We start from the raw sequence: 71,784 nt of genomic DNA, 5'->3' as shown, positions 1-71,784 counted from the left end.
CCCAGCCCTTGCAGGAGCCCTCCAGCCATTGTCCCTGTATGTAAGTCACATCTTGTCACTGCCTCTCTGAATTCAACAGGTCCTGGCAGCCTGTCTGCAGACCTGCCTCCTCACTCTTGCATCCCAGGATCCTGGAATATAGACTAGAGTCTCCAATTCTACTCTTCCAACACTAGACGCTAACCCTACCCCTTCTCAGAGCACATCCAACTGTACCCCTTCCCAGAATAGATCAGAGAGGCGAAAGGTCCACAGCTAAACAAGTCCTCTGTGTTCTAGGACAAGAAATGGAATGATTTGTCACAAACATTATTACAGCATGGCCTTGTGCTGCTAGCATATGTGGCCAGAGATCCCAGCAGTGAGAGGATAGGGGAGGAGGGGACAAGGAGCAAAACTCTACCACGGGAGACACTGGAATAGGGAGATTCAAAGCCAACATTTGGAAAATTTCTTCCTGCTACACCTTGTGCTTGCATCTGTTCTTCCAAATGCATCGATAACTAAGGGTCTTAGTGAAGCCCCCTCAGTGAAATCCAGGTCGTGCAGAAGGGCTCCCAGGATGTGGAGAGCTGCTGGCAAGGGCTTGGAATCGCTGTGGCACGCTCTACTTGTGGCGCTAGAGCGCCCCCAGTATACTCTGTGGCCAGAAACAGAACAGCACAGAGGATAGCTTTCTAGACCTTAGAGCCGCTGGTAAACTGTGTGGTAGTCAGCTAGTTGCAGGACCAAGGTGGTTTTTAGCTCTACTCAAGCAACATTCTCATTCCAAATGGCTTGACCTTTCAAGATCTGTATTTCAGTACCAAACAAATCAGTAGCCTGAGTACTACCAAATGCCAGAGTCTCAAGAGGGCTACACACTAAACAGGGAAACAGAGGCCATGGCATAAGGCAATCAAACTTCTGATTAGTAGCATCTCACTACTGTTCTCATCCAGGCCTGGCCCCAAAGCCCTGGAACCACCCACATTAATCATATGCCTAGACCACAAAAGAGAGCTGGGCCAAGTTCTATGGACTTGATCCTCAACATCCCCAGGATACCTATTCCTCTAGCTGCTGTCTGGTTCCATCATTCCAGAGGAAGTTGGAAGGACTTGTATGTGGCACAAGACCAGGTTATGAAATCAAGTTGGCACTTAAATGACCTAACAACAAATTGCTCAATTTAATTTGCTTACTCAATCCAATAAAGGAGAAACAAGAAAACCCATCTAATTAAAAACATTGATCCACAGAAACTGGCAACTCCAAAGGCCTTGCTGGAAGTTATCACTTCAACAATGTGATACGAGGATACAAAAGAAGACAGATAGATTCTCTTCCTGACTCCAGAAGGGCTGTAAAGGGCACTGAGAAACTCTGAGTCCAAAAGACAAATCAATTTGTTCAGGTCAACCAGGGAAGCAAAAGATAATTCTTGGATCTGTGAAGCCCAAGAAGAATTCAATTCATGCTCTACCCCTCCCACCAGCACCCATGGGCTCCACCACAAACAGGGACACTTGTCCTTTTGCTCCAATATCTTTGCTCAGTTGGCTTACTGGTCTGACACTCAGTCTGGTTTACCAAACTGCATCTTTCAAGACCAGTATAAGGTTCTTAGAAACGATTAATTCTGTCCACAGAACAAAATAGTAGCATTCTTAGACTCTCTTAGAACACTCTCTACCTTGAGCTACTATGAAAGTGCTAAAAAATATGGCTAGATTGTCCTTCCAGGGGCAACTCAGAGAGAAGCAAAATCACTTAGTATCTGGCAGCTCAGTCTCTTTCAGAGGAAAAGTGACCTACAAGTGAACCCATGGACAGCATGGCACACCATTTCTCCTGCTGGGACCAGATGGCATCACAACCCTGCTTATCACAGCTCCTTGTTCTTGTTGAAGAACTCTGCCATTAGCAGAACCCTCCAGAGAATAAGTAAACAACAACACACACCACACACATACCACACACACCACAATACACACACAACAATACACACACATCACAATACACACACAATATAATACATACACAATACAATACACACACACACCATAAAATAGACTATACATATAAAATAGACTATACGAACGCAGTATTAAACTCCCAGCCTTTCAGTTAGTGCCAGCACCCGGGTCAGCTTGGGCACAGAGTTGGCTGACACCCCCAAGGTGCCCTGGAGGATTCTCCATGCAATCTTAGGACCACTGGTGAGTGGAACACAACTTCTGTTCCAATCTAATCTCACAGGACCTGAGACAGAATTAGGGAAGCAGAAAAGCCAGCCTGACCAGGGTCCCAAATCCCTTCCAGTCAGCGCCAGCACCGGGTCACCTGGGCGCAGAGTCAGCAGACACCCCCAAGGTCCCTAGAGGACAGCTTCTGAAGCAGACCCCATTTCGTGCTCCAGACATTCGGGCACCTTCCCTGCCAGAGGAGAGGTGTCTGCCCTGCTCAGGAGGGCTTAGCTGGAGCACCTGGGGTGCCATCTTGGTTCCCGGATCCCTCTGACAGGTGAGAGTGTGGTCTACAGAAGCTAACAGCTTCAGGGACAGGCCCTGTTTCAGGCCTTCATCTTCTGCCAGGAGGCAGGTCCGAACCCAGATATCTGTGCACCTTCCCTGTAAGAGGAGAGGTTGCCAACAGAGAGTGCTCTGACCACTGAAACTCAGAGGAGAGAGCTAGTCTCCCAGGTCTGCTGATAGAGGCTAACAGAATCACGAGAGGAACAAGCTCTAACCAGAGACAACTATAACAACTAACTCCAGAGATTATCAGAGGGCGAAAGGTAAACGTAAGAATATTACTAACAGAAACCAAGACCACTCACCACCACCAGAACCCAGCACTCCCACCTCACCAAGACCTGGGCAACCAAACACACCTGAAAAGCTAGACCCAGATTTAAAAGCATATCTCATGATGATGGTAGAGGACATCAAGAAGGACTTTAATAACTCACTTAAAGAAATACAAGAGAACACTGCTAAAGAGTTAAAAATCCTTAAAGAAAAACAGGAAAACACATCCAAACAGGTGATGGAAATGAACAAAACAATACTAGACCTAAAAAGGGAAGTAGACACAATAAAGAAAACCCAAAGTGAGGCAACACTGGAGATAGAAACCCTAGGAAAGAAATCTGGAAACATAGATGCGAGCATCAGCAACAGAATACAAGAGATGGAAGAGAGAATCTCAGGTGCAGAAGATTACATAGAGAACATCGGCACAACAATCAAAGAAAATGCAAAATGCAAAAAGATTCACACCAAATTCACACATTATCTTTCCAAGAATCGAGCCCTTCAAAGGATAATAACAGAAAAGAAGCAATACAAGGACAGAAATCACGCCCTAGAACAAGCAAGAAAGTAATCCCTCAACAAACCAAAAAGAAGACAGCCACAAGAACAGAATGCCAACTCTAACAACAAAAATAAAAGGAAGAAACAATTACTTTTCCTTAATATCTCTTAATATCAATGGACTCAATTCCCCAATAAAAAGACATAGACTAACAGACTGGCTACACAAACAGGACCCAACATTCTGCTGCTTACAGGAAACCCATCTCAGGGAAAAAGACAGACACTACCTCAGAGTGAAAGGCTGGAAAACAAATTTCCAAGCAAATGGTCTGAAGAAACAAGCTGGAGTAGCCATTCTAATATTGAATAAAATCAACTTACAACCCAAAGTTATCAAAAAAGACAAGGAGGGACATTTCATATACATCAAAGGTAAAATCTTCCAAGAGGAACTCTCAATTCTGAATATCTATGTTCCAAATACAAGGGCAGCCACATTCCTTAAAGAAACTTTAGTAAAGCTCAAAGCACACATTGCAGCTTACACAATAATAGTGGGAGACTTCAACATACCACTTTCATCAATGGGCAGATCATGAAAACAACTAAACAGGGACACAGTGAAACTAACAGAAGTTATGAACAAAAGGATTTAACAAATATCTACAAAACATTTTATCCTAAAACAAAAGGATATACCTTCTTCTCAGCACCTCATGGTACCTTCTTCAAAACTGACCATATAATTGGTCACAAAACAGGCCTCAACAGATACAAAAATATTGAAATTGTCCCATGCAGTCTATCGGATCACCATGGAGTAAGGCTGATCTTCAATAACAATATAAATTATAGAAGGCCAACATTCACGTGAAAACTGAACAACACTCTACTCAATGATACCTTGGTCAAGGAAGGAATAAAGAAAGAAATTAAAGACTTTTTAGAGTTTAGTAAAAATGACGCCACAACATACCCAAACTTATGGAACACAATGAAAACATTTCTAAGAGGAAAACTCATAGCTCTGAGTGCCTCCAAAAAGAAACTAGAGAGAGCACACACTACCAGCTTGACAACACACCTAAAAGCTCTAGAACGAAAGTGAGCAAATTCACCCAAGAGGAGTAGACTGCAGGAAATAATCAAACTCAGGGGTGAAATCAACCAAGTGTAAACAAGAAGAACTACTCAAAGAATCAACCAAAGGAGGAGCTGGTTCTTTGAGAAAATCAACAAGATAGATAAACCCTTAGCCACTATCACTAGAGGACACAGGGTCAGCATGCTAATTAAAAAAAATCAGAAATGAAAAGGGAGACATAACAACAGATCCTGAAGAAATCCAAAACACCATCAGATCCTTCTACAAAAGGCTATACTCAACAAAACTGGAAAACTTGGATGGCATGGATAAATTTCTAGACAGATACCAGGTAACAAAGTTAAATCAGGATCAGGCTAATGATCTAAACAGTCCTATATCCCCTAAAGAAATAGAAGCAGTCATTAATAGTCTCCCAACCAAATAAAGCCCAGGACCAGATGGGTTTAGTGCAGAGTTCTATCAGACCTTCAAAGAAGATCTAATTCCAGTTCTTCACAAACTATTCCACAGAGCCAGGTGTGGTGGCACACGCCTTTAATCCCAGCACTAGGGAGGTAGAGGCAGGCAGATTTCTGAGTTCTAGGCCAGCCTGGTCTACAAAGTGAGTTCCAGGACAGCCAGGGCTACACAGAGAAACCCTGTCTAGAAAAAACAAACAAACAAAGAAACAAAAAAAACACACAAAAAAACAACTATTCCTCAAAATAGAAGCACAAGGTACTCTACCCAATTCATTCTATGAAGCCACAATTACTCTGATACCTAAAACACAGAAAGACCCACGAAAGATAGAGAACTTCAGACCAATTTCCCTTATAAATATCGATGCAAAAATACTCAATAAAAATTCTCGCTAACCGAATCCAAGAACACATCAAAACAATCATCCATCCTGACCAAGTAGGTTTCATTCTAGGGATGCAGGGATGGTTTAATATATGGAAATCCATCAACGTAATCCATTATATAAACAAACACAAAGACAAAAACCACATGATCATCTCCTTAGATACTGAGAAAGCATTTGACAAAATCCAATACCCATTCATGATAAAAGTCTTGGAAAGATCAGGAATTCAAGGCCCATACCTAAACATGATAAAAGCAATCTACAGCAAACCAGTAGCCAACATCAAAGTAAATGGTGAGAAGCTGGTAGCAATCCCACTAAAATCAGGTACTAGACAATGCTGCCCACTTTCTCCCTACCTATTCAACGTTGTACTTGAAGTCCTAGCCAGAGCAATTAGACAACAAAAGGAGATCAAGGGGATACAAATTGGAAAGGAAGAAGTGAAAATATCACTTTTTGCAGATGATATGATAGTATATATATATGTGTGTGTGTGTGTGTGTGTGTGTGTGTGTGACCCTAAAAATTCCACCAGAGAACTCCTAAACCTCATAAACAGCTTCAATGAAGTAGCTAGATATAAAATTAACTCAAACAAGTCAATGGCCTTTCTCTAGAAAAAAGGATAAACAGGCTGAGAAAGAAATTAGGGAAACAACACCCTTCTCAATAGTCACAAATAATATAAAATACCTTGTCGAGACTCTAACTAAGGAAGTGAAAGATCTGTATGATAAGAACTTCAAGTCTCTGAAGAAAGAAATTGAAGAAGATCTCAGAAGATGGAAAGATCTCCCATGCTCATAGATTGGCAGGATCAATATAGTAAAAATGGCTATCTTGCCAAAAGCTATCTACAGATTCAATGCAATCCCCATCAAAATTTCAACTCAATTCTTCAACGAATTAGAAAGAGCAATCGGCAAATTCATCTGGAATAACAAAAAACCTAGGATAGCAAAAACTCTTCTCAAGGATAAAAGAACCTCTGGTGGAATCACCATGCCTGACCTAAAGCTGTACTACAGAGCAATTGTGATAAAAAAATGGCATGGTACTGGTATAGTGACAGACAAGTAGACCAATGGAATAGAATTGAAGACCCAGAAATGAACCCACACACCTATGGTCATTTAATCTTCGAGAAGGGAGCTAAAACCATCCAGTGGAAAAAAAGACAGCATTTTCCACAAATGGTGCTGGCACAACTGGCAGTTACCATGTAGAAGAATGCAAATTGTTCCATTCCTATCTCCTTGTACTAAGGTCAAATCTAAGGGGATCAAGGAACTCCACATAAAACCAGAGACATTGAAACTTATAGAGGAGAAAGTAGGGAAAAGTCTCGAAGATATGGGCACAGGGGAAAAGTTCCTGAATAGAACAGCAATGGCTTGTGCTCCAGAATCAACAAATGGGACCTCATAAAATTGCAAAGCTTCTGTAAGGCAAAAGACACTGTCAATAAGACAAAAAAAGCCACCAACAGATTGGGAAAGGATCTTTACCTATCCTAAATCAGATAGGGGAATAATATCCAATATATATAAAGAACTCAAGAAGGTGGACTCCAGAAAATCAAATAACCCCATTAAAATATGGGGCTCAGAGCTAAACAAAGAATTCTCACCTGAGGAATACTGAATTGAAAGAAGCACCTGAAAAAATGTTCAGCATGCTTAATCATCAGGGAAATGCAAATCAAAACAACCCTGAGATTCCATCTCACACCAGTCAGAATGGCTAAGATCAAAAACTCAGGTGACAGCAGATGCTGGCTAGGATGTGGGGAAAAAGGAACACTTCTCCATTGTTGGTGTGATTGCAAGCTTGTACAACCACTCTGGCAATCAGTCTGGTTTTTCCTCAGAAAATTGGACATAGTACTACCAGAGGATCCCGCAATACCTCTCCTGGGCATATATCCAGAAGATGTTTCAACTGGTAAGAAGGACACATGTTCCGCTATGTTCATAGCAGCCTTATTTATAATAGCCAGAACCTGGAAAGAACACAGATGCCCCTCAACAGAGGAATGAATACAGAAAATGTGGTACATTTACACAATGAAGTACTACTCAGTTATTAAAAAGAATGAATTTATGAAATTCCTAGGCAAATGGTTGGACCTGGAGGGCATCATCCTGAGTGAGGTAACCCAATCACAAAAGAACTCACATGATATGTACTTACTGATAAGTGGATATTAGCCCAGAAACTTAGAATACCCAATATATAAGATACAATTTGTAAAACACATGAAACTGAAGAAGAACGAAGACCAAAGTGTGGACACTTTGCCCCTTCTTAGAATTGGGAACAAAACATCCATGGAAGGAGATACAGAGACAAAGTTTGGAGCTGAGATGAAAGGATGGACCATCTAGAGACTGCCATATCCCGGGATCCATCCCATAATCAGCCTCCAAACGCTGACACCATTGCACACACTAGCAAGATTTTGCTGAAAGGACCCTGATATAGCTGTCTCTTGTGAGACTAGGCTGGGGCCTAGCAAACACAGAAGTGGATTCTCACAGTCAGCTATTGGATAGAACACAGGGCCCCCAATGGAGGAGCTAGAGAAAGTACCCAAGGAGCTAAAGGGATCTGCAACCCTATAGATGGAACAACATTATGAACTAACCAGTACCCCCCGGAGCTCGTGTCTCTAGCTGCATATGTATCAGAAGATGGCCTAGTCGGCCATAAGGGGAAAGAGAGGCCCATTGGTCTTGTAAACTTTATACGCCTAAGTACAAGGGAACGCCAGGGCCAAGAAGTGGGAGTGTTTGTGGTGAGAGTTGGAGAGAGGGCATGGGGGACTTTTGGGATAGCATTGGAAATGTAAATGAAGAAAATACCTAATTAAAAAAGGGGGGGGGAGAAACTCTCAGAAATCTTTCCTTAAAGAAGAAAAGGAAAGAAAGCCAACAATACCCATGAGCACTAGTAAGAGGAATGTACATCTACTTCCAAGAGATAAAAGGAGGATTCAGGGAGAATGTGACTTTAAGAGGTGACAGAAAAGAAAGAGAAGAATATTTCAGGGAAAGATTGGAGGCAAGAAATAGGAAGCTGTAATCATCAGAGAAATGCAAATCAAAATAACCCTGAGATTCCATCTCACACCAGTCAGAATGGCTAAGATCAAAAATTCAGGTTACAGCAGATGCTGGCGAGGATGTGGAGAAAGAGGAACACTCCTCCATTGTTGGTGGGATTGCAAGCTTGTACAACCAGTCTGGAAATCAGTCTGGCATTTACTCAGAAAATTGGACATAGTACTACCGGAGGATCCCGCAATACCTCTCCTGGGCATATATCCAGAAGATGTCCCAACCAGTAAGAAGGACACATGATCTACTATGTTCATAGAAGCCTTATTTATAATAACCAGAACCTGGAAAGAACCCAGATGTCCCTCAACAGAGGAACGGATACAAAAAATGTGGTACATTTACCAATGGAGTACTACTTAGTTATTAAAAGGAATGAATTTATGAAATTCCTAGGCAAATGGATGGACCTGGAGGGCATCATCCTGAGTGAGGTAACCCAATCACAAAAGAACTCAAATGATATGTACTCACTGATAAGTGGATATTAGCCCAGAAACTTAGTATACCTGAGATATAAGATACAATTTGCAAAACACATGAAACTGAAGAAGAACAAAGACCAAAGTGTGGACACTTTGCCCCTTCTTAGAATTGGAAACAATCACCCATGGAAGGAGTTACAGAGACAAAGTTTGGAGCTGAGACAAAAGGATGGACCATCTAGAGACTGCCATATCCAGAGATCCATCCCATAATCAGCCTCCAAACGCTGACACCATTACATACACTAGCAAGATTTTGCTGAAATGACCCTGATATAGCTGTCTCTTGTTAGACTAGGCCAGGCCTAGCAAACACAGAAGTGGATGCTCACAGTCAGCTATTGGATGGATCACAGGGCCCCCAATGGAGGAGCTAGAGAAAGTATCCAAGGAGCTAAAGTGATCTGCAACCCTGTAGGTGCAACACCATTATGAACTAACCAGTACTCCCCCCCCCCCCGGAGCTCTTGACTCTAGCTGCATATGTATCAAAAGATGGCCTAGTCGGCCATCACTGGAAAGAGAGGCCCATTGGACACGCAAATTTTATATGCCCCAGTACAGGGAAACGCCAGTGCCAAAAAGTGGGAATGGGTGGGTAGGGAAGTGGGGGGGGTGGTATGGGGGACTTTTGGGATAGCATTGGAAATGTAATTGAGGAAAATATGTAATTAAAAAATATTTAAAAAAAAGAAATAAGAAGCTGAATTTCTTATAAAACAGTTCTGGGATAGGTAATGGAATGTCCATGAGTTATGTTTGGATAAGTATACCCAGGACTAAGAACAGGCAGGGAAATGAGGCTGAGGGTGTAGGGTCTAACTCAATGGAGAGAGCAAAAGAAGGCACTGCCTTAAGACTACTAGCATTTCCATTTAGAGAACACTAACATTCCAATGGCTGCTATAGATGCTGCAGATGTAGTAGGAAAACAACAAAATACCTATCTTGGGTTGCTGATATGAAGATTGTGCTAAGTACTTAAAAGGAAAGTCAAATAAGGTGGCAATACAGAGTAGCATGGAATCTTTTCAGAGTTGATCTCCAAAGGAGATCTAAAGACAAAAGAGCCAGTCTTGACAAGATCTCTGGGACACACACACACACACACACACACACACACACACACTGAGAGACAGAGTCAGATCAAGTGTGAGGCTATAGAGGAGAAGGACACTTAGTGTATGTGAGAAATCAAAAGGAGACTAGAAGCCTGGGGTGGAAATAAGAAGGTTGTTAAAAGGATTCAGCAGGGTCAGAGATCCTAGCAGGGCCATATCTTTTAGGATGATGGAACTGGAGCCATGAGTTTGAGTTTTATCATCAGAATAATAGAAACCCACTGGGATATTTTAAGTAAAGTGACAGAATATAATTTTCTTATAAATAATGGACTATGAAGGACAAGGTCGGAAGCCACACATCTCTTTAGTCGTGACTGAAGCTATCCAGCAGAGACCTGATATTAGCTTAGGCTAGGACAAGTGGAGTAGAAGTTGTAGAGGTCCTGGAAAAGAGACTTCACCAACAGCCATGTGAAGCCCTAAAGGTGTCACCTAACTGCTGAAGTAGGCCTGGTTGGTGTGTGTTATGGGCCTATGTGTGGTGTGTATGTGTGTCTGTTTGTGTCTCTGTGTGTGTGCTGTAAAGGGGGCATCTGTATGTGTGTGTGCTATAAAGGGGCTGTAAAACACAATAACCCGTCCCATTTTCCTGATGTCAGTTCGCCCTCTGGTGGTTGGGTTCCTTTTCTGTGCCCTGAGGACTTCCTTGTTATTGGACAAAACAGTGGGGAGATCCCTCTACATTGATCTCCCTCCAAAAAAGGATGTGACAAGTGTCCCATCTTTCAGCTTCAAGCTATGAAACAGATCGATTAATGCTGCTGATTAAGTCTGCCTGATCCAGGATGGGAGTGGCAGTCTGTAAGAGAAGCTGTGACCAACAAGGGTCAGACAGAAAGGGAAGAAAAAGTGAGGGACAGCAGGGGCTTTTGTTTTCTATAGGTCACCAATACAAAAGAAAATTGATGGTCATGCACAAGTGGGGCAAATTATCTTCGGTGGATATTTTCAGAAGAAAATAAAACCATTCCAATTTAAACATTTGTAAACTAAGAGCAGAGAACATCATGTTGTACTGAATAAACATAGCACACAATGGAAAATGTATTTCAGCTCTTTCACTACAGCCAGTTACAGAAAGAGGCGGGGGTGGCGGCCAGCAACAAGCAGCAGAGAGTCACGATCTTGCTGAGAGAACAGAGGAAAGGGGGTGGATGGGGCTTGGTCAGAAATAGACACTGTCTGACTAGGCTGACGTCCAAAGGCTCACCGGATGTCTGTGCCATGTCCCAAACAGACTCACAAAAACAAGACACAAACACACACGCGTGCACACGCACACGTGTGCACACACACACACACACACACACACACACACACCTCACACTCAAGATTAAGGGAACATAGATGTTTAATGCACAGAAAAATGTTGTGGAAGATGAAATACAAGGATGTCTGGGAAAAGGGAAGCTGAGCATTAAAGTCTGTGTTTTTAAACCTAGAGAGCCCTGCTTTGTCAAAGCAAGCAAGCAGCTCCAGGGCTTGGCTGAAGGTAAACCAGACTCCATAGAGAAACTACCACTTTCTTGCTGATAGGAAGGTAAGCATTTTCAATATAACCAGCCACCTGTTTCTGGCACTAGTGTTCTTCTAAGCATGCAAGAATAATGTCTTGTGCAGGTTCCAGGGTTTGTAAAAACATTAATTCAGTGCAGCCTTAGCAACAAGCATTATGGCAAGCAGCTGTCCAGGGCTTTAGATACAGGGGCTTCTCTCCCTGTTGGCTGGGCCTCTCTTAAGCTGAAGGGCTTACAGTCTTCTTTCCAGCATAATAGCACAACAGAGAAGCCAAGTACATACAAAGCAGTGACCCATCACCAGTGCTAACTCCCTACTGTTTACCACCTTAAGCCCAAGACTTGAGTCTGTATGATGTTACAGATCCCTCTAGGTGAAACTTCCTCTCGCTAAGGTTTTTTACTGTAAGCCAGGGGATGAGAAAAGAAACTACATTGAATTTAAAAGAAGCACAATTAAAAGAATTTAAAAACCATGCGTTGAAAGATACAGTCAAGGGAGTGAAAAGGCAAGTTGAGAGACAGGAAATATATTTGCAAATGTGGTAAAGATATTTATAATACATAAATAGCACTTGCAATCTGATGACTTGAAAGTGGCCAAAGAATTTGAAAAGATATTTTTCCAAAGAAGACATACAAATGGCCAACAAACATGTGAAAATGCACAGATTTATAACTCATAAGAGAAAGGCAAGTCAAAACCAAAATAAAGAACTGTCTCACACCCAAGAGGAGGGCTCATATCCAAAACCTGAAAGTAAATGTTGGCAAGGATATGGAAAAAATTAAAATTGAACAAAACAGTGTGGCAGTTCCTAAAAATAAAAGAAACCATAGGACCCAACAATTCCACTTCAAGAAATGTGTGTCTCCCAAAGAACTAAAAACAGGATCCCAGGATATTTGCATATCCATGTTTATAGCAGTATTTCAATAGCCAAATCATAGGCAGAAACTGAATACTCCTCAGTTGCTGGCTGAATGAGTAAAGTGTGTCATATCCATACACTGAAATATTGTTTGGCCTTTAAAAAGGAAAGGAAATATAGCATGTGATGCAACATGGAAGCATTTTAATAATACTGTGTGAAGTAAGCTGACACAGAATGAATGCTACAGGATCCCATTTATATGATATTCCTATGGCAGCCACATTTGTAGAAAATCCAGTTCCCATTGTCATGAACTGGGTGGGTGGAATAGGGAGTTATTTAATAGATACTGGGTTTCTCAATATGAGAAAGGTTTGATGATTTTATACAATGTTTCAGATGATAAATTTCACATATGATTTTCCTATGGGAAGTGGATGAGTGAGTAATAGCGTGCCTAAACAGGAAGTGGGTCAGTATTTTTCTATGGATGTGACTGCTTGCAGGTGGAAGCATATGATTTTATGTCACTTGTATTCCTTCTTTCCCATATTCATTCACTTGAACATTCCCTTACTCTCTAGACAAAGAAACACTGAATGCCTCCTCTGTGGAAGACATGTCACCAAAGCTACAGCTAAAACAGTGAAGGAGACTGCCTCGACCTTACCTTTGTAAAGCCCACAGTCTGGAAGGGCAACCAAGTCTATCAAAACTGGACACACAATATAAGAACCAGGAAAGGGGGTACTCTGGGAATTGTGTGAACTTAGGGAATGTGAAGCTATCTAATGGGGGAGTGGGTGTAGGTAAAAGGATTTTCTACAAAGATCTAGATTCAGGCATGAGTCCTAAAAGAGCAGTGAGGCTCAGGTGGGCAGAGAAAGATGCCTAAATACATGCCAGTGGGGAAACTCTTGGGTGAGGGGAAGGAAATGTGAGGAAAGAGAGTTGAGCAATAACCACAAGTAGCTGAAAGGAATTTATTAACTTTTAAGTGCCTCTAATTCACAGTATCTCATGCAGCAGTAGCCTTCACAAACTCTTCAGAACTTGTGTGCATAAGGTGTGATGGCCAAAGCTGCCAGCCACCTCCTTCTCAGAGTGACATTGTCTGACAAGGAAGTATGACCCTGAGCACCAACACTCAAACCCACCTTCCCACTCCCCTCACAGACCTTGCATGCCTTGGGAGGCAGGGTAGGGGGCCCAGTGTCTGCAGCCAATTCTTAAATGTGTACAAGTGCATGGAAACAGGCTGTTCAGAGAACACATTAAAAAGGTATTTGGGGCAGAATGCAGTAGGGAGTGACTCGATATAAAGAAGCTAAAAGGAGTCAGGCAGGCATTGTGGTGCACAGTGTTCTTCAGAGAACACTGTCTAGTTATCTAGTCCCAGAAAAGCCTCAGGAAGGACAATTTAGCTATTCTCTGATTCCTTGTGAGACTTAGGAGGTCACGCTCTTAGAAATTCAACCCACATGATCTCCATTATCCACAAGCTTGGCTGTTAGCTGGACTTGGAAGGGGACTCCAAGATGTAGCCAAAACCTTAAGCCTCAGCAAGGCTTTGGGAGTTCGGAGGGACATGAGCATAATGTGTGTAAATGTAAAGTTCTATACAGCACTTCTAACTCCTGGGGTCAAAGCAAGGCTGGACAGGCACCTATGGCTATTCAGCAACAGCTGGCTCAGGGGTGTTTATCCCATCTGATAGGTAATCATCCTCATGGTTCTGTTTCATCTTGGTCTCCAGCACTGTGATGCGCTGTTTGAGCTTCTGCTGGGCTCCAGTGTACTCAGCCAGCAGGCGGGCAAAACGAGTGTACAAGGTCTCCATGTTTGTCTCCAGCTGCTCCAGCTTCTCCTGAACATCTACCTCCATACTAGCTGCCACTTCATTCTCATCCAGTAGACCTTCCTTCATCAGGATCTCCCTACCCCGTTCTTCCAGGACTTTCTTGGCATCAGGATACTCAGTCACAGCTTCCATAAGATCATCCTTGGACAAGCAGAAGAGATCTGAGTAGCCCAGACTACGGATATTGGCAGTGCGCCGATTGCCCATTTTGCTACCCTTAATGTTAAGGATACTAATCTCACCAAAGCAGCTCCCAGCTGACAGCAAGGCATACTGAGTCACACCATCATCAGCTACCACTGCCAATTTGCCCTCCTTGATGATGTACATTTCCTTGCCAATGTCCCCCTTACGGCAAATATAATCTCCAGGACTAAAGACCTGAGGACGAAGCTTCAGTACCAGTTCCACCAGCAGGCCAGCTTCACAATCCTGGAATATGCGCACTTTCTTCAGAGTGGACAAATGAACATTAATGGCTATCTCTGCCCTAAGCTTTGCAGGCAGGTTCTTTAGGACTTCTCGTTCATCTACTGTCTTCTTATTGGTCCACAAGTAGTCAAACCATTTGATGACCTTGGCTTCCATGTCTTTACTGACCTTTCGGAACTGCATGTAGTGTTTGACAGCATCAATCTTGGCCTGGAACTCTGCTCGTGTGGCATTCATGTTGGAGATCATGGAGCCCACATTTCCCACAATAGTGGCAAAGATGAGGACACCAATCAGGAAGTCAAAGATGACAAATAGGTACTCCTCATCCTTTACAGGGGGTGGTGTCTCTCCAATGGTGGTGAGGGTCAGTGTGGACCAGTAAAGGCAGTAAATGTACTCCCTAGCCAGGTAGCCATATTCAGGGTCAGTAATGTTGGGGTAAACCCAGGTGTCAACCCCAAAGCCAATGGACTTAGAGATAGCATAGTAAATACAAGCATTCCAGTGGATGATGACCAAGATGTAGAGGACCAGGTTGCTGATTCGGAAGATGTTGGGGTAGCTTGTACGTGTCTCAGTGCGGTCAAAGAACTCAAACATACGGGCAAAGTGTAACAGACGATTAAAGCGTACCTCAGGGCTGTGGATACCCACAGCAAAATAAATGAGGTCAGTGGGGATGATAGAAGCCACATCCAATTTGAACTGCAAAGTGTGGATATAGTTGTCTCGCAATTTCTTGGGGTCTTTGACCAGGAGCCCTTGTTCTAGGAAGCCTGATAGAGATATAAGCCAACATGTCACTTTTATCCTCAGTCCTATGTCTCCCAAGATAAATCTCAACAAGGAACAAACTGTTCACTTAGACTTCCTTCCCAAAAACCACAAATCAAGAAAAATCGGAAGAACCCTAAGAAACCACTACCAGATTTAACCTCCATAAGTATGTGAACCTATAAGATTTAAAGAGGACCCTAGCAGAGGTCTACCTTCTTCGGTTCAGTTCTTTGAACTTGGGAGTCCAGATGCTGTCTGTACATCCCAGGTACTCACCTGTGCGCAGCCGAATGATGAGGTCTGCAATATAAACAGTGTCTGAGAAGTAATCCAGCACCAGCCATACCACAAAATAGTTTCTCTGTAGATCACTGAAGCAGGCTCTGTAGGAGGACAGAACTGGCTCATTAACAGACCCTGGTAAGACCCCCTAGTGGTCCTAAACTGTATACCCATGTCCATAGGGAGAACTTCATGAGGCAGGGACATGAGTGAGCCACAGTTAGCTTAGTGACAATGACTAGTGACTTCTACCTCAACTCTTATTACTAAGTAGACATCACTACCTGTATATTATCAGTGACCATTGCTCATCATCCCTGTGCTCTTGACTGAGCTTCAGACACAGAGCACAGCTTAGTCATGATCATGCCACATGCCTGGTTCAAGGACCCAGAATGAAAGTCATCAGTGGGATAAGTTAAATAACAGAATCAGGCATTCGAAGAACAGCTGACTGGCTTCTTTATTCATTCCTTTAATAGATTCCTACTGAACACATCATCAAACCCTGGCAGGATGAGACTATAGATAGAAGTGGGGTTTAAGCTAGAGGTGGTGAGACTAGAAAAGGTTTAGTGGCTACAGAAGCCTTGTATGAAGAACTGGCAAAACCGGTCAATGAGTGGGTAGAACCTAGGGAAGGGCCTAGGGAGGGGACAGAGGAAGGGCGAGATTTGATTATGTACTAGTCCAAAGGGAGAATGGTCACATTTAGAACCAAACCCCCACACAATGTGCAGAACAAACTGGACCACAACCTTCAGCCACACTGGGCCACTGAGAGATAGGGGCCTCTTTCCTGTTATTCCTTTTGCCCAGAAGGCTCTTTCTGCCAACTTCACATATTTGGACAGATTACTACTTCCCACTAAGTTCTCAGCTAAAGTCTCTGATAGACCCATTGTGATGGTTAATTCTCTACTAACTTACTACCTGAGTCCCTGGTTGCTCATTTCTTTTGTTGCATGTTTACATTCAGTCTAGCTGAGAACATTGAAAATGCAGAAATTATGCCTGTCCTGCTTTTCACATACACCCAGCACAGAGCACAAAACATAGTAAGTATGCAAGCAACCCTTGCCCAGTCAAGGACTGCCATAGCATACAGTGCTATGTGGACTGCTATTCAGTCCAAGTTCAGTCAGCCTTGAAAATTAACCTTAGAGCTCTATCATGTGAACAATTGGGAGCTATTAAATGGTTTTAGAAGAAAGAGTAGTATAGCAGGATCCTGCTTGTTGCAAGTGTGGCAGATGTACTGTAAGAGTTAAGTGTACCTGCAAGGCATAGAAGCAAGACTACTGTAGCTTTTCCAGAGGTTAGAGGAGGATGGCTTTGCCAAGTACTGTACTGCCATGCATGAAAAAGTAGCTGAAGATTACACTAAAGTACCAGGTCGAGGAGCAACATGAAGACTTAATGGCTTAGTGACTAATGGGGAGCACTGGGGTAACAGAATAGATAAAAGAGAATTCAGCAAGAATCAGAAACTTTAGGAAAAGCACTGGGTTATTGCATACTCCCTGTCTAGAGGTGAGATTGCTGTGATGTTAATCGCACTTCCTACAGACTGTGTTTCTGTGATCACTCCCACCCAGGTCCCTCCATGCTCACCTGGCTACCAACAGACACCAGTTGTAAAGAACAGGCATGGCAATGACAAACAACCAACGGTAATACCAGTCTCCAGCTGGGTCCAAAACAAACAGTTCAAATTTCTTTCTGAAGAGACAAATAGAGGTCACTAGGTTACTAGAACTCAATGTCTCAGAAGCCAAAATTCTCCAAAACATCAATGTATTAAGATGATGTGTGTATTGAGGAGTATGTTGTCTTAAGGTTTCCTTTTATAGCAACCCATAGCCAAATACCAGGCCTCTGAACCATTCTGATCATTGGAAGTTTCACTGCCTCCCCTGTCCTCTGAAAGGGCCTTGCCCAGAAAACATATCAAGGACAGAATTTTCAGCACAGATAGGCTTTCAGGCGTCTGAGGAGTATGTACCTCAGGGTGGTAAAAGAGCTTTAAGCCTGTTCACAGAGTCCCTTTGGAAAAAAGAGAGAAACTCTGGGCTAGTGATCTGTATGTGCTTCCCTCCCATCCTCCCTTTGTGTTTTCTGGCTTTCAGCCTCCAAATCATTTTCCCAGATGCTTCATTTTAACTTGGCAAGAACATTTTCCCTCTACTAACCAGAGATGGTGAATGTTGGCCAGACATCCATTATCATCTATTTATTCTTCAAACATCAGACCCTCCAATTCTACATTTTACTTCCCCATCTCCCACTGCCATCTTCTTCTTAATCACCCGAGTTTCATGCCCCTGGCTCCCACATAAGTCTGTTCAAAAACCTGCTTCTATGACCATGGTGGAGCTGAATTGAGCGTGGCTTCAATAGTACTTTGTGACTACACCTCCCTGCTTGATCATCATGTACTGACTTCTGAAGCTAGGGCTGCAGTGGTATGCCCCTGGCTGAGCACCTCTTCTGCCCAAATTCACTCCATAGGCAGCAAAAGAAAATCTAACAAGGGAATAAGTATGGTGAGAAAATATATTCCAGTTTCCCACAGTAAGGAGATCACTGGTGTTTTGGAGGCCTTGGGTGAGGACAATAGAAATTTTCAGAATAAAAAAAAACAGGAGGTCATCTTTCCCCAGTTCTTTATCTACTATCACAGAGCTTGTCACAGCCCTGTACTGCCCCTGATAATGGTTAGAATCTCCCACGGCAGGTGTGGAAGCCTTTGGACACCCCCCCAACCCCCGAAGGCTAGCTAGATATACTTGGTGCCCTTTCCCTCGCCGTCCTTGTCGCCTTTGCCATCCCCCTGATGGGTTGTCACAGTCTGGAGCTCAGGCCCACGGAAACGCTCTAGGAAGGAGTCAGGTCTTGGTTCCTCCTCACGGAAATTTTTGTTGGCCCAGTCTCTGATGATCCCCACCAGGCGGACAATCCTAGAGGGAAGAAAGGAGTCTGTGCCAAAACAACACACAAACAAACAAACAAACAACAGTGCTGTTTAAACAAGACCTAAGAGTGCTCACTGCCTGTTGAGGGAGAGGAGAAAAGAGGGAAATAGACCAGGCCACTATTTCCTGTATGGTAAGGTCTGGAAAGAAGCCAGCATTGTGGGCAAGTGTTAGGATTTAAGCATGGTCTCAAGTATGTCCTGGGGGGAGGGGGATGGTCTTCCAAAGATCCATGTGTAATGTGACTTTTCAGTTCACTGTGAAGCACAAACAGAAGATCTTCAAGGCAAGACAGCCATTGTAAAGAATCAGAATAGGCCAATACAAAGCCTATCCCAGGCTTCCTGATTTCCTTACAAGGCCTACTACTTTGCGATCCTACATATATGTCTTTCTGCTGTAAAGCATACCCTCTTCCTAGTGCTGAGGCAGCCAAATATGAAGGGAAGCCTCTCCTTCTTACTCTCAGCTTGCCTTGGAAGAGCATCTAGATCAGTGGGTTTAAACCTTCCTAATACTGAGACCCTTTAATGCAGTTCTTCATGTTGTGGTGAACCCCAATTATTTTCATTGCTCCTTCATAACTGTGATTTTGCTACTGTTATGAATTGTAATGTAAATATCTGATAGGCAGGGTATCTGATATGTAAGCCCTGTGAAAGGGTCTTTCAACCCACCCCAAGAGGTTTTGACCTGAAAATTGAGAACCACTGCTCTAGAGTCTTATTAAAAAGTCTAGTGCAGCTAAGAGGAGGGCCTAGTATCCATTTGACAGGTCCCAAGAACAGAAGAGGTAGCAGGTCAGTTTAAGTGGATGACTTACCTTCGGAAGCCACCCCTTCCCCTGCGTGGAGTATCCATCTCTGCCAACCTTTGCAGTTCTGAGGAAGTGTCATCATCAGCTGCCACAGACTGTGGTCTGCAGAAAAAGGCACAAAGTTGACACAAATTCTATAAGTATGAGTTGTCTTTCCTCTTAGGACATGCCTAAACATCTCATAGTCCCTTTTGAAGATACACTACGGCCAATGTAGCTTACTTTGTCACTGTAAGTCAGAGTTCCAAGGAAGTAGTATAGACTATGTGATATTGATGAACTCACCAAATATGAGCTGAGAATGCAGCTCAGGAGTAGAGTGATTTCCTATTAAATACAAGACCCTGAGGTACCATCTTATGTCTGGCAAAAGAAAGAGAGAAAGAGAGTGGGATAGGAAGTGGGAAGAAGGGAAAAGGAAGGAAGGAAGGAAGGAAGGAAGGAAGGAAGAAAGAAAGAAAGAAAGAAAGAAAGAAAGAAAGAAAGAAAGAAAGGAAGGAAGGAAGGAAGGAAGGAAGAAAGAAAGAAAGAAAGAAAGAAAGAAAGAAAGAAAGAAAGAAAGAAAGAAAGAAAGAAAGAAAGAAAGAAAGAAAGAAAGAAAGAAAACAAAACTCACCCAAATTCTGTGGACTCACCTGCTACCTGCCCTGTGGTCATCTTTGCCATTGGCCTTGATAGAAGGAGGAGGATGATGGTTATGGTTATTAGCTGGAGAGCTCTTCACACCGTTGGATTTTTCGGTCATCATCCATGTACATCCAGGGCTCTCACCTGACAAAGCAATAACCAGTGGACTCTAGTACCCATAGAGAGCAGGGGAGCTAGAGGTGGACAAAGTGAGAATATCACAGAACCAGACCACTGGCCTTAGTAGTTCACATGTCAAAAAATTCACTAAGGTACAGTAAAGAAAACTACATTATATAGTTTAGCATGGTTTAGATTTTAAATACCACACCAGAGTAACTATAATCATTTCCTCGGCCCTTACAACCTGAAGCAATGCTGAGTTCCATGGTTTCATATTGGTATAGCAATCATTATTCAGGAGGTTATGAGGTTTGTTAAAACATGGGAGAGTTGACATATCCACAGAATAGAAGGCATGTCCACAAAAGAGGCTGAGGAAAGAGCCAGCCACAAGTTAGAAAGAAGATTATGTACTACAGTGTCTCTTGCCACAGTCAGGAAGAATGGGGTCCAAGGGTCCCCTCAGAGTAGATTTCCTGATTTGAGGTTGATATATATGTTGTCCACTATATGTGGACAGATATGGTCAACATGCTCCCAGATTTCTCATGGCTTCTACTGCTGGACTCACTACCTTTGACTTTACATTGCCACAATACTCAGACCCTAGAGAGTTGAGTAAGTCAAGATTCCCATAATGAAATCTGAGAGTGGGCAGGGGAAGGCTTACCTTCATACTTGGATATGAAGGAAATACCAGGGAAGGTGGAATATCCTTCACAGTATAGAATCCTAACATTGTCATCATACAGCTGAAGCTCCACATAGAAATCAGGATGAGTGGGCAGGCCCATCCATCAACTGAGGGCCATGCCTAACCTCTGGATATGGTCTCTACAGGTTTTTTCTCCCCTTTGTTGGGTATTTCAGCTAGTGTCATCCCTGTTGCCCAGAATTGCTCCTGTCTAAAGGAAATGCATGGACAAAGAGTGGAACAGAGACTAAAGGAAAGACTATACAGAGACTGTTCCACCTGGGGATCTATCCATCTGCAGACACCAAACCCAGACACTATTGTGGATGCCAAGAAGCACTTGCTGACAGGAACCTGATATATATATCCCCTGAGAGGCTCTGCCAGAGCCTGACAAACACAGAAGCAGATGCTCATAGCCAACCATTGGACTGAGCATGGAGTCCCCAATGGAGGAGTTAGGCGAAGGACTGAAGGAGCTGAAGAGGATTGCAACTCCATACAGAGAACAATATCAACTAACTGGACCACCCAGAGCTCCCAGAAACTAAACCACCAACCAAAGAGTATATATGGAGGGATCTATAGCTCCAGCAGCATATGTAGCAGAGGATGGCTTTACCTGACATCAATGGGAGGGGAGGCCCTTGACCCTGTGGTGGCTTGATGCCCCAGCATAGGGGAATGGTAGGGTCAATGAGGCAGGAGTGGGTGGGTGGAGGAGCACCCTCATAGAAGCAGGGGGGAGGGAAGGGATGGGGGCTGCTGAGGGAAACTGGGAAAGGGAATAACATTTGAAATGTAAATAAATAGAATAACCAATGGGGGAAAAAAGAAATCAGTATGTGTAGAGCAATCTTTGTGCTGGCCTGGCCTGACTTAACACAACCTTCATTTTTCCCCCTGAAGATCTTCCTTTCGTTACCCAGGAGATCTTGTGAGGACATCCATCCCCACAGGATGCACTCTAGGTCATGCCTGAACCCCAGCACTTGCCCTCAACTCTGACCTCTTTCCAGCCTCTTTCACTTCTTCCAGCATCCGAAGCAGTCACCATGGTGACGGCAGTCACGTCAAGCAGCCTCAGAGATGCTTTCCTGGTGCTCTCTGTGGGACTATGGCATCAGGATGCTAATGAGGATACCTGAGGGAAAGAAACCAGCATCCACAAGTACTTGCTTGGACCCTGGAGGCAGCAGACCATGGAGACAAAGATGTCCCAGGCAATGGAAACAAATCCAGGGCCACTCACACTGATCAATTTCAGGACTGGTTGTGTTGAAGTGCAAGCTTGCAGATCAGAGGACACTACAACACATATTTTCTCTCTCTATGCTTTTGGCATTAAAAAATATTCCTCCTCTGTGACTCTCTACAGTTTCTCTAACAGAAACAGGCCTCCTATTTTTCTGACTCCCTTGTGACATCACCCAACCACACATGGCCTTCATCAGAACTGTCCATTTAGGGGAATCAGAACAGCCAGCTAAACATTGTCTCAGCTCACACAGTTACGCAGGTTCTCAATGGCACACTCTGCAAAAAAAAAAAAAAAAAAAAAAAAAAAAATCATCTACTCCCAAGGCATTTGTTACCAACAGGCCTCTAATCACCTTCTATACCCATATCTTCAGTTGCCTGCTAACCAGTTCCTCTGAGGGACATCTGACCCTCAAAGCCCATATAACCAAAACCATATTTCCCACATGTGCTTATAAGTTAGCCACTTTTTCTGTTTGCCAGTATCCTAACAGGGCTTTCTTTCTGCAAAGTCACTCAAGTCAAAAATCTGTATTTCCCCAGATATAGCTGTCTCTTGTGAGACTATGCCGGGGCCTAGCAAACACAGAAGTGGACGCTCACAGTCAGCTATTGAATGGACCACAGGGCCCCCAATGGAGGAACTAGAGAAAGCACCCAAGGAACTAAAGGGAACTGCAACCCTATAGGTGGAACAACAATATGAACTAAGCAGTACCCCGGAGCTCTTGTCTCTAGCTGCATATGTATCAAAAGATGGCCTAGTCGGCCATCACTGGAAAGAGAGGCCCATTGGACAGGCAAACTTTATATGCCCCAGTACAGGGGAATGCCAGGGCCAAAAAGTGGGAGTGGGTGGGTAGGGGAGTGGGGGTGGGTGGGTATGGGGGACTTTTGGGATAGCATTGGAAATGTAAATGAGGAAAATACCTAATAAAAAAGAGAGAGAAAATCTGTATTTCACCATAATTATTTGCTTCCTTGATGACATCCAAGCAGCATCTCTCAAGAGTTAATGCCTCCTCCTTCAAAGTATCAAGCATCGGTTCATAATCTGCCAATGCTGCTTTCACCATGACTCCCAAATTTTGTTGCAATAAGCTCTTACAGGTCAGCACTCCCTGGGGTCTGGCCTGGACACTGTCAAAGTTTGCCTGGCAAGAGAGTTACTCTTGTACAAACCCATTCTCATATCATGAATGGACAAGAATGGAGAATAGAGGCAGAGATTAAAATGGCTACAGCTATGCAAATATTCCAAGTACCTGACCAAGAGGAAGACAAGGATAAGTACAGATAGAAGGCTTAAAAAAGCATGAGAAGAGAGTTCCCAGGGAAGACGGATGTCTCAAGACCAATGCCCAGTGGACTTCACAGAGACTCCATGCTTCTGGCCCCTGAGATGAGAGATGGAAGAAAAGCTGGAGAGAAAGATATGTCCTTTGTTGGAAAACAATCAGAAGAGCATCAGGAAATTGTGTTTCAGGAGGTGATGAGTAGGGAGAGGGTGAGGGACAAGAGATAGAACTGTGACTGTAATTGCAAGTCTGCAATCTTGACTGAGAAAGGACAGAAACACAGTAAGAATGGGGTTGAGAAAAGTTCTCTTTGTGCTGCTATTGTTAAATTTTACTTTTGTGTTGCCATTTTTTTTTTACATCAAGGAGTTAACAAAGCAAGCTTAGCAGTTTTGAGAAAGGATTCAGTAGGAAATTGATTTTTGTGCTTGAGACCAGTTCCACTAGAAGTAGAGCCCATGACAGTGGGTGTGTTAGGTGGGGTCAGGTGCCAGAAGAAATTAGATTAAATTTAGCAAGTTCATCGGGAAAGGCTACCAAAGGACAGTAAAGAAATAAAGTCCTGGCTGACTCAGGTGTAAGTGGAGTGTAGTGAGAAGCAATTCACTTCTGCAGACTCCAGCACTGTAAGTTAAGAGGGAGAGGACTCCACCTCCCGTGGTACCAGGCTGCCTTGGCTACAAACTTTGCAATAGAAATTAGTAAGAGAATTCAAAGGACTTTAAAGACAAAATGAAGCTTGGCAAGAAATACAACAGGCTACCTAGTTGCTGCAGGAAAAATAGCTGGACAGGGGATCTTGGTGAAAAGTGGGAACTCCAAGAAAAGTGCTTTCTAAACCTAGAATAAGGCATGTTAATGCCATTTTCAAAAAAGCCCAATTTCAAACATGAAGTTCTTCTGGGCCTCTTTTCATCTACTAGTTTGCTAGCTGAGTAACCAGGATTATATAGATAACAAACCTGGCAAAAGAAATTTCTTGAACTTTGGCTAAAAGTATTTCCAGAGTTTCTTCAGAGTGTGCATAGGGATGTGAAAGCCAGAAAGACAGAGTCCAAATCCAACGTAAACCAAGGCTAAATGTTCTGGTTCATAGCTCAGCAAAATATGAACTGCTGTTCAATTTTCTTATTCACTTATCTATCACTCACCAGTCACTCACTGGGAGACAGTCCCTGAGCTGGATGCTAAAGTGAGAGATGGTAGTCTTACAGAGTCTACAGGAACATCAGGGTTGCTCCCAGATGAACTATGGAGACAACAAAGGAACACGATCCATCTTATAAGTCATTCTCTGTTCATGTTCTACTCTATTTCTGAATAAAAGATCAGTAATTATTCCCTCTCTCCTTGAAATAATAAGCTCTCTTTACCTCCTTCTCCTCCTCCTTCCCTACCCTCTGTTTCCCCTTTCTTTGAAGAGTTGCTCCCCTCTTGTCAACACTAAAGCTTCAGTTGTTGTGAGATGGCTTTTAATATATCTGAATGGCAACAACTTCTAATACCAGCTCAATATCTTTTCTGAACTTCAGTTTGATGGAAAGGTACCTCATGGTTAATATGCCTAGAATCAAGCTCTTAATCTTTCCCTCCAAACAGTATCTTCCCATAGAAACCTGCATCTCAGAAAAGGCAAAGCCATTCTTCTAGTAACATGGATCCAAACCATTTGTGTTTTGACCATTCCTTTTACATTTGTCCCACCACACATTCACAGCATACAGGCTCCATATTCTAAGTATCACCAGCTCACTATCTCTATCATGATTAATTTAATCCAAGCTACCAACTTTTCTTAGTGCTTGGCATTGCAGACAATAAATTAATGAGCTTTAGGTAGTTGGTTGATTAATTGTTCCTTCATGCCTTCACTTTCTCTCTTATTTATTCACCTTATGCTTTTTTTTTTACATTAGATAGATTATTTTAAAAGAATATATAGCATTTGTCTTGGGTAAGATGGAATAAAAGAGCTTCAGTATATCCTTCAGGATGCAATAACCATACTTAGAAAAGAAAAGATATGAAACAACATTTTGCACGACTTTAAACAGCAGGCAACAAATAACAGTAATTCTTAGGAGGAAGGAAAGAAATAAAACAAGCCTTGTACTCAACACTCATTTTCCTTATGATCTTTTTAGGCCATAACATAGAGGGAGAAATGAAAGCAGACCTTAACGGATTCCCCTGGGTTGAGGGGAGAGCAGACTCCAAAGAGACCATAATAGCTAGGGTCTGCAGAGCAGCATGTTGGAAGAAAAGACAGACAGACAGACACAGAGAAACACATATAGAGAGACATAAACAGAGAGACATAGAGGGAAGGTTGTAAATTAGCTGAATACGTAATAGAGTCCCAGCTTACTACATGTACCATTCTCCTAAATTCAAATATTACAGGTCTCAGTCTTCAGATGGGGAGTGATGTCACCTGTCAGATTGGAAAACCTAATTGCTTGTGGAGTCTTGGTTAGAATACCCAGAAGATCCTTGATCAGCAGTAAGGAATGTGTAGTCCCTACCATCGAGTAATGTGATACTATTGAAAACTCTTAAAAGTAAAACCCAGATGCATTACATTCTTCCCAAGCAACTAAAATGCATTTTTTTATAAAAAGCCCCCAAATATTATAAAAATAGCCAGAAGAGTCAGGGACACACCTGCTCCCACTGTTAGGATTCCCAGGAAAACCCCAAGCTAACAGCCATAGCATTTAGGCAGAGGACCTGATGAAGACCAATGCGCACCCTGTGCTTGCTGCTTCAGCCTCTGTAAGCCAATGTGAGCTCTGCTTAGTTGATTTGTAGGAGCATGTTCTCCATGTTCCTCTCACTCCTGCAATCTTCCCTCCCCCTCTTCAATGGAGTTTCTCCAACTCTGGAGACTTCAAATTTAGACTCTCTCCACATAGTATCTGGTTATGTGTTTCTGCACCTGCTCTCATCTGTTATCAGAGGAAGACTCTTTGATGATGACTGGATAAGGCATCAATCAATAAGTATAGCAGAATATTACTAAGAATAATTTCACTGATTATTTTTGCCTTATCAAGCCTTGATATGGTGGAGTTGCTTCATCTTATTGTATCTTATTTTGTCCTAACTGTCTCTTCGAGGCCTGCTCTTTTCTGAAGAGGAATAAGAGTGGTAGTGGATCTGAAGGAGAAGGGAATTGGAGGGGAAACTGTGTGAGAGATGTACTATATGAGAGAAGGATCTATTTTCAATATGTGTGTGCATATGTATATATATATACATATATATTCCAACATTCAATAAGGTAAAAATTCACAATGTATTGTATCTACTTTAAAATGACAACATATGTCAATAATTTCCCCATAAAAAGAAGTAAACAAGTTATTAATTGGAATAAGAACTGGTGAATTAACAGACAACACATTGAAAGTTATTGCAATTGCAATTGTATTATCTGTATTCAAAAAATATGTTCTAATATGGAATATATGTTTAAAAATACTTCTCGGACTCTTAGAGATTTAAAATACAAATTATGGAATAAAAAAAACACCACAGTGGTATTTCAATGCTCATGGATGATTGGATCCAAGGCCCTATTAACATTAATATGATAATGCTTTGCAGGAAAGGTCTAGCACTGTAGTTGAATATAAACCATGCAGGTTCTCTCATATTCTTTAAACATTTTTAAAGTAAATTATTCTATTTTATTTCATTTTATGTATATGGATGCTTTGCCTGCATGTATGTATATGCACCATGCTATACATGCCTGGTGACCACAGAGGTCAGAAGAAAGTGTTCCAGCCCCAGAAACTGGAATTACAGATGGTTGTGAAATACTTCTGGGTATTGAAGCAAGATCCTCTACAAGAGCAACAAGTGATCTTAGTTGCTAAGCCATTTGTCCTGCCCCTCCCACATTCTTTAAACAGTTTCTAGATGCTTTATAAAAAGTCATGCAATGCCAGTGCTGCAAGAATCCACGAAAAGAGCAAATAAGTATTAATAAAGCTGTGGGGCAAGCTCAGTGGCCTGCTGTAGGTGTCCATAGAGTTCCCAGAGGGTAAGAAGTTAAAGAGACAATTTGAAAAATAGTTTCCAAGTTTTTTTTCAAACTTGATGGAGCTATAAATGTACAGATAGAAGCTCAATGGCATGTGTGTGTACTGTATGTGTGAGCATACACACATGCATTCACACACACCATAACGAAAACTACACCTAGGCAAGGTATAATTAAATTGTCCAAATTCATTGATAATGGCAAATGTTTTATTAGATATTTTCTTTATTTACATTTCAAATGCTATCCCCTTTCCTAATTTCCCCTCCAAAAATCCCCTATCTCCTCCTCCTCCCTCTGCTCCCCAACCCGCCCACTCCTGCTTCCTGGCCCTGGCATTCCCCTATACTGGGGTATAGAGCCTTCACAGGACCAAGGGCTTCTCCTCAATAATGGGAAATTTTTAAAAGATAATTTGTGAAATAGGTATATTAAACACTGTGTGACAAGCATAAAAAATAACATCATGTGTGTCCAAAAAGCTTCTCTGCTAAGCTTCAGGCTTCCCTTCCAACTTTCAATCAACAATTTTTATCTGGTTGACTTTAGGGAGGTATAATCCATCTTGTCCCACGTCACAGTGAATTTGGTCACACCCCTCAGCTCTTTGATGGGCAGACATTTATGAGTAGTCAGAACTTCAAGATTTTTAACTGCCATCTTCAGGATGGCTTGACATGCAGCCTTCTCTTTCAAACGATGCCCACTCTCTTCCGCTATATCCACAATTTTCTACCAAGTTTCCCAGGTTCAATAGTGAAGGCCACATCAAGACCATTGAAAACTACACCTAGGCTAAGTACCCTTCATGTACTGTCTGGAGGCAAACAGCGTTACCCAGCACTAAAACTGCCTCCTGCAAAACAGTCATGCACACTGGTAAAAGGAAGGGAGAACTCAGGAAGTGTGGCAGGAAGATAGGGGAGGATAGAGAGAGTGAGGCATAGAGACTAGAACATAGAGACTAGAACTTGATGAGGTTCTGTGGACTCTCAGAAGACAGACTTTAGAGAATGGAAAAGCTGATCATGAACCATGGGATAAGGGAAAGTAGTCATAATGTGACTTCTGGAAGATTTCAAAAGAACCATTAGGTGACAAGATATCCCAGATTCTCTCACAGTCCAGCTCACCCTTATTTCTAGTTCAAGTTCATACTGAGTCTAGCCAAAGATTTCCCACAATGTTTGTCATCTCTTCTATAAAGAGGTGAACTCTAAGTCTTGTAAGACTCCAGTCACTGTAATGGAAAAGTCCTGAGTGTTGAGCAACAGACAGTACCAAGTGATCATTTACTACCCACTGTACAGATTCATAGCTAGACAATCTGGCTCTGAAAGCACATTCAGTCACAGGGCTAACTTGGAAAGTACATAATGCCAGGGAGTTGTTTAGTAGCAAGGGGAAAACTAGGGCCAGAACTTTACAAAGGGTAGCAGGCTCTTGAGGTTAACTTTTGAGGGTGGACCTGAAGCTGCTGCCACCCAGGAAGAACAGTTGTCTGGGGCTCACCTGTGAGGAGAGCCAGGAGAGCTGAGGGTAGGAGGAGGGTAAGTGAGGTATTCACTATGCCGGCCCACTGGGCAGGTGAAAGCCCATGATGTTGAGCTGAAGACAATACCTCTATGAAACTGACACTGCCTGACTGTTTACAGAGAATAAAAACCTCAGCACAGCACATAGGCTTTGTCAAAGAGTTCAACTGAGCAAATGTAGTTGTAGCTTATTCCTTTAACAAGCAGCTGGTACTTCTAGTGTAGGATTCTTTGGTATAAGAAATGTGTGTCTGGTCTGCCTTTTTCTTTTTTTTAAATATTTTTTATGTGTTTTCCTCAAATACATTTAGAATGCTATCCCAAAAGTCCCCCATACCCCACCACTTCCCTACCCACCCATTCCCATTTTTTGGCTCTGGCATTCCCCTGTACTGGGGCATATAAAGCTTGCGTGTCCAATGGGCCTCTCTTTCCAGTGATGGCCAACTAGGCCATCTTTTTCAAGACATACATCGTACATTTACATCATACATTTAAAGTAAAAGATGAGACACCTAGCACCAGATATGCACAGTCTATCCCAAAGGGGACCCCAGCAATTGGATTTTTTTCTGAAAACCTTCTTATCCTCATATCCACAGGTACTTACAGGCTGTATATGTCTCCTGAGAATAGACAGTGGGCCCCTGAACAATGTATATCCTAACCTGATATGACCCTGTATTTCTGAGATCAAGTTCCTATCTTACCTCTCTGCCGTCTCAGCTGAGAAAGAGCTCATCTTTCCTCACAAGCCACCAATCCAGAAACTTACCCATTATCTTTGATACCTCCTGCAAAACTCCTAAATCTTGCTTATTCTACTGCTGAAATCTCTCTCCTCTTCCCCATCCATCCTGACTACTTGCTACCTCAGGGGGTTTATCTGCACCCTTGGCATAGAAGTTTTCTCCTTGTTTCTCTACATTTAGGCATTCAGATCCCAAGATTTTCCTTTTCTCCATCTTTTCTGACAGGTGAGTTGGTATGTGCACACCTGGGCTCAACTATTACCCTCAGTTTGAAAGCCATGCAGAAAAACTTCACCCTAAAAAGAAGCCTTTAAAATTGGGGACATTTCTGTTCCATTTAGCCTATTTCACTTAAACCTGTTTCAGTTACAATCACACAATAGAAACCTGATATATAGTAGATGAATGAATGAATGAATGAATGAATGGGTTAAAGAATGACTGAATGAATTCCCTAAACTTGATCTGCACTTTTCTAATTCCACATCTTGTCTCATGCCTACTTTGCTTCACATCTATATTATAAACTTAATATCTCCTAATCATGACCTAAGATGTACTTGCTTTTGATCTACCACAGTTGAACCTCAACTTGAACTTACAGAAATGTGCCATGAAAGCTCCCTGAAGGAGGCAGCCACTAACAAGTAGAAGAAAGGGTCTAGGGTCCTATTGACTGGAAGTCTAGGAATAAAAGCATTCTCTTATTGCTTCAGTCTAATGTGGATGGGACATACACATCCTTTCTTGGACTCAGGTAGAAGGCCAAAAACAGATACTGAGCATGCGGCAGCCTTCAAAGTCTGTTCCTGCCCTAGGCCTATGGCTTGACTCAAGAACCTTCCTTTAATCAGAAGGTACAGCAGATGCATGGTCCAACTGGCAGAGAGTCTTGTACCCAAGTCTGGGGAGCCTGAAATTTGTGCTTTAATCTAAGGATTTATTAGGCAGGCCTGAGTAAAGAACCAAAGTAAAGGCTGAAATCCCAGCAGTATTACTGCATCATGTGACCCCCTCCCCTTACCATGGCACAGACAGCAACAGAACTCCAAGCTTTACATTCCCCCTGTTCTAAGGCTTGGAAGCCCAGAAATGCTATAGGCTAGAAAGGCAGATGAGAAATGTATTGTAGGAAGATATATAGGCTCCATACTCTCCTGCAAAAAAAACATGCCTAGCAAAGCTTTCTGTCAGCCTTTTCATTGTCTTCCTGTTAGATAACTAAGTTTGTGTCTTGGGGAAAGTCTGGTGTGACACATCCTGCCACCACCCTTTTAGGGGACCAAATATTTCACCTGGCTGCTTTAATAGGGGTTAAAATTTTCCCTGAGTAGCCAGTTACCTCTGCCCTGCTGTGGAGCCACACACAGGAGTGCCCTTGTCAATCACACTTTTAAGGTCTGCAGGTTTTATCTTCATGAGTTCCAGCCCTGACTTCCATAGAAGCCCCCAATCCATGGGCACAGAAAAGTTGCTCCCCCCCCCCCCACACACACACACTTCGCTCACCAGTCAGATGGTTTCAGAGTCCTGGGGCCAAAGTCAGCATCTGTTGTTCTGTCCACAACAGCTCCAATCAAGTAGAAGGTCTTGGGAGCTCATGAGCGCTGAAACCTGTGGAGATTTCTTGCTTCTTCTGTTGCCTAGCCAGGGAAGGTTCTCTGAGACCCGAACAAACAGCAGCAGCCTCCCAATCAGAGATTTACCCTACGTTGTCTGATACCAGCCCAGGAAGCCAACAGAGGACCAATGGAGCACATAACCACAGCTAAGTGAGCTTGAGAGCCTAGTACATCGTGCCCCTGTCCCTTAGTCAATGTAGTCCGTGCACACCGTGGCTATCAACAGCTGTGGGCTAGATGCTAGGCTGCCTGTCTGGGGAAGCTGCTTGCCTGGCCCCTCCCAAGCTCCCCAAGGGACTCTCCCTTGCACAGAGCAGGTACAAAGCTTTCTATCTAGAGATTGAACACTGCAAGCTCATGGCCACCTAACCACTGCCTTAAAGTGCTGACAGTGTTCCAGGCAGCCCACCTTACTGGAGGCTAAATCAGGGAAAAATCTGAGAGAGAGAAAGAGAAACCAGCCAGAGAGGGGAAATTCAATGGAGTTAGCAAGTAAACCTTTGACTCCTTTTCAAGAGATCAGGAGTCTAAGATGTTCCTAGGTGTGCTAGGTCCCCACCCTATGCCTTCCACTCCCCACAACCCACTCTATTTTCTCCCCTTCTTACCCCGGCTGCTAAGAGGCCAACCTGGGAAAGAAATGTTGCAATAGAGAGTTTCAGCTTTTGTTCAAGGCTGGCTGTGACTGGGAATCAGACTAGTAAGGAGGGCCCTGCTGGGAGCCTTCAGTTTCCAGACCTGCGCAGGTGGTTTTTGGATGACTAGGCTCTTTCAAATTGGGTGGCCATGAAATCTCTAACTGATTTCCAGATATTAAAGCCTAATGCAAACACAGACACACATAAACTCTGCATGGAACATCATGGGGAGTTTACAGAACAAACTTGAAGCCAAGTGGAAGAGCTTGAATGGAGGAGTTAAGGGCTGTATTAGCTAATGTCTACCTTTATTCAGGAGATTGTATTTATGCATGGCATTTACAATTGAATATTTTGAAAATGCACATGGATGGCACATAGTGAAGTATAGCACAGAACAGTTGTAGTTAGAATGAATGTTCTTCAGTGGAGGCTTTTGCATAGAAATTGCTCCTTAAAGACCAAATGTATAACCTATAACCTTGGACAAAATTGTTCTCTGGGGACACTAATGGACCTTCTACCAGCACTTTCCATCTGCTGGGCATCTGTGATGCAGAAGGCAGTGAAAACTAGGCCCTAAACCCTCACAAGCTACCAGGCAGTAAGATGCTGCTATATTCCTCTAATCCAAGGCCTAGGTAGTATGGAAGACTTTTGTGGGGATTAGCAGCTTGCTGTAGAAGAGTCCCTCCCCTGTTGCCAGGTGTAAATGAGTTTCTTCCCACTGGACACTGGACACTGGACATACTGATTGTCCTTGGAGAAAGTCACAGTTTAGGGTAGTGAAGAATATAAGCAGGGGATAGATTATTAGCCTAAGGGACAAGCAGAGCATGTCAAAAGGGATCCTGTCCCTGTGGTTCTTAAAGAAACCTAGAGTGGTTCAGTGCTGAGCTCTCAGCCTGTCACAGGGGTCAACCAGAAAAGCTTTGACTGCAGTGGAGATCTGATCTAGGAGACCTCTAGGTGGGGCAGGCAGTTAGAAGAAACCTGCTCCTAGTCCTGTCAGAAGCAACCAAGCAGCCATTCTTCAGGGCAGACAGAAAGGCAGTCAGAGCACATGCAAGAACTCCACCTGAGCTCACCTAGCTCAGGAGGTGTTCCTCCAGGGGTCACCAGGCTGTTTGTTTTCAACTCAGCTAAATTGCTCCCAGGAGGGAGTCTTTGTTTCACAACATATTTTCAACCAGACTTTTTCTGCAAACATGTCTTGTCTGCGCAGGCACAGGAGCACCCAGGTCCCAAAGGGCAGACTTTGCCCAGCCTGGTTGCACCCCTCCCTTCCTTGGAGTTTCCCTATGGAGCCCAGATGGGATAGAATAAAAAAGGGACCTTTAGAATAGGCATGTGTGGGAAGACCTCTAGGTATCTAGTTTATTAGCCCATCTCTCCCCTGGGATGGCCTTCTGAACCACCAAAGGTAATGGGGGCATTGTGGTGATGGCAGGGAGTGCCATGTGCTGCGCTTGTGTGAACAGATAGATCTCTCCAGCTACCTATTTCTCTTAAGCATCCTCTCTCTGCATTGTGCATACTAGCTCCTATACTCAGTTCTCTCAATATTTGCTAACGTAATTCTCCTTTAGATAGAGAAGTATTGATAGATATGGCTGTATGTGGAAATTCCACTTAGTTGCAAAGGTGATGAAAAAGCTCTAGGTTCCCACACCCAGAAAGATTTGTCTTGGTTACCTTTGAGTCATTGAGCTCCTCTCACATTCATTATATCAGAATCTTCATGAGCTAAGCATCCTGGAAACAACGCATAGGCACACAGAACTGGACTCTGATAGTGTACCTGCTAACTCCAAGCCAGTTGACAATGAATCTTAAAGCTCTCAAATGTTTGTTAACCACTAAAGGAGTGGCAGACAGGCAAGCCTGTCCAATGGCTACACTATCTGAGAGGTGATTTCTAGGGCTATAGATGCAAAGAACAGGGCTGTAACATCTAGAACTCTTTCAAGACCTCATTCCTCAAACACTCAATAGGAAGCAGGGCACTCTGCAGCCTAGGACTCAGGAGAACTTAGACTAGACACACAACTTTCTCTGTCTTGCTAGAAAAACCCAGAGACATGTTTTTCCTCTCGGGAACTTATTTTTTCCCAGGAAAATGGAAAGATTTCTGGTCCTTTTCATAGTATTTTTCTATGATATCTCCTACAATCATTCATTGACAGGGGATCAATTGGAAGGATTGTGTGAAACCTTGCTTGGGCTAGAGACAGTGAGTGTGGGGAATGGTAGGCAGTGGTGAACACCAGGAACCTTGTGGCAATAGCAGCATCCCAGTCTCAGGTTGGGACCAGAGGGCTAACCCATCATGTACCTTCGTAACCCTGCCAAAATCGAGTTTTATATGAAGAACTCCTGGTGCCAGGTTTTGCTGCAGTCATGAAACATTTATTGAGCATGTTCTTCAAGCAAAGGCTTGAGTGGTATGGAAACAATCAAGGGAGGGATACAAAGCCAAACCCTACTCACAGAAGATGGAAGAGAAGAAATTCTTAGTGACAGAGGCAGGTAGTAATACCTAATGCTGGTGTTTCTGTCATGGCTGGTACCATCCTCCTATTCATTCAGAGGAGTAACATCTCAACCCAGACACACCTGTGTGATACTACCCAGTGATTACCTAGCCTTCCAGCAGCTAAAAATCTCACAACAGCATGGCTCATCTCCAGGCAGGAGGCCTAAGCAGAGGTGTAAAATAAATCAACTGCTACCTGAGGGCTGCTGGGAGATAGAAAGAGGTAGGCAAGGATATCCCTGGAAGCAAAGAAAAGAGGGAGGAGGGGATAGCTCCATCAGGGTTTTGATGCCTGTGAAACTTCACCAGTGCACCCAAAGCCACAGGTTGGCTATGCAGACCGATACCAACAGAGTAAAGAGCGCAGCCTCCTTATGGCACCAGGTGGCATCCTGGTCCTCAAGGATATGCAGCCGCCCAGAAGTCATTTGCATCTGTTGAGGGACCAAACACAGGGCTGGTGAACAGAAATCACTCTTATGAGGAAGGTAATGCATAAGGGTAGGGGAGGAATATGACCATAAAACAAAATAAAATGTGTTACCTTTGTTCCCCCTTCCATCTCCTTTTCTCCTCCCCAGTTCCCATCCAGCAAGTTCAGAAAAGAGGAACATCAAGGGTTCAATAACGAGGTCAATAAGGGTTCAATAAGGGTTCAAGCCATGAGGCCCGAGAAGAGAAAAGAGTCTGACCTGACCTCATTTGTTACAGGATATAATTATGAAAAAGGCTATGAAGATTCAGGGGTTGGCTTGGTTCACAGCTGCCAATGCACTATGAAGCTTCCTTCACCTATACAGCAGATGCTTACCTGCCTTCTCATGACTTCCATCTCCAGGCCATTGAGCTCTTCCAGGCCAATCTTTGCCATTATATCTGCCTCCAGACTGGTGAAAGAAAATAATACAAGGGTCAGAGGTACTGGTGGTCATAGGCAAGTTACAGAGCAATCAGGTAAGCCTGAAAACTTTTTGGATAAATAGTCTTTCCCTTGGGTGGTAAAGAAGTGTGAGGGTCTGCCAGAGCATATGAAGATCCCAAATGGCCAAGAGGCAATAGTACCCGTTCAGGTACATACAACTGCTTCTTGACCTGGATGCTCACCAGTCCCTATGACCCTGCCCCCTGCTTGTTCCTCCCCAGGTAGGCAATTCATCCATTACCACTCATAAGGGAATCTCCCCACTGGGAAGTTTCGAGAAAACTCCTGAAGCTGGACATCATCATGGCTATGCTCTCTTGGCACCCAGGGCATCTGCACCTGATGTCCCTACAGAAAAGAGAAAGAAAGAAAGAAAGAAAGAAAGAAAGAAAGAAAGAAAGAAAGAAAGAAGCATTCCAAGTCACCTGCTCAGTCCCAAAACTGTCCCTTAATCAACACTGCACCCCATAGGAGTCCCAAGATGTCACATCATCTTCCTACCCATTCACACTATGCCTATTGGTAGCTTCTAGCCTTGCATGCTGAGGCAAGGGTAGCACCGTGACTGACTTCTCTGTCATCTGGTAGAACTTTTACAGACAGACATCCTTTGAAAGGCCAAGCTACCTACAGAAGAAGAATATAAACCTGCAACTTATTTGAGGGATTTTAAAAGAAAATGCCATTTCTCACCATGGAGACTTATACAGAATTGTACAATCATCTGTTGGTATTCATGGGGACTGTTTTTAGACCCCCCACCCTATAGTTATCCAAATCAGCAGATTCTCAGGTCCCTTATGAAAAATGTCACATCATAGCACAAGCATACCTTCTTATATAATTGAAATAATTTTACATTAGTTATAATGTCTAATGAAATGTAAATGCTATCTTGTACTATATTGTGTAGAGAACCATGGCAAGAGAAAAAAAAACTGTACATGTTCTCTACAGATGTGATTGCCCACCCCTACCCCAAGATATTGTCCACCAATGGTTGGTTAACTCAATGGATGCAAGACCTATGAATGCAGAGAGCCAACTATAGATGTATTCTCCAGTAAACATGTTTGTTGGTATACAGATTTCCAGCATTGAAGCCCTGGCATTACACAGGACAGCCATGACCTTTCAATGGACTATTCTCCTCTCATTTGCTTTCTTAGCATACAGAAGCTTCATCTTCCCAATAATCAACATCTAGCTATATCTACCATGGGCAGACAGGAACCATAAATAAATAAATAAATAAATAAACAAATAAGTACTCCCACCCTAACCTAGCTACCATATGTCAATACTCCTTTCTTTGGACAAGGTCCAGTGGAATTCCAAAATGACTGACCTGAACCAGATCCAGAAAGTTTATTTTTTGAATTTTTTATTAGATATTTTCTTTATTTATATTTCAAATGTTATCCCCTTTCCTAATTTCCCCTCCAAAAATCCCATATCCCCTCTCCCATCCCCCTGCTCCCCAATCCACTCTTGGACGTCTTTGGATTCCCCACCCCCCCAAAGACTGGGGTCCACAGTCTTGTTGCTTCTAGGAAGAACAAAGACTTCTGTGAATACTGTTAAACATTGTACCTGGACTTCCTAGATACTGCAGACTGCAGGAAGAATGCCCCATAGGTCTAGAAATCATTCAGTACCCACTCACTTCTTACTCCAGCCTATCCATCTGTTTAAACAATTCAGTCTGTATTTACTGAAGATATGAACCTGGGCCTAGGACTCTATAGAGTGACCACTGATCAACAGATGAAATCTCAACCATCAACCATCTCTGTATAAGAAAGAATAGGCAATACAAATAAGAAAAGAATTTATCAGTGTAGATTCAGATAAGCAAATGATCCATGGATGATTAAAAACCCAAATAGGCTAACATGGCAGGCGAAAAGCAGGAATCAACACTGAACATCCTAAAAAAGACAAACAGCCTTCCAGACTAAGCGAACAGCATACACAACAGCTGTGGAATGTTGTAGAAGAAGCACAAGTAGATCCACATGATTAACTACAGCCAAGGAGCCTTTTAGGGGATTCTCACCTGGCATCACCAGCTGTTCTTGGCTTTGTTCAATATTTCTAATCCCCAGATCTTCAGAAGTGGACATTTCTAACTCTTCTTTGACAAAGGAGGAACTTCTTTTTTTATTTTTTATTAGATATTTTCTTTATTTACAATTCAAATGCTATCCCGAAAGTCCCCTGTACCCTCACCCCACCCTGCTCCCCTACCCATCCCATCACCACCAGGTATTCATTTATAAATGTGCTCAGGGTAGAAGGCACAGAGAAGACACTAGGAAATGCTCCTCTTCCAGGAATAGAAATGCAAGGGACTTATACTGTCAGAAGAGTCTCAAAGAGGTCTCCTGCTCTTTGCTCAGGCCTTGGATTGGCACCTTGTGTTCCCACTGTATCTTGTTGGTGGAGCTTGCGGCCTTTTCTGCTGCTATGTAAGCAACTTAGGAGAAGAGATAGAGCTACTGTGGGAACTTAATGCCTGTGGGAACTGCCATGATTCACTACCCCTTGATTTTGCTACTCATGGGTAGGTTGGTCCCATCCTCCATCATGGTCTAGGAAGAGACAAGGGCTGAAATAGGGCCCAAGCATCCATAAGTGCCCAAATCAGTGTCAGGTCCCAGGCTTATCATGGTTCCCACAAGCCCAGCACTGCCTAATAATCTAAGGTACAACACTCTATCAGAGGAGATTCTCTGGACAGAACATCCTGCCTCTTCCAATGCAGAGTCACCAGGCAAAACAAATGACCTTCTCTGATCTTAATCCTGGGCAGGATGCCGCCAGGAGGGGTAAGAGAGACATGGTGGGCTTGTGTACACTGATGTAAATGTCAGCCTGCCTCGGTTTTCCTACTAATTAGACCAGCTGAATGTGTCGATTTAGTCAGGTCCTGATCCCCAGTGAGTCCACCAGACACTCAGCTCTCAATATGTCTGTAAAGGTATATTGTAATTGTGACTATTATCCCTAGTGGACTTTAAATGAAGGGAGTGCCACTCAGGTACTAATAACCAATCTGCTGAAAGAATCCAGTGCAAGCATTAAGGCTTCCAGGAGGAAGACAAAACTCTGCTCCAGGATTGCAGCAACAATGTTTGCCTGAGTTACCAGCAGCCACCTTCCCTTAAGTTCCAGGAGCCAATTGTTTAAATGAATTCCTATATACTTACAAATCTGCACGTACATCCTGTCTGCTATGTTCCTCTGTAGCGCCTTAGGCTGATATCATTATTAATGGTTAAACCCTGCCTCTTAAATCCCAGAGCCACTGAAGGAAGAAGAGGTTATGTGTCAAAGGAATCAATCACAGCTGAGCCCAGCTAGAAAGAGGAAGAGAGAAGACAAAGGTGGGGGGGGGGAAGAAAAGGAGGAAGGAAGAGGAGGAAATAAGACTAATAGAGAGAATGTGGCTTGGCAACCCCTACCCCCACTAGCTTACTTGCTCAGCTCAAAACTAATATAAGTGGGTCTTGATTGCCTTCAGTAGAACCCAGGAACTCTAGAAGCTGACCCTAGATTTTTTTGTGCAACCACAGTTGCCAGACTGAGCAAATAAAACTACACTAACCAATAAATTTGAACTTTAGATAAGAAAACGTCATTATTAATATCAGTATTGTGCTCCATGCAACATATGGAATCTACTCACACAAAATCACTCATGTTAATTCAGGATCCAAGTGCAAATTGATATCCTGTATTTTATTTGACAACCATGTCCTGCCCTTCCTCCTCAAGATCTCAGTATTGGTTCAACCAGGCTATTGTTTGTTCCCAGTATGTGTGATAGACAATGGGGCTAGCAGATTCTCTCCCTACATGGTGGTTAGATTGAAAGAAGAGCTCAGAAGTCAGCTGCACTGACTTACCACATGGCATTGAGCTAAGGCTCCTTACCCTGGCTCCTTACCTCTGGCTGCCAACTCAGGGCTTCCTGGGAACAGAGACAATGGTCTACTTGAATTTGGAGTCACTGCCCCCTGGTGGCATAGCAACCCAATACTTGAATCAAAGCAAAAGTGGAGAGACTTCCTTTGCCATTCCTGGGCCCCCAAGGTCACCCACAAACACAAACACTCTACCTTCTTCCGTACCTTCTTCTCTTGCATTGGGTACCAAAATGGCTGGGAGATAAGACACAGTCCTCTGCATGACCTTAAATTTGTTACATAGAACATGTCTAACACCTTTATGTAACTTTAGCTATATCATAATTTCCATCTGAAATGTCCCTAAATTTGTAATTCAAATACTGTGAAAGTCTTCCATGATCTATTGTGTTAATATTGGAATGTCAAAGATCTATAGTTCTTCCAAGTCTTCCATCATACCCAGGTCTGGAAAGCTGGCCATGGCCACTGTGCAAAGTGGACTGCAGAAATCCAGTGCTTCAATGGTAGGCTCCCAAAAAAGAAGCTAAGGAGTTCTCACATGGAAGTTAGACAGATGTCCCTGGGAATGGGAAGGAAGAGACCGCAGCACTTCTTGCTTAGTGGTGAAGTTGGCAGTGTTACAAAGACTTCACTCAAATGAAATCATTCATCTGAGAAGTGTGCTATTAGCCAACTTATTTTGTAAGAGAACAGTATGCTCTGAGCTCCCCAGCAAGTGTCAGAACAAAAGTATCAAATTTCTTTCCAACTCAGCCCACTACCTTTTTCTCCTCACCTGTGAACACTATGAGTGTCCAGAGCTGTATGCTTCTACAAAGCAGCGAGACTGGGTGTTTCTGAGCAGTCTTCTTCACAGGCATGCAGTGATACAACAGGAAGTGACACTGTGGGGTTCAAAGGCATGTGTGTTAATGACTTTGACATGTACTGCCAATACTATCAGTGTGCATCCAAGGAGGCTGCACAAAGTGGGACCCACCAAGGGAAATAAAAGGCCTTTTTTTTTTATTTTACACCAGAACGAAAAAAAAGATATTATGGGACTTTTTAAACAAGCATCATTATAATGGGTGAAAGTGATATCTATCTCATTGTTGCTTTAATTTATAATGCTTTAATTATGAATAAACCTGAGCCATTTTCATTTGTTTATTGATCTGCATTTCTTCCCTATGAACTGTCTGCTTGAGGGATTGAATCTTTATTAAAATACAAGCTATGTTATTACCACAAAGGGACTCATGGGGTGAAAACATGCTCTCCCTTCAAGCCAAGCTTCTTCACAGGAAACATATCATCTTTTTCCTTAAGGTGTTACTCTGCTGGGATCAAACACATCCAGTTAATTACATGCAAGTTTCAGGCTGAACCCTGAAAGGTATTCAGCCCCTACAAAGAGAAGGTATCTAACCACACAAGCTTCTCTCTCCTTCTCTCTCTCTCTCTCTCTCTCTCCTCTCCTCTCCTCTCTCTCTCTCTCTCTCTCTCTCTCTCTCTCTCTCTCTCTCTCTCTCACTCTCTGTGTCTATCTGTCTGTCTTTGTTGGCTGTCACATCACCGGCTTCCAACAATGCCTCTTAGTCATTAGCCTCTTCCAGCTGTTAAACAAGCTGAGTTCTCTACTCAGATTCCTGTTTCCACCTGCTTTGGCAGCAGTGGTGAGAGATGGCAGAAACCCAGAAACCCAGGCCTGGAGTCAGTTACCAGAAAGTGACTCTTAGCCTTTTAATGGGGCATGTTGGCTAAGTTGCTTCTTTTTATCCTCTAAACCTCAGCTTCCCATCTTCATGTGGAAGATTGAGCCAAACCAGAATTTCAAACTGTGTGTTGTAGTTTCACAGATGTACACTGGAAGAAAACAGGGCTTCGTATCAGACTTTACTCTCTCTCCTCACAGAGCACTGTGATCTTAACACTTTCTTCTTTGGAGTTTCTATGTGTTCAGGTTTCATTTCTGTCCATGAAATAAGATACCCTGACAAAAAGCAGCTTATGGCAGAAAGGGATGATTATTTGGCTCACAATTAGAATCCATTATTGGGGGGAATTAAACACAGGAACTTCAAACAGCTAATTGCATCATATCAATAGCCAAAGACAGAGAGAAATGCACGCATGCATACTCGCATGCTCAGCTCAATTATTGCATTTTTACATTAACTACTTTAATTTAGATGATTAACCACAGACACCATCCACACAGGCCAACCCAATGCAAACAGTCCTTCACTGAGACCATCTTCCCAGGTGATTCTAGACTATTTCAAGCTGACAATATTAACCATCATACCATGTAAGAATTCAGATAAAGGTCTTGAGAGAAATCCCAAATGCCATGTAATGAAATGACATCCTGCCTCCAAGGCCTACCCTCAGCCCATCTTAGACAGCTACATCACCAAGCTTAGGCAAAGGAATCTAGCAGATCATACCATCCTGGAAGCTAATGCAGTTTATAGACCAGTAAACAATTCTTCAGCTGGTACTGATGTCATACTTCAAGGCCCAGTTTGCTACCGCCACTAGACAGGAAGAAGAGGGGGCCCAGGGAAGCCTTACAAGAGACAGGATGTACAAACAAAAGAGCTCAGGGTCAAGCTGCAAAGAACTGAAGTTGGCCTAGAGAAGGAAGATCCTTGGGAGCAGAGGGAGGGAAATAAAACATGTCACAGTCCTTTTCATGATAATGATTCTATTGATCTATGAGCATAAGAGGTCTTTCGACTTGTATTGTCAGTCTCTCCAGGATTTTAAATTTTTATGATAAAGGTGCCTCTGCCTCTCTTGTCAAATTATCTGTACAGTAACTTTGAGGCTACTAGGAATGGGAATCTATTATTTCTCAGTGTATTTGTTACTGAGTTATAAAAAAAAAGCTACTGATATTTGTGAGCTGGTTTCACAATGTGTTACTCTGCTGAAAGAAATACATCAGACTTGGAAAACAAAAATGAAGTTTTCTCTCATATGTGAAACACACACACATAACATGTGGATTTTTTTCTCTTTTAATGTCTCCTTTTCTTACAAACTATAACCAGTTCTCTTTATTCCCTGCCAGCCCTCCTCCCTGCAAACCGTCCTCCCAGTTTCCATCCCAGACCCCTTCAAATGTTTCTCCCAAATGTTCCTCCCTCAGTCCCCCAACACTGTGCTTAAACACTCCCTTCTCCCAGTTTTCCCAATCCTAGCAGCTTCAAACTATAACTGTTTTAGCCTATCTGCTGAGTTCGGCTTTCAAACAATAGATAAAGAGCCATGTAACACAACACATTCTGTTCCTAGCACAGAAGTCATGTTTAGTGAAGGGACTCTAGCTGTCCTGAGCATGCCAAGTATGACTCTGGCAGGCCTTGTCCTTCTTCCCTTTTCCCTCTGCCTTGCTGAAAAAAACCCTTAGGTTACATTCCTGGAGCTAGCCTCCAAGGTCTATTTCCTTATTTGGCCACTTCCTCCTCTTGCGACTGATTACCAAAGTCCAGCTGTCAAAGTATTCAAGTCCAGCAATCAACGGCTCCTTTTGGATACTGTCAAAGGGACAAATTGGCAGCCTACAGATTGGGGAAGGATCTTCACCAACCCTACATCTGACAGAGGGCTAATATCCAAAATTCACAACAAACTCAAGAAGTTTGATACTAGCAACCCAAATAACCCAATTAAAAACGAGGCACAGAGCTAAACAGACTTCTCAACAGAGGAATCTTGGCTTTTTGTGTGATTAATTTTTTATTGGTTATTTTATTTATTTACATTTCAAATGTTTCCCCCTCCCAGTTTCACCTCCACAAATCCCCATCTCCCTGCTTCTATGATGGTGCTCCCATCCACCCACTCCCTCCCACCTCACCACCCTAGCATTCCCCTACACTGGGTCATGGAGTCTCCACAGACCCAAGAGGGTCCCCTTTCACTGGTGCCAGATAAGGCCATCCTCTGCTACATATGCATATGGAGCCATGGGTCCCTCTTTGGTTGGTAGTTTAGTCCCTGGGAGCTCTGGGGAGTCTGGGTAGTTGATATTGTTGTTCCTCCTATGGGGTTGCAAACCCCTTCAGCTCCTTCAGTCCTTTCTCAACTCCTCATGCTCAGTCCTGTGGTTGGCTGAGTGCATCTGCATCTGTATTGGTCAGATTCTGCCAGAGCCTCTTAAAGGACAGCCATACCAGGCTCCGGTCAGCAAGTACTTCTTGACAACAGCCATAGTGTCTGGGTTTGGTGTCTGCATGTGGGATGGATCCCCAGGTGGATTGGTCTCTGGATGGCCTTTCCTTCAGTCTCTGTTCCATTCTTTGTCCCTAAATTTCCTCTAGATAGGAGTAATTCTGGGTTAATATTTTTGAGATGAGTGGATGGCCCCATCCCTCAACGTGGGGCCATGCCTAACATCTGGATATAGTCTTGACAGGTTCTCCCTCCCCTTTGTTGGGTATTTCAGCTAATGACATCCCCGTTGGGTCCTGGGAGCCTCTTGCTTTCCTGGCATCTGGGACTTTCTGGTGGCTAACCCTAGTTCCTCATCTCCCATTGCTACACACCTCTGTTCAATTTCCTGATCCTCTGTACATCTCCCCAGTCTCCTCCCACACCTGATCCTGCCCTCTTTCCCCCTCCTACTCTTCCCTCCCTCCCAGGCCCCTCCCTCCTTTTCTACCTCCCATGATCATTTTGTTCCCCCTTCTAAGTAGGACTGAAGCATCCACACTTTGGTCTTCCTCCTTCTTGAGCTTCATATGGTCTGTGAGTTGTATTGTGGGTATTCAGAGCTTTTCCCCTAATAGTCACTTATCAGTGAGTACATACTATGTGTGTTCTTTTGTGACTGGGTTACCTCATTCAGGATGGTATTTTCTAGTTCCATCCATTTGCCTGTGAATTTCATGAATTCATTGTTTTTAATAGCTGAGTGTTACTCCATTTTGTAAATGTACCTATTTTCTGTATCTATTCTCAACAGAGGAATCTTGAATGCCCAAGAAGCACTTAAAGAAATGTTCAACATCCTTAGTCATCAAGGAAATGCAAATCAAAACAACTCTGAGATTCCACCTTATACATATCAGAATAGCTAAGATCAAAAACTCAGGTGACAGCTTGAAGCAAGTTTGTGGAGCAAGGAGAACATTTCTCCATTGCTGGTAGGAATGCAAACTTGAACAACCACTTTGGAAATGAATTTTACAGTTTCTAGGGGGGGGGGGAATGAGAATAGTTCTACCTCACAACCCAGCTATCCCACTTCTGGGCATATTCCCAAAAGATGCTTCAACATTCCCACAAAGACACTTGCTCAACTATGTTCATATCAGCTTTATTAATAATAGCCAGAAACTGGAAACAATCCAGATGCCCCTCAACTGAAGAGTGAATAAAGAAAATGTCAATCTACACAATGGAACACTATTCAGCTATTAAAAACAAAGACATCATGAATTTTGCAGGCAAATGAATGAAACTTCAGAATATCATCCTGAGTGGGGTAATCCAGTCCCCAAAGACATGCATGGTATGCTCTCACTTATAAGTGGATATTAGCCATAAAATACAGGTACCACGCTACACTCCACAGGCCCAAAGAAGCTAAACAAGAAAGGAGGCCCGGGATGGGAAGCCTGAATCTCACTTAGAGGGGGAAATAAAATAGTCATAAGAGGTAGATAGGGTGAGGGATCTGGGAGGGAGGGGAATGGGGAGTGGAATGAGAGATTCGGGATCTTTCAAGTATGGGAAAGGACAGAGAAATGGCTACAAAGCCATGAAAATGAATGGAAATCACCAGATGGGGGTGAGGAGGGGGGCATCTCAAGGACAAGACCTGGGATAAGGAAGGCACCCAAGAATCAATGAAGGTGTCATTAGCTGTGAGTCACAACATTGGGGATATGGAACCTAAAGAGGCCACCTCCTGTAGCCAGGCAGGTACCTCAGTGGAGCCATAGAGACACCAACCCACCCACAAAACTTTCAGCCCAAAAATTATCCTGCCTACAAGAAATGCAGGCATGGGGGATGGAGCAGAGCCTGAACTAATAGACAACCAATAACTGACTCAACTTGAGACCCATCCCTTGGTCAAGCACCAATCCCTAACACTATTAATGATACTCTGTTATGCTTGCAGACAGGAACATGTTGTCCTCTGAGAAGCTCCACCCAGCAGTTGACTCAGATACAGACACCCACAGCCAAACAGTGGATGGAGCCTGGAGACTCTTATGCAAGAATAGGAGGAAGGATTGCAGGCCCTGAAGGGAATAGGAACTCCATAGGAAGACCAAGAGAGTCAACTAGCCTGGACCCTTGGGGCTCTCAGAGACTGAACCAGCAGCCAAAGAGCATACAGTGGCAGGAACTAGGCCTCCCTGCACATATGTATCAGATGTGCAGCTTGGTCTTCATGTGCAACAACTGGAGCAGGAGCTATCCCAAAAGCTGTTGCCTGTATGGGGGATATATTCTTCTAGCTGAGCTGCCTTGTCTGACCTTAGTGGGAGAGGAAGTGCTTAGCCTCTCAGAGACTTTAAGTGCCGGGGTGGGGGGATACCCAGAGGTCCCCACCCACTCAGAGGGGAAGGGGAAGGGACATAGGGGAAACTTTAAGGGTTTTTTTTTTTTTTTTGGAGAATCAGTTGTGTTGGATGGTATTTTTTTTTTTTTTTTTTTTTTTAGGGCAAGCACATGAAGGAGTGTTTTCCTGAATTGGACACAGGTAAAAGACTAAGACAACATTTTACTGAAACAGACACAGGTGAGAGGATGTTCTGCTAAAGCAAGCACATGAAAGGACACATGATAAAGGATTCTTTGCTTACAACACACATGTATTGGTCTGCCTTACATTGCATAGTTGAGCTCCATTTGTTGGGACTCCATAGACTCAGGCTGACTGGATGCACATGCTGAAGCAAGACCTGTGCTGAGGCAAAACCTGAGGAGGAATCGTGATGTTTGGAGGGTATAAATAAGACCTGATGGACAGTGATGGAGGCTAAGCTAGGCTTGCTTATAGAGCTAGTTGTGCAATGCTTGTGGGTCCCACATCTACATTGATCTTCACTTCCCTGAGAGAGGTACAGCTGAGGATTTCTCCTGGTGTTCTTCCTGGTCCGTCCTGCTGACTCGAGCCAAGGCTAATGTCTGGCTGTCTCTGCTAGGTCATGTCACAGCTGTTGCTAGATTCTACTGAAGTGGACTACTGGTGTATCGGTAAGGTGTTTGTGAGATCAGGCTGCTGCTGCCTATTGACCTGTAAACTGAACTGCCAATTTCCAGACAACACAGATGGGAGTTGCTCCAAAGAACCTTTTTAAACAGGCCCACCTCTGGTGGGTGGTGAGCTACAAGGGAGAAAAAAGCATTTAAGAACCATCATTAAAAATAGGGTTTGAAAAAAATTAACATTACAGAGGGGAAGTGGAGGAAGGATTGTGGGAGGAGGTGACTTGGAGGGGGCAGTGAATGGGGTGTAAAGTGAATAAAAAGATAAGTTTAAAAAGTGGGGCTTTCACAAGATGTAAAAATAAAGAATCATAATTTTTAAAGCCCCCTTTGGCTCACCTAATTAACATGCCCAATCAAAATTAAACACCTTATCCTAACATGGGGTTTCCCATTTTACCTTCATGTACTGCCATTTGCCTATGGGCCAAGTCTGTCTGCTCTATGTCCAGGGGCACTCCTTTGTCCACTTGGGACAAATACTCCTCTACCTTTCCCTTCTCTCTCATCCTCTACCTTCTGTTTTTATCTCTCATTCCCTGCCCTCTGTCCCTCTGGGGCAAATAAATCTCCTTTTTGCAGAGAAGTTGGTCTTGATGTGGGGGGTCCTGAACCAATAGTTTTCCTAACACTTAAGACATGTGAATTGCTAATAAGTTTTACACAGTGCATGAGACCTTCCTAGTGCTTTCGAAGGATGACCTGTTGCCTATGTTGTAAGAATGACTTTCATTCCATTGCTTTCTTGGCCTCCGAATGCGAAGCCTCCACCGTGCACACTATCTCTATTCTTTCATCTCCAAGACACCACACTACTCATTGTAATCCTGCTTGCTTTGCCATACATCTGAAAGCAGCCCTTGCTAGAGTCATTCTGATACCTCCATTGAATCTGTAGGCATTACCTTTCCTCACTTCTTGGAAGCATTTCACATCATTCTCCAATCTTTCCTTCTAGAAACAGTCTCCTGTTTGGGTTTCTAAAACACCAAAAAACTTCAGCGCTCCCTCACTTCTATAGCTTCTCTCCTCAAGCCTTCTCTGCCTATCTTTCTGGTAACCTGAGCAACACTGATCCCTCCTGTCCCAAGCCAGGATGCCTTCCTCAGCTCCAAATCCTCCACATCATACCCATGACTTATGTCAGAATGAATCTCTAATCTGAGTTTCTTCCAATCTGTTGGTCATCCAGTAAACCTGTTCACAGTGAATGGCCACAACCTCTAAATCTGAATGCATCCTCCCTTTCCAATTATCAGTTTCCTTTCAGGATTCTGCCTCATAATTATAGTATGATACATTTCTTCCAGGATGAATCAAAGATTCCAACAAAAGAATCAACTGGCCTCATTTGGGTAACAAACTCATGGTCCTAAAACCCTCCTGAGGTTTCAAAACCTTCCCAGTGTTCATTTTAAATGCTACGTGGCCATAATAAAACCTTTATCATTACTATATTTCTCTCTGTCCCCTCTAGCTGCTGTCTCTTGTCAGGATGGTTGCAAACACCGGGCCTACCTACCTGGCCATTTGTGGTTTTGTTTGTTTGTTTGTTTGTTTTTTAAATCTTCTCCAGCCCATTCTTCATATAGCAGGTAAGAGCACACCTAGACAGGTCTTCTTGCTCTTTAAAGCACCTCTCTACACCCTCCCATAATTACTAGGGCAGAGCCATTCTGAACATGGCCTAAATGGCTTTGCACCTCATCTTGTACAGGACTTTCCCTCATGCAACCCTGGCATCCCATTTCTTTAACAACAGTATGGGCTTGATAAAGCCTGGATTTTTTCATATGTTATCCTTTTGCCATTGACTTCACTCCCATGTTCTCTGTCTCAGTGTGTCTAATAATTACTTGAGCTGATCATGATGTCCTCAAAGACTTTCTCATAAAGCCTCCATAGCCAGCCCTGATGGTCTTCTCTACATTCCAAGTTCAATGTATATTCTAATTATGGATTTTTATGTCCCACTTCCAGCAGTATTCAGTGAGAATGGTGGCTGGGATCTGGCATGCTGCACTATACACCTTCTGGAAATTTGAAGCCTAGCTTTTTGATGTTCTACCAGCACCTGACGTTTATGTGCTCTCAGCTTTAAAGTATCATCACTGGTTGCCATGCCCATTGTGTTCCTGGGATACAGTAGCACTCACCTAATAGAACGCACTCTCCTGTTTCTTGCTTAATTTTATTTTACTTTATTTCATATGTATGAATGTTTTGCCTGCATGCGTGTATATGTGCCACATGTGTACAGTACCAGCAGAAGCCAGAAAAAGATGAGAGTGTCAGATCCCCTGGAACTGGAGGTACAGATGGTTGTGAGCCACTATGTGGGTGCTGGGACCTGGACTTGGACACTTTGAAAGAGCAACCAGTGTTCTTAACTTCTGAGCCATCTCTCTACTCCCATGGTATCTTGTTTTTAATATCAACACACATAACAGTTACACTGAATAATCCCATAGATTGAAGTCTTTGGGAAGATTGCAGGAAGTCACTCTTATTATTGGAATTCCTACAATTATGATTTCTTGAAAAGTATTTGTCATCTAGAAAACTCATAGGGGGCCCTTTTTTCTTTTCTTTAGGTGTTACGCTCTCACATTATATCCCAGGAGGGGCCCAAGGGAAATAAATCATTCTGAAGCTCTCTTCCTTTCCCAGCATTACTAGCCCTTGATAGTTGTCCTGAGTGTGTCCACCAGTATCAGGAAAGCAATAGTCCCAGAGTCTGATTTGAAAGTAATATCAAAGAGAAGCCGTGATATTCATCCTACTGCTTTTTGCAGTGTGTGTGGTATGCTCAAGTTTGGGGGAAGGGGAAGCACAAAGACTCCCATTGTCATGGGTGGGGTGTTCTGAACTGAACAGTACCCGCAATTCATATGTTGGGTTACAATATTAGAAGTTAAGATCTTGCAAGTGATAAATTGGATAAAATTAACTCTTTAAGGTGCTCCTGAGCCTGCGTGACTGGTCTTACTAAAGAGATTAGAATACAGATAAGCACATAAAAAAAGACCATGTGAGACACAGGGAGAAGGGAGCTATCTATAACTCAAGGAGATAGACCTTAGAAGGATCAAACTTTGCAGGAATGAACATCTTGCCTTCTAATCTCCAGAACTGAGATGAAATAAGTTCTTGTATAAATCACCAGACTCTGTAGCCGTAAAAAAAGTAAGTCATGGCACTGAGATTTTAATTAAAGAGCATAACTAGTTAACACATTTGCTTTTAATTGAATGCTTACTGTAAGCCAAGTACCATGCTGTGCTCTAGGGAAGAAATGGAAAAGATGTTTTGCATGGTTACTGCACTTCTGAGGTTAATAGTAGAACAGGAAAGGCAGGGATATGCTGAAGGAATGGACAATCAATATGAAAGCCAAACTCAGTCCTTTCTCTGAGAGAGGCCCTACAGTGCCATTGGAATAGCATGAGATAAGATAATTGAGGAAGAATCTACAATCATGAGATGAGCCTAGCACCTACTTCCCATAAGCTCTTGATCAAATGACATGCCCAATCAGGCTATGATTTCCTTGGGTATGAAATTAGAATTGACTATAAAGTCCGTGTCTTGGGAGGACTGGTTCAGTTCACACAGGTACAGGGCGTATCACAAATTAGGTATTCAATAATTTCTGGCTGTGATAGTTTAGAAGCAGCCGATGCATCCTCCTCACTATGGACACTTCAGAGGTCCAGGGCCTCTTGGTGTATTAGTTTCCTTGAAGGTTTTAGCCTGCAGCTCTAAGGTACTTACCTTTGGAGAAAGTACCCAGAGCTTCAAAATTTGAGCCCAGTCTTCACTTAACCAGGGATCTGATGACTAGGAAGTTGCTAAACAAGATCTGTGACAGATCTTATTAACCTCATCCCACAGGAGAATGGGTCAGAAGATCATATTACACGCTGTAAGCACAAACTTCAGGATCCAGACTATGTCTGCTTCCAACTGGCTCCTAAACTGGTTTGGGCTGTTTCCTTATCTATTCAATCTGACTTTTGATGCCACAAGTTTGACCACCAGACTTCCACATTCTGCAAAATATGGGTAGTCTTCTAGGATCTATGATCGACCAGGACAAGGTACAAGTGGATGCCATGTGATCTTTATTTTTAATCATTATTTTCTTATACAGAAAGAGACAAAAGTTAACAGCTAAACTCAACAATTGTAAAAAGGGAGCCAGAAAGCGTGCGTGAGAAAGATCAGAAGCAAGTTGGTTTGTTGCCCCTAGGCCCCATTTGAAATCCCAACATATGACTAAATGTACAGACGCTCCAGCTGACATCAGTCAAGACATGAGTATGAGCACAGTTTCAAATGGTACCAAAATTAATCCATTTCACAGTAATCATTTCTAGAAGCTCGGGGTTGCCATTGTCACAAATTCACAATGACAGAGTAAAACAGCAGGTGAATTCAGGTCTGGGAAAATGGCATCAGAGAGGCAAGACAGGTTGGGTGGCAAAAAGCAGCTGGAGGGTTGGTCCCAATCCTAGCTATCAGTCTTTATGCTCGCTGGGGGCTGGAGAAGGGCAGGCACGTTCAGCAGTCAGATAGCAGTACAGTGAAACAACGGTTGAGGCATGGAGCTGAGGGCGTGTGCTATTTGGAGATCTTTGTCACAGAAATTCTTCCTAGAGAGAGATTCTCCTTCCACAGCCTGGGAAAGGAGACACTCTAAAGTTTGAAGACTTGAGGGTAAATGAGAGCAGGCGGTCTGTTAGTGCAACGTCTGCTTTACAGAACACTTACAAAGACACATACTTGTATTTAAACTGCAGTCAAGATCACAAACTAATTTAATCACAGGATAAATACAGACATGGAGTGAAAGGCTTTAATATCTAACATCCCCACAATGGAGAGAGAACAAGGGATCACCCTGCACAGAAAGAGCCTTAGACACAAGAACTGCTAAACTCCAAGCTGAAGGCACAATGAAGGGATCCTTGGTACCTTGAGCATTTCCTTTGAAAAAGGTACCCATTTTAAACAGAATTCCTTTTATACAGATGAAGACTGAATGAAGGGAAGACGCTTTCAAATATTTTTATATAGCAAGAATAACAGTTACTGTGAATTATCTCGATTTGGATTTCCTCTAAGTTCTGAATTAGTGTGCTCAAATTAATGGGCTTTTACTGTACTTGGAAGCAATTTCATTGCAGCAGTCTAAAATTAGCTAATTATACTGATTAGTATTAGGAGATTTCAGTGGGGAAGATCGGTGACGCCCGTGAATGGAGCTTCAGCACTTGACAGGCTGAAAAGCAGCCCGACCCAGCAGCTCAGGATTGACTGAGCAGACACACAGTCAGAGCACACACTCTGTTCCAAAGACACTGTCCTGGCAACTCAGCCTCTCTCTGCCATCTTCCTCCCACTTGAATTAAAAGACAATCTAGTGGCAATATTGGATTTTTTTTCTTGGTTTTCTCATGGGATGCCATTTGCTTGTCAAAAGATCTGTCAACTCTGTCTGGGATCTGGAGAGTTACCATCCAGTGGGAGAGAGGAAGCATCTGGCTCTAACTGCTTAAACAAAAAACACTGCTGCCCCTAATCCCTAGTGTTTGAACTACCAAAAAGACAATATCGAAACAATTGGGCAGATGCTTGTTTGCTGGAGCACCCTAAGGAATTCACACTAATGGCAGTGGAATTGGCAAGTAGCAGAGGAGGCCTCAGTTTCCTGGGTGGAACTGCTCAGCCAGGGCGCAACACAGAGCTGTGCAAGGGTATGCACATGCCAGGCACCTGTGCGCCCCACTCTTTCTCTTGTGCTTTCATTTTGAAAACCCAAAGTGATGGGCAGTCTGGGAGGGGACATACAGGGTTGCCATTCTTGTTTAAAAAGTCTTAAAAAGGATTTGTTTGAAAACAAGTGACAGTCATATTTTAAAGCCTTTTCATTTTTAGTGAAAAGTATCTAAGTCAATAGTCACACATCTACACACACACACACACACACACACACATGCACACAAGCACACAGAGACACACACATTCATTTTCCACCTGTCTCTCTCTCTCTCTCACACACACACACACATGTACACAAGCACACACAGACACACACATTCATTTTCTACCTGTCTTTCTCTCTCTCTCTCTCTCTCTCACACACACACACACACACATTCTATGCCTCTGTCTGTCTCTGTCTCTGTGTGTGTGTCTCTGTGTCTGTCTCTCTCTGTCTCTCTGTCTCTGTCTCTGTCTCTCTCCCACACACATACACACACAGGTGTGCTCAGATTTCCTTTAGTTGGTGACATCTACAAAGATAGGAGATAGGAGCTGAAGCAGAGGGCACCGGGCCCAAAAGACATGTGAATGGGAGAAGGGTCCCACAGAGTTCAGGCCCCACAAGATGAAGACAGACTTCTCTTCAGAGCAGATCTCTCTTAGGACAAATAGAATCACACACCAGCTATCATTTCATAGAAGCAAAATGAGAAAAGACAACGTGCCCACATGTATACACACACACATGCACACACACACATGTGCACACAAGTCTTAAACAAACAAAATGTGGCTACTGAAGTGTTAGCATCATATCAAATCAATGTCTATACAAAGACAGAGTTTGAAAAGTTATGTACAGGGCATTCATAAAAGCCAAGTGTGCACCTTGAGGAATTATGCCCATTATATATGTACTAAATACTATGCTGTGAAAACCATTGCAGAGGCCTTGGCACAAGTCACCTGGGAGAGCTCTGTGAAGCACCTGACCTAGAACCCACAGACCACATCCAAGGAGCTGCTTCTCGCTCACCCTGCATCCAGTTCTCAGCCCCTGGGGGCTACCTGTCACTCTCTATAGGCCTTGGGAGTCAGTTTCCTGCTCTTACTTATACATCCCTAGCCTCTAGCTGTCAGGGAGCTCAACAGAAAAACCTCAACACAAGCCAAAGGCAGTGGGCATTCCTTGACATACTCTCTGTGGCCCTAGTCAGTGGAGCCTATGTCTGAGTCTCTGCTAGCTGGGGGAGGACTCACATTGGGGTAAGTCTGTTTTCATGTATCTCAGATCACAATCAGGCACCAGCGTAACAAAATGCTGGGAGATGCTGGGCTGGCCCCAGAGCTTTCACCTTCCCCAGAATCTCCAACATGTCTGGATGAGATTGATACCAATCTCTACCATGAGAAAAGCATGGGACTTCTGAACCCCAAATCTCTCCATGCAGAAAGGCAATACTAGAAGACCAAGGAAGTGAAAGAATAAAAGGAAAAAATGGGAAGAAAGAAAAGGGAAGAGGGAAGACACAAGGAATGAAAGCAGGAAGGAACAGAGGAAGGAGGTCAAAATGGAGGGAAAGGGGGAAGAGACTTTGGGGAGAGAGGAAGGCCCAAAAAGGGTCAAATGGAAAGAGATTGACTCTTCAGGTTGACACTCAACATCAGTGGCACTGGAAACCCTCTGCTAAAACCAGTCCCTTTCAGCTACTACTTATTTCAAAAAGAATCTTACTATGGGCAAACTTCACTGGTTCCACAGTGCTTCAAGCACTTCACAAATATTAGCTCCATCAGCCATTTCTAATGGGCCAGTGAGGTAGGGGAGCCACAGGGTTCAGTTCTCCAAGCTGGCAGCCTCACTGGGGTAGAAACACACCCCTAGGCATGTCCTTAGCGCTGGATCAGCCTGTAGAAGTCATCTGGGGCCTCAAGGCAGAACTGCATTCAAGGAATGTGTCTCAGTGTGTGCCTTGGAAGGCTGTTTGGACAGAAGGAAGCTTGTCGACTCTGTGGGCTGGGAACCACTGCAGTTGCCAGCAGACCCACGCTCTGCACTCTTTTTGGGCCCCACAAAACTGTGCTACATATTTCAAAGCACCGCAGAGGAAGAATGATTTGGCATAGAGGCCAGGAGAATACAGCGGGGGCAGGTAGAGATGGTGTCAGCGCTGTCTTTTACTTTATCATTGACAGTTAAAGAGCAAGTCACCTCTGCCCAATGTGTTCCAAAGCCTCACTGAAAACAGATCAGCCCCTGGCCATGGCAGAGCGAACCCCAGGTAGGCTTTAGACCCCAGCTCAGAGGCTCCCCCACTAAGAAAAATTTTAAGACACACTTTGGGAACTTCTCCCTGTAAGGGCACCATCATCAGGAGAAATCACAATCTAAAGTTCAAGTTCAATGCACCTATTTACCAATATATATATATTCTAATACTTCAAAGCCAGATAGCACAGTGCCAAGGAGGTGGATCTCATGGTTTAAACTATCCTGTGGATTAATCAACCCCACAAAGGAGGAATCTTGAGCTCTCTGTGCCAGTCTGTAACAGCCAAGGAGAGGCCCTGGACTTCATGAAGGAAGGGGTTATCAGTTGCCCCACAACAGAGTACTCCAAGGCTATACCTGGACTAATGCCAGTGGGGAGTGGTTAAACACAGATGGTACACATCAGAAACAAGATGGCAGAGTTCAAGTGGGCCCCGTGAGTGGTCTGGAAAAAAGGAGCTCTGCCACACAGTCCACTTCCCTCCTCCTTCCCATGCCCTATTCTCCTGCCAGGTTGCTCTCCACATAGATTTCACCCTGGCCAGGTGCATAGGGTTGGGTGTTGGAGGAAGGCTGTGCCAAGGTCTGTTCACTTGATGTCTTTTGGAGGGTACAGATGGTCCAGGAGCTATTGTTTTCATCTATGGTTCATTATTTGTTATAACTTGTGTTTTGTTCCTAGTAAATCGTTATTTCTGTCCTCATAATATAAGTGAGAACAGGAAGAAGTGAAAACTGTTGAGAAAAGAGAAACTGTAGGACTGCCTTGACCTCCTTATCGCCGTGGCCTAGGTCCCCAGACAGACCCACAGCCCCAGGGGATGATTTTGTGCTCATTCGAATCACAATCAACACTATGGGATGGTTCCTTTGGCATAAGATAAGCCAGTCCCTAATGAGAGGGCAGGATAGTGGGGACTTGGTGTCAGGGAGGAGGTCTGTAGTTCTTCCCAGGGGGCTCATGCACTTGTCCTATGCCTCCCCCGACCACCACACATACACACACACACACACACACACACACACACACACACACACACACACACCTTCTCTACCAACTGACTTCCTACAAATCCACAATTAGGGAATTATTTGGCAACAAGGAGGCTAAGGCTGTTTTGTGGTGGCACAGTCTTTCAGAAGTCCAAAAGGAAGCAGGCTACCTCTGGCAGAGGCTTTCATACAGGCCATGGCCTGTGCTCAGCTACTTGTCTGCACTGGGGCTGGCTGCCACAATCTCTTCATACTTTGGGGGAGGGTCACTGTAAGAGACACTGGCCTCCTCACTGCTGCCCTCCTGGGGTGCAGTCACCTCCTCATAGGAAGGGGGAGGGGTAGCACTGGATAGTCTGGAGAGAGAGAGCTCAGGGAGGTAGAGGGTACTCTCCAGCCTGACAGTGGTTCTGCCTCCCCGGCTGGGTCCCATAACTATCTGTGGGTTATTTCCTGCCTCACGGTGCCCAGAGGACTCTCCCTGGCTGTGCACAGTACCTCTGTACACCATGACACGGGGGAGGTTGTGCCCAGCACGACTGGCTAGGTATCGGTTCTGAGCATAGGAGGGGTGGTGACGAGTTGCTTTCTGCAGTTGGCACCTCCAGATGATAAACAAGGCAATGACAATCAGCAAGACTACCCCCAGAAGGGGCACCACCACATACATAGCATCTGAGCTCTGTGAGGGGTCTCGAACTGAGTAGACTGCGTTTGGGTATCCCTTCCAGAACTCCATCTGCAAAAGAAGAAGGGCCACTCAATTCTGAGGAAGACAGACACCAGGAAGTGCTCACCTAACATCCATGTGTTAGACATCTGAGGCCTCCAGCAAGTCCTGTACCAAGGACAGGCTTGTGATTCCTTCTCCACCCTGAGCCATCTTACTGGCCAGAGAGAGCTCTCAGAGAGTCTAGCGAATCCATCAAGGTTGAGAAACAAAGCTCTCAGTGAAAGAAGTCCACATAAAATCATTGCAACCCAACTGACCTAGAGGGACACCCCAGCATTCTTTTTGGGCTCCAAAAGGCAGGAGGTAAGCTGGGGTGGTAGTCTTCCCTCGTTTCAGACCTGTTCTCATTATTCCCAAGATTGTACATCCTCCCAGAACCCAGCCCCAGGGCAGTACATGCCGTTTTCTCTTTGTTCTCAAATACTTCCTTGACCTCTTCATAACTGCAGATCTCTTCCATGCACTCCCGCTCAATGGTGCCCTGACGTAGCTCCTCCAGGAACTCATTGGCACGAGGAAACCGTTTCAGGACTGCATGGGCATTTTTTGCTTCTAGAAATACTGAGGAGAGAACCACAGTGAAGCAATTCAGTCCCTACAAACTAGACTGGCCCAATAATGAAGGGAAATAGGGCAAATCCTATAGGCCTAAAGCCTGGACTCCAAGCAAAGACCTGGCCTATTGCAGTGGTGATGGGAGGGCTGCCTTTCTATGATGCTGTGCTCACCAGCAGGAGCTCAGGGTCCCAACATGGCCAAGGTCCTTTCCCATACAAAGGAAAATGAGACCCCAACTAAGAAGGAACTTAAGGCGAAACATGAAGAAGGATCAGTAAGAACTCTACGTATTGCAGTCTTAGAAAACATCCAGTAGCTTCTGTATCTTTCTTGAAACAGGAAAGCCAGAGATCTTACCACGAGCGCTCTTCCTCTTCCAGGCTGCTACTGGAGGGACTGAAATAAGGCATGAGCTGTGACTTTGGAGGATGAAAGCAATCACCAATGGTGGGACTGCTTACTCCTCACAGTAAGTGATGCCCCTATATGCCCAGGCTGACAGGTCTGGCCTGCAAGTCCTCGTTCCAATGATCCATGAGCTGTTGCATTCATATACCCCAGAACCACTCAAGGAGAGAAAAGCTGAAAAGATGGATGCGTTACTTCTGCATGAGCCTGCCCAACTCAGATGGGTCCAGAACTATTCACTTACCAGCCATGATGCTTCTTCAGCTCCAGTGTCTCACTTGCCTGTCAAGGGAGAAAAGAAAATCATGGTGAAACCTTCTGGGGTCTGGAATGTGACCTCCCACCAACCTAGCGAAAAGATCAAAGCAGCATCCCATGAGGAACAGCACCCTCATACAGCCACTCCTAACTCCTGCTGCTTCTGCTTTGTCCCAAAAGACCTTCTCCAGAGCTCTCCAAAGCCCAGGAGAGCCTTGTTCTCAAACACAAGACACAAAACATGCGCGCATGTGCGCGCACGCGCGCACACACACACACACAGAGAGAGAGAGAGTGAGAGAGAGAGAGAGAGAGAGAGAGAGAGAGAGTTAGTTCTGTGAGTCTCTGACCTAACACTCCCTATCCCTTCAATGAATCTTTTCCCCTTCAGAATGGAAAGGACCCCAGATACAGATGAGAAATCAAGCCCAAATATGGGGTCAAGTAAAGGAAAAGTTAAGCAAATTGACCCAGACAGAGACAAGATCTGGAATTGCACTTGATGGTGAAGATGAGTCCCAGATACCTCTAGAGATGAAAGTATTCCTTTAATACCAAACTCAATGCAACAACAACAACCATCTCAAATAACCCAGTCTAGCTGAGACTGACATACAGTAATCTATGCATATCTGTTGTGCAGGGTCAGACCCACTGTGTACAACATAGATATAGTCTTACACTCCCTGATCCAACTCACTGGGCTCAAACTCAGGCAATCTGCTCAGCTCAGTTTCCCCAGAAAGAGAGAGATGTTTGAACTTCTCTGGAGGCATGCCCATCTTTTATCTTAGCATTAAAGACTACTGCAGCAGACAACCTTGGTAAAAATATTTAAAAGATCAACACGAAGACACAGGCCTTGGGCTATAACTTGTTCATACAGCATGTTCCAGGCATATCTAAGAATGTGGGTTTGTTTTTCAGGATCACAACTCACAAATAAGTAAGTACAACACAATATAATAAATCTGCAATGGTAACTTAGAGGAGAGGCCTCTATCAAAAAGTACCATCATAAAGCCTTTTTCTACCAACACAATCCTAATCTCCTACCCATACACATATTCACACATATTTGGAAGCACTGTCTAAGCCATCACCTAGGAGCAATCATCCCTCAGTTCCCCTCCCCAAGCAGAAGCTCATGTTTTAAGACTAATAGGGTTGTGAGACACATGAGCTTTGGAGCCCATTACACTACCCTTTTTGCCTAGGCTGCCAGGAAGTTCAGTGTTAACATTGATGGCCCAATACAAGTGCTCTAAAAGCCCAGCTGTTATGCACACATGCTTTTCTGTCCATAACTTGGTACAATATTCTATTTACTCTTCCAGAGTATAATCCTATTGTGTGTTTAATATATGTCTTCTTCTATGGAAAATAAGGAGGATAAAAATCATGAATAAATTTTAAATGATGGGAAAAGTAACCGATCTCACAGTCATCTGTACTATCATTGTATCATGGGGCTTTCTCTTTAGAACAAATGGAAAAATACCAGCAGACCACTATATACCTCAAGTTTCACAATGACAAAAAGAGAACTATCAAAAAGCCTATGGTGTCCATATGATGAGGGTGCAGGGAGAATTGGATTAGGGACAGGATGTTTTGGTTAAAGAAAAACAAAGCTGTCACATCAGAGTTTGAAAAGAATGAGCAAAGCTTTCACTAATTAGAAAGCAAATATATCCCATTGCTTACTGAAGTGAACTGCGGAGTTTTAAAAAAAATTTACATGGAAAAATTATATAAGAACTTTACATACAGCTATCTTTGGTCCCAACCTAACACTGGACTTCCGGGCATTCATATGCACATACGCCATAGCCCCAAGTGTGTGTTATCCTGTCCTGGAAAAGTCATTAGTTCATTTCTGAGCCTCAAAGAAGCCAGGATCTCCCCCAGAGAGTTCACAAACCATGGACCACCCTATTAGCAATTCTGTAGCCACCACCACTATTGCTGCTGTTGCTGCTATAAGGGCTTCTCCCCCTCGCTCCCCAAAATGTAGTGCCTGCTTTTTCCCCTATAAATACTCCATCAATAGGCAGTTACTATGGCAACAGTGAGGAAGCATGAGGGCTCCACGACAGAAAACGCAGCTGCAGTCACGCATATATATGTCCCTCCAGCCCCTGGTGGATACTGTACAGCTGACTGTAGGCTAAAAGAATTTTTAACCCACTCTCCACAGGAACACAGCTGAATCCTGATATTCTAGAAAGGAAGGAAGGCAGAGAACTAGCCACCACAAAGACCTTCCTTAACTCCACCCCAGGCTGAGGCCTCTGGACCCCAGTCTCTGGGTCAAAACTCCCAAAGTACCTCCCTTAGAGACTGGTGGCCCCCGTGAGCACCTGGCGTACCAAGACCTGGCCTCCAAAGCCACTTCTCCAAATCCTAGCCCCTGTGATTTCCATCACTCAGAACTGCTCGCCAGGAAAGGGTTCTGCTATTTCCAAATCTCGTGATTCATCAATTCACCACAGGCAACTCCCAAATTGTGCTTCAACTCAAACTCTGGGGTCTCTTGTCCCCTTCCACTCATACCGGCCCTGAAAGGGCCTGGCTTCGCCCACCTTCGCTGGACACCAGCGCCCTTGTGAAGAACTCCTGCTTCTGGCCCAGCAACACTGTTCTCCTGGGATCTACTCAAGAATCCAAACACCTTGGCCTGCTTGACCTCCAAATCTTCCCTCCCCAACAGTGCCCGGCTCCCAGCTCAGTGGTCCTGAACACCAAACCGTGCCCTCGGGGCTGGGGGCATCCAACCAAATGGCCTCACCGTTCTCCGGGCCCAGGAGGCGGCCGCCCTGTTTGCGCACGCAGCCCGCCACCCCTCTGCTGCTCCTCTTCAAGCAGGGCCCGTGTCCCCGCCCACCTGCTCCGGGTCGGCCAAGCCCCCGGCCCATCCCAGCGGTCTCCTCCCTTAGTCCCTCCCTGTCCCGCTTCCCTCCCACCGCCCCTGGCGCCCCATCGCCCGCCAGGCCCGAGCCAAAGAGCGCCTGGAGCCCCCGCCCCTCGCAGCCAAGCGCACAGGCCTTGCCCATTACCTCGGCACCCCCTGCCTGCCCCTGCTCTCCTCTGGGGGCTCCGCCAGACCCTCCCCCCGCACTCTGCCGAGCCAGCTCTGGCCTCGCGCCCCGCGCCTGGCGTGCCACTCTCGAGCGCCAAAACCGCCTTGCCCCGATAGCCAGGCCGCAATTGTCGCGCTGCACCGCGCACCAGGCCTCCGGGCCAGGAAAGGAAGAAGGGGTGGGGCCGGCTGAAGCGACCTAGGGCTTAGGTGGGGAAGGCCAGCAAGATGGGCCAAGGGGCGGTGGCGCGCACCAAGCACTGCGCGCCCGCGCCCAACTCCGCCGGCGCCGCCCCTGACTGCGCCCGTGCTGCTGAGGGGCGGGGCCTGGCCGGCGGGCTTGGGGCTCCCTGGGGACCCCTGGCCTCCACCTTGGCCCAGAGGTGACTCGTGGCGCAAGCCCTGCGAAGACCAGCCTCAGTAGGTGCCGCATCAAGGCCAGCGTTCCAGGCGTCTTGGAGCCGCAGAGTCCGACCTGCCTCCTGGGCCCCACCCAGGCTCACCTGCTCTTCCAGCCAGCCTGGCCTGGGTGCCTGCTAAGAAGAGAGGGGCGCGTGACAGTAGGCCCAGGCCGCCTTCTGAGGCACCTCTGCCCTGCTCCTTCTGCCAATTACTGAGTGACCTTGGTTTCCTCACTTATATCCCCCACCCTGCCTGAGAATGTCAGGCTTTTCTCTTGCGAAATCTGAGAAATGGGGAGAATCCTGATTTGTTTTTCCCCACCAGTCTGCAGCTAGAAGAAGGAAATGGGCACCCCTGGGAAGGAGCAGAAGGAAAAAGAAGATGCAAGCTCCCTGTAGGCCTGCAAAGAGAGTTGGGTGGAATACACCTCAGTCTGTGGGAGGTTCAGCCTGGCTAAAGAAAGCTCTGGTAGGAGAAAACCATTATTCTAGGAATTGAGGTTGGACCATAGAGAGAGGCAAGTTGATTAGGGTCTGGGCCTTGGGAAGCATAGGAAGTGCCCAGTGTGCCATACTGGGTTAACAGAGAGGGCTCTTTTCAGCACAGCCCTGTGCCTAGGGTTGCCATCCTCCCGTAGGCACTGCATTTAATAGGATTGGGCCAGAATAAGTCCAAGATTGTGAGAAGGGGTGGAAAGAGGTCCTGGAGTCCCATAGCTCTAGCTTCCAGAGCTGGTCCTTTGTTGCCCCTGGACCTGTACTTCTCCTTTTTTTTTTTTTTTTGACATACCCCATTGTTTTTCATCTGTGCCATGGACTCAAAGGCCTCTCTTTTCCTTTCCCTAAGTTTCAGGAGCCTTCTTTGCCCGTGAGAGAGCCTCTGTAACCTTTAGTCCTTGGAAAGCCAGGAGGTGAGCAATGCCCATGGGCAGGTTGCACGAAGAAAGATGAAATGCCTGGTGGATGAGAGTGCCTTTGGTTGGTGCAAACAACTGTGTGTAGATGTTCTGGCTGGATGTTAAAAGAGTTGGATGGAGTCATGGTCAGTGGGGAAATGATAAGGTAGTTTCAGACCATCAGCATGCTCCTGGGCTGATTTCAACCACAGGCCCTTGGGTACACAACCCCAAAAAAGATGACAGAGTGGAGTGTACTTATGTGCACAAAAGAGTATGTGACATCTACTGTCCTCCCAGCACCTGCACTTGAGCTGCTTGCTCCAGCAACACCAGCCTACTTCTAGTTCCTTCTCCACTCAGATGCCTTTCCTCCTACTATGGGTCAGGGCACTTTGTTCATTCTGCCTACGCAGTTCCAATGAGATCTGTACTGTGAGGTCTTGCAAGGCCTTCCATCCCTTCCCACGCTGACCATTCCATTCTTAACATTGTCTACAGGGACTGGAAGCCTTAGGGCCTCTGTGCATGGTAAGGGAGGGGAAGGAGGACAAGCAGGACCTCAAGAGCAGAGCTTTGATCCACCTCTTGGCAGGACCACACATTTATTACTCTTTGATCTTAAGCAAATCAGTTGATATCTCTGTGCCTCAGTTTGCTTATCTGCCAAATAGGAATAAGACTAAGAGTGCCTGCTCAAAGTGTTGTTCAGAGAATCATTGAGATGATCAGTTAAAGCCTGCCTGGTGTTTATAAATGAGCTCAAGACACAGTAACTCTGGCTTGCATTCTGTGCATTGGGTGCCTTCTTTCTCTTGGAACTAGGAACCATATATCTTCCTACATCACTGGCATCCAGCACAGAAGTTCACTCACAACATGTGTTTGCTAAATCCTGGTATATCTGAAGTAGTGAGCTAGAGTCAAAGCTCACTATAAAATCACCACCATGAGGTTGGACCTGCTTCCTCCCTCTGCCAGCCTTGAGTACCCTGTCCTTTCCTGTCCTTCATTTTCACCAATCCCATCCCATCCTCTCCCCAGTTTTTCTCTCCATTACCCCACCTTGCATTTTGTCCTAGACATATTTGCAGATACATTACATTATTTTCCTGATGCCCATTTATCACAATTGAACCCTTCTGTGAGTCTTCTTTCCAAGCCTTGCTTCACCCTCAAGTCAAAGCACTGATCTTGAGTCCATTTTCTCTGCACATTCTTCACCCTCTATACAGTATAGACTGGTTAGATTGTATTCTCAATTGTGCCCTTCATTCCTTTACATGGCTGCCCTTGCCTCACTACTTCAGACAGTGACTGTATTTGGAGACAATATCTTTAATCATCAAACTGAGGTAAAATGAGGAATTTGGGATGGACACTAGTGCAGTGTAACTGGGATCCTTATTGAAAGGGGCAACTTAGACACAATCACACAGAAAATGATAATTCGAGGACACTGTAGACAGCCATCTACAAGCCAAGGAGAGACATCTCAAAAAGGAACCAACCTTGCCAACATCTTGAACTTCATTTTCCATCTTTGAAAACTGAAAAAAAAATTCTCCAGGACAGCCAGGGCTACATAGAGAAACCCTGTCTCAAAAAACCAAAAAAAAAAAAAAAAATCTATTCTCATCACTGCACTTGGGGGCTTTTCTCTGATATCCCAAAGCCATATATCCTTTAATGTTCAGTGATGTTTTATGCCAGGTGCTATTCTAGGACCTAAGGATACAGATGACAATGAGCTAAACATACATTAGGACTTCAAGGTCATTACACAAGACCCTCTACAGGAATTCAGATATGTAGGATAGTGAGTGATGACTGGCTCAATAGAGAAAATGTAAGCACAGTTAGGTGATTAAGGAGGGATATGGTGAGAGCATATCCTTATTGCTGAAAACTGAAAGACAAGAGGAACTATCTTGTCCTGGATAGACAGATTTACAAGTGTAAGCACCCCAAAAGCAGAGTTTCATCTAATATGTTCTAGTATAGGACAATAATCATACGAGGCCTCCCAGGCAATCATGGGCAATTTTGACTGTTAGTTTAAATGATATGGAAAGAAACTGAGGGCTCTGGATAGGAGAATATCAAAACTTATCTATTCTCATGTAAATTATCAGAATGATTTCCTTATGAAAGTTGGATGTCATAGGTGGACTCTAGGACACTTCTGTGGGGCTGTTAGAACAATCCAGGAGAGGGATGATGGTGACTTGCATCAAGCAGTGGGAAGGAAAGCAAATTCTGGATGGAGTTTGATGGAGGATACTTGAATATTAGATAACAGCATAGAATCTAGTAAAGACCTACAAACAAGAATCAAAGATATAAGAATGATGGAGGTGCTTTAACTAAGGTGCAGAAGATAACACAGAGCTGGATATATACAGAAGTCGATAGTGCTGAGTCAATATCAGAAGTGTAGATGGGGATGGGAGGTTATCATTTAGTTAGCATCAAGCCAAAAGAGAACTCTTAGCAAGATTCTGTATGTGCAGAAAGAAAAGCACTTTCAGAATTAAGCCCTAGACAATCCTATATTTCAAGGCAGAATAGAGGATGAGGAGCAAATGCAAAAGGCAGAATAGAAGGATGGGCTGGCAAGAGATGAACCCACCAGGATATGGAGGAAAACAAACAATGGTAGCAGGAAGACTGGGGAGGGGATACCTATTATTCCAAACCCTCCCTTGGGAGATTAATATAGAAGAAGAAGTTCAAGGATATCCTGGACTTGATATGAGTGCCAGCCCAGTGGAACATTCAGTAGGGAGGGGTATAGACTAGTGATTTGAGGGGAGGAAACTTGAAATCTAGTCTCCTAGGAGACAGAAGAGTTCATGTTCTCTGGAACTGTGGCATGATTGCTGGGCTGTATCAAGAACCCACTTGAGGATTAATGGCCCTTACTTTAAAGTGAAAGTATTTATTCAGTGTGCTGATTTTTGAAGCCACATCCAATTGCACAGGTGCAGAGTCCAAGTAGGGATTTTGACAGATGAGTATAAGGAAATGACAGAGGACTGCCAGAAAGTTGTGTGTATTCAAGGAAAAAATTCACACAACTAATTGTGGACTAACGGCTGCATACAGAAGAATGTAAGGCTTGAGCAAGATTTTGATGAGAGGCAGGATTTGGTGAACCAAACATAGGATCTCTAGATGGCTACTGGAGATCTGGATACACCATAGGGAGATTCTAGAAGGATGTTGTAAGTAAGCAGCTATGGTAGTGAGCAGAGCAGTAAGTCAGGAAGTAGGAACACAGGAGCAACACAAAATCACCATAAATGTGCACATTTAACAAAGTCTGACAGCCTGAAGCCTTCCCTGTTTGACAACTGCTCACCCCATGCCTTGGGTTCATTGTGAACCTAAGGGATGCAGCATCCCCAACCGTGACCTTACCACACAGCCTCACAGCTCCCTCAAGCTACCTTTTCCTGTACATCGCCCCACCACTGAGCATTACCGCAGATACATTCCCTGAGCTGCATGCAGCCTCTCATCCCCTTTTCAGCCCTGCCCTTGAGCCTTTTCTTCCTTTTTAAATAAATGAATAATATAGCAAGTAATATATGCTAGGGGATAGCTAAATTAAGCTAATGAATAAATTTATGGTTCACTTATGGTGAGAACACTTAAAATTTACTATTAGCATTTTTTTCTGATATATGGTGAGAATACAATGCGCATTATTGCCTGTAGTTACCAGGCTACACTGTGGATCAGCAGAACAATTCCTACTCTCAAAAAAAAGGCCTTGTGTCCTTTGACCCCATTCTCTCTACCTCTGTCCTTCCACCTTAACCCCTAGTACCCACCATTTTACACTCTAAGGGATTCTGTGACCTTGATTTCTTTAGTTTCCACATACAAGTGAAAGCATGTGATACTTTTCTTTCTGTGCCTGACTTTTTTCATTTAGCATAACGTCCCTGGGCTCATGCCTTATGTTGCAAATGGTAGGATTTCCTTGTTTTGTGACAAATTAATATTTTGTTGTATGTATACACCACAATCCTGATAACATGTTTTGACAAGGACATGGAGAAAATGGACCCCTTGCATAGTATAGATGGTAATATGAATTAGCACAGTCGTTGCTGAATCAATGTTAAAGTTGCTCAAAAAGTTGAAAACAGAATATCCTCCATAGCATATAATGATAATGTGAGTACACACAAAAGAGATACCTGTAATTCTATATTTACTGAAGCACTATTTACAATGGCCAAGAAGTAGAAATCCATACACTTCTAATTGAATATCTATTATGTATAAATCAAACTGTCTGCTTTCTTCCATTCTGGTTGGAAAATACAATGCATCTTTAATTTTTATGGCTTCTCTTGACAAAGTAGAATAAATGGGCTTCTCTTGACAAAGTAGAATAAATGGGCTTAAGAAGCAAGGAAGTCTCTGGGAGCTCCCAGGGATCTGGGTTTATTGATACTGTTGTTCTTCCTATAGGGTTGCCATCCCCTTCAACTCCTTCAGTCCTTCCCTAACTCTTCCATAGGGGTCCCTGGGCTCAGTCCAATGGTTGGATGTAAGTATCTGCATCTGTCTGAGTCAGGTGCTGGTAGAGCCTCTCAGAGGACAGACGTGCTAGGCTCCTGTCTGCAAGCACAACACTGCATCAGTAATAGTGTCAGGGTTTGGTGTCTGTGCATGAGATGGATCCCAAGGTGGGCCGGTCACTGGATGGCCGTTCTTCAGTCTCTGCTCCATTTTTGTCCCTGCATTTCCTTTAGACAAGAACAATTCTGAATCAAACATTTTGAAGATGGATGGGTGCCCCCATGCCTCAACTGAGGGTCATATCTATCTACTGGAGGTGGTCTCTTCAGAGTCCATCTCCCCACTGTTGGACATTTCGGCTAAGGTCATCCCCACTGAGTCCTGGGAGTCCCTCATATCCCAGATCTCTGGGACTTTCTAGAGGTTGCCTGTGTCCCCACGTGGACTGATCCATGGCTTCTGGCATATATGTAGCCAAGAACTGCCTTGTCTGGCCTCAATGGGAGAGGATGTGCCTAGTTCTGTACAGACTTGATGCCTCAAGGAAAGCGGATGCTGGGGGCAGTAAAATGTGTAGAGGAGGGAGCACCCTATCAGAAACAAAGGAGAGGGAGGGTGAGGTGAAGAACTATGGGAGGGAGGACCAGAATGGGAGCAATATTTGAAATGTAAATAAATAAAATAACTTAAAGAATAAAAAGAAGCAAGGAAGTAGAAATTGTAGTGTTAGTGTTATTAGGTCAGCTTATGCCTCCCTCAGGCCCTACTGTACAGTCTTTCAGCAATTTCTTCTACCTACACATAGCCCATGGTATTCCTTAAGAAGCCTCCATCTGAGGGACTAAGGCCCTGAGAGTCCAGGGACATCTGTAGAATGACCCAAGACTGGAGGCTTGACCTTCTAAAAGAAGGAAAAATTTTCTTTGGTAGGTTTGCCTGACTTTTACTGGATGATCATTATCCTTTGCCTACCTGCTCTATTTGAGTGTAACGAAGCCAGTAAACTATATCTCAGTACCCTCTACCCATCTCCCTGCATCCCCCTCCCTCTCCCCACCTCAGGATATGTCTTTTTCTCTGTCTCTTGCAAACTTATTCCTTTCTATCTGAGCCATCAGAATGTTTGCTAGCTGTTACATACCTGTAGTCTCAGCATATCAGAGATTGAGGTAGGAAGATTACAAAGACTTGAAGACTGCCTTGGATATCAAACACACAAAATATGAAGAAAACCAAATGAACTTCCGATGGCCCAAAATGGCAACTTTAAGAGTGAAGTGACTGGTGACAGACTTGAGAGGTCCTACACAAGGTCAGTACCTCCTGGAAGCCCACAAGCCTGTCTCTTCTGTTGGGAATTAGTCAGGTCAAGGTATCTCACACATGCGTCTCTTGAGCCTCCACTAAGGACAGATATGTTCAGGATGCTAAGAACAGAGCAATAGGCTAAGAACACTGAAGACTGTACCTTCAGGGCTGTCACAAGAAGGAAAACAGATGACATTAGTAATTATAAACAATTTTAAAAAGAAGCTGTGAATTTGAGAGAGAGCAAGGGAAGTACATGAGAAGGATCAGAAGGAGAAAAAGAAAGAAATGAATGATGAAATTATATTATAATTTCAAAAATTCAAGTGGAAATATATCACATAGTATTAAGTATCATCTAGGGCAGCAAGATGGGTCACAAGGTAAAGTTATTTGCTGCACAGGCCTAGAGTCCTGAGTTCAATCTCTGAAGCCCATATAAAGAACATACGAGAATAAAATAAAATTCAAATTAAAAAGCCCTGACAAAAACCTGTAATATCAATACACATTTTTTCATACACACGAAAATTAATTATAAACTATTTATTCTAATATTAACTTTGTGAGTTCATGGTGATTTGTGATTTTAGGAGGTGTTAATCTGGCCTTTGGATAATTGCCCTGAAAGATACAATCTTTCCCTAATGTGGAAATCCTGGAATTCTTGCTCACTAATTCGACATTGTGATAATCCACCTTCGACACATCAAGTTTGAGAAAATAGCACAACAGAAATTAGGGATCGCTGGAAGTCCTTCTACAGTTTATACTTCAAATAGTAGGAATAATGAAAAATGAAATATACAACATAGTGTTGCATAAACTAACATCTACTATTTAAAATAGCAGAACCAAGGAAAATGTGGTAGAGTGTATTACAGAGACAGAAAAAGGACAATTGTGTGGAAGCAGGCCATAGGAGCAGATGACTCACAATCCTTTCCTGCACTGTGAAGAGCTCCTAACTTTTCGTTTGCTCGCTAACTGCATGCCCTCTTCTTTTTTCACCACTGTGTACAGTTAATTTTGTTGGTATGTGCATGGGTTTGAAACTGTCCATTGAAGCATAGGTAACTACCATGGTTCACACTCCTGAAGAAAATGTACTCTCCCTCCTCCAGTCATCAACTGACAATTGCTTCTGAGGTAGGTATGGACCTCATTAGTACCTACTAAATCCATATGGAGATACAAAATGCTGACTGTTATGTTTTAAACAAACGCTACACTTAAAAAATCTATAACAAAACAATAAACAAACAAAAAAAAAACCCTAATGCTTAGAATTGTTAGCCTAGTTAAGAACTCATGGACAAGGAGATTATAGGACCTAAGGAAAAATCCACCACTATTATTTTGCTAAATAGTCATAGTATCAAGCTGTCTTGAAATGCCCATCCTCCGACCTAGGTAAGTGCTTCTCCCAGCCCTCACCAGAGAAGTTTCTTTTTGCACTGAACTCCGACAGTTAGTGCAGGATCTTCTCTGATGAGAACTGAGAGGGGTGAATTAATCTATGGGAGAATCTGTTAAGAGGACATGGGAAGGTTGTAAGAGTTAAAGGTCAGAGAGGACTGCTGCCTAAAGGTCAGACAGGACCTTTGCACTGTGAATGTAAGCAGCTGTGGTTGTCAGGCACTGTTCTTTTTGGAAATTTTTCTGTGAATGCATATCCTTGGACTTGAGTATTCTCTATTAAGGTTTTCAATCTTGTGAGCAGTGTTGAAGTGCTGATTGTCACAGATTTAGCATAAACATTACTGGTAATGAGGTAAGGAAGAGGGAAGGGAGGGAGAGAGGAAGGGATGGAGGAAAGAATGAAGGAAAAGAAAAGAAAGGTAGGGAAGATCTAACTCCCTCTTCTGACTTCTTTGGGCACCAAGCACGTGTGTGGTGCACAGACTTGCACACAGCAAAAACATACAAATACGTCAAATAATAGAAGAAAGAAAGAAAAAGAAAGACAGACAGACAGACAAAAAGAAAGAGCAGCAGGAAGGAAGGAAGGAAGGAAGGGAGGGAGGGAGGGAGGGAGGGAGGGAGGGAGGGAGGGAGGGAGGGAGGGAGGGAGGGAGGGAGAGAGGGAGGGAAGAAAAACAGTGCTACTAGCTGAGAGATATAATGTTCAGTTATTATACTCCAGACCTGTTCTCAATCAACAGCACACCACAAGGAATAAGTGGATTTCAGTGGTGAGCACACAAATGTCTTTCAACAAATTCTTAAATGGACTCTGCTCACCACTTCATGGACTTTGAATCATTGGATTCAGCTTAGCCGGTTCATGTCACTCTTAAGGGGAAGAATCTTTTGTTTTGCTTTGTTTTGACCAGTATGATATTTCCATGATCCTTTCTGTGGAGGGACAAAGTAGTCCCCCATTGAATTATTTGGAAATTATTCTATATAAAATGGAAAATACAGTCATTATCGCTTTGAAATTCAGCTGTCAACATTTCTAATACAGTTGTTATTTAAAACCTGCAAGGATTGTAGTTTTCAGGGTTTCTGCTTTCAGGATCTCAACATCCAAGATTCTTAACCTTTCAGGACTGTGATGTGAGACTGGACTACACAGCAAGACCCTGTCTTAACAACTCTCCAATACATAAATATATCTCCTTTCTGTCAAGCTCTTAATGGACCTTTGTATTTTTCCCAGTGTTTTTTAATAACAATTTTTTACTTTAATTTTTTTCTACTTATTCACTTTACGTCCCTCTCACTGCCCTGTTCCCAGTAACCCCCTCCCACACTCCTTCCCTCGTTCCCCCTCTCCTTCTCCTCTGAGCAGGTGGGGCCCCTAGGTAATCCCCCGACCCTGGCACTTCAAGTCTCTGTGAGGCTAGGTGCTTCCTCTCTCACTGAGGCCAGACAAGGCAGCCCAGCTAGTAGAACATATCCCACAGACAGGCAACATTTTCCAAGCCTTATTTAAAGTCCTTCACTAAACTTTCTAGTGTAAAAAGATTTTCTAGAATGTATATGTATATACATACTTTCATATGTTTTTCACAATTGTGAATATGATTTATTAGTTATCTCTGGTTTCTGAGAAACATGCTAATTTTTGTAAAAATATTCTATACTCATCTTTGGTTCTGGTTATTGAAAATATCATAGAATCTGCAAATAATAACAATGTTCCTTATCTCTACTAAAAGATCATGTATACACATAATCTAGTTTAATGTAATACTACTAATAAATTAAAAGTATTTTATTGTAGGGGGTAGGATAGGAGGTTTATGGAGGGGAAACCAGGAAGGGAGATAACATTTGAAATGTAAATAAATAAAATAGCCAATAAAATATTTTAAAGGGTATTTTATTAAATGATTCTAATTCTGTTAAGGATTTTGCTTTTAACCTATAAATTATGTTCAATACTCTACTAATTATATAAACCATTGGGTTATACAAGACTATTTTCATATAAGTATACTCTGTACTTTGAGAATATTTTCCAATTTTGAAAGATTTTCAAAATGGTTATAAACTATTTGTATGGAGGCTTCAAATTTTCCAAGCAACTGGTATTTCCATTTTCAATTACTATTCATGATGATGCACAGGAAATATGCATTTTCCTCTTGAAACTGGAATATGAATCATTTGGATAAAAATTCCTAAGTTAAAGAATCTAAGTTGTTTCTTTTCTTTTTTAAATATTTTGTCCATATGTCACGCCTTTTGACTTTCTTTGTTTCTTTTTCAGTATGTTTTTGTTAGTTACTTTAATGTAACTAATGTAAAACTGCTTTGTTTTTCCATAGCGAGTGTTTACATTTGTATTAAATATAGAAAGTCTTCTCTTTCCCTC

At 43.7% G+C, this 71,784-nt stretch overlaps 2 protein-coding genes and 1 pseudogene across 9 annotated transcripts; all 3 read right to left on the bottom strand.

Moving 5' to 3' along the window:
- Positions 1 to 13,352: 13,352 nt before the first annotated feature.
- On the bottom strand, positions 13,353 to 31,722 carry Cnga2 (cyclic nucleotide gated channel alpha 2). Of its 2 annotated transcripts, XM_006527761.1 has the most exons (8): positions 24,684 to 24,731; positions 21,984 to 22,118; positions 20,166 to 20,301; positions 19,537 to 19,632; positions 18,528 to 18,698; positions 17,353 to 17,460; positions 15,733 to 15,839; positions 13,353 to 15,455 (listed from the first exon to the last, which is right to left on the bottom strand). In XM_006527761.1, exons 3-8 carry the CDS (start codon positions 20,276 to 20,278, stop codon positions 14,056 to 14,058), a joined length of 1,995 nt encoding a protein of 664 aa, XP_006527824.1. In that variant the 5' UTR covers positions 20,279 to 20,301; positions 21,984 to 22,118; positions 24,684 to 24,731; the 3' UTR covers positions 13,353 to 14,055. The 2 variants fall into 2 exon arrangements, with proteins under 2 accessions (XP_006527824.1, NP_031750.2); NM_007724.3 differs by lacking the exons at positions 21,984 to 22,118; positions 24,684 to 24,731 and adding an exon at positions 31,380 to 31,722.
- A 2,802-nt stretch (positions 31,723 to 34,524) lies between these two features.
- Positions 34,525 to 50,585, bottom strand: Fate1 (fetal and adult testis expressed 1; annotated as a pseudogene). Its single transcript, NR_003243.2, has 5 exons — positions 50,516 to 50,585; positions 40,299 to 40,407; positions 35,830 to 35,936; positions 35,478 to 35,553; positions 34,525 to 35,100 (listed from the first exon to the last, which is right to left on the bottom strand). The product of NR_003243.2 is annotated as a fetal and adult testis expressed 1 (transcript).
- A 263-nt stretch (positions 50,586 to 50,848) lies between these two features.
- On the bottom strand, positions 50,849 to 61,407 carry Prrg3 (proline rich Gla (G-carboxyglutamic acid) 3 (transmembrane)). 6 transcript variants are annotated; one of them, XM_006527924.4, is made up of 5 exons: positions 60,524 to 60,680; positions 59,794 to 59,955; positions 57,719 to 57,756; positions 56,909 to 57,069; positions 50,849 to 56,514 (listed from the first exon to the last, which is right to left on the bottom strand). In XM_006527924.4, the coding sequence occupies exons 3-5, from the start codon at positions 57,723 to 57,725 to the stop codon at positions 55,987 to 55,989; spliced, it is 696 nt and encodes a 231-aa protein (XP_006527987.1). In that variant the 5' UTR covers positions 57,726 to 57,756; positions 59,794 to 59,955; positions 60,524 to 60,680; the 3' UTR covers positions 50,849 to 55,986. The 6 variants fall into 6 exon arrangements, with proteins under 6 accessions (XP_006527987.1, XP_006527988.1, XP_006527990.1 ...); XM_006527925.4 differs by lacking the exons at positions 59,794 to 59,955; positions 60,524 to 60,680 and adding an exon at positions 61,318 to 61,407; XM_006527927.4 differs by lacking the exons at positions 59,794 to 59,955; positions 60,524 to 60,680 and adding an exon at positions 61,186 to 61,266.
- Between the last annotated feature and the right edge of the window lie 10,377 nt (positions 61,408 to 71,784).

This window comes from Mus musculus, chromosome X (genome assembly GCF_000001635.26).
Source record: "Mus musculus strain C57BL/6J chromosome X, GRCm38.p6 C57BL/6J".
NCBI classification, from domain to species: Eukaryota; Metazoa; Chordata; class Mammalia; order Rodentia; family Muridae; genus Mus; species Mus musculus.
This window is presented reverse-complemented; position numbering and strand designations above follow the sequence as displayed.

Coding starts and splice junctions, on each gene's coding strand:
- Cnga2 (NM_007724.3), bottom strand. CDS start 20,278: ATGATGACCGAAAAATCCAACGGTGTGAAGAGCTCTCCAGCTAATAAC. Junction 19,633..20,165: donor GACCACAGGGCAGGTAGCAG/GTGAGTCCACAG, acceptor CTTTTTCTGCAG/ACCACAGTCTGTGGCAGCTG. Junction 18,699..19,536: donor GGAAGGGGTGGCTTCCGAAG/GTAAGTCATCCA, acceptor TCTTCCCTCTAG/GATTGTCCGCCTGGTGGGGA.
- Prrg3 (XM_006527925.4), bottom strand. Junction 56,515..56,908: donor TTGAGAACAAAGAGAAAACG/GCATGTACTGCC, acceptor CTTCTTTTGCAG/ATGGAGTTCTGGAAGGGATA.